At 42.3% G+C, this 72,089-nt stretch overlaps 3 protein-coding genes and 1 long non-coding RNA gene across 16 annotated transcripts in view; 3 read left to right on the forward strand and 1 right to left on the reverse strand.

Moving 5' to 3' along the window:
- Window positions 1-29,816: 29,816 nt before the first annotated feature.
- Window positions 29,817-44,978, forward strand: LOC102705465. 9 transcript variants are annotated; one of them, XR_005812592.1, is made up of 13 exons: window positions 29,817-30,574; window positions 30,715-30,868; window positions 32,055-32,129; window positions 34,028-34,826; window positions 36,076-38,069; window positions 38,308-40,355; window positions 40,449-40,568; window positions 42,663-42,808; window positions 43,153-43,243; window positions 43,319-43,412; window positions 43,571-43,720; window positions 43,802-44,254; window positions 44,331-44,978. XR_005812592.1 is itself a non-coding variant. In XM_040528095.1 (9 exons), the coding sequence occupies exons 5-9, from the start codon at window positions 43,233-43,235 to the stop codon at window positions 44,507-44,509; spliced, it is 879 nt and encodes a 292-aa protein (XP_040384029.1). In that variant the 5' UTR covers window positions 36,419-38,069; window positions 38,308-40,355; window positions 40,449-40,568; window positions 42,663-42,808; window positions 43,153-43,232; the 3' UTR covers window positions 44,510-44,941. The 9 variants fall into 9 exon arrangements, 2 of the variants coding, with proteins under 2 accessions (XP_040384029.1, XP_015697327.1); XR_005812591.1 differs by having other exon boundaries at window positions 34,028-34,147; window positions 34,733-34,826; window positions 43,319-43,720; window positions 44,331-44,976; XR_005812586.1 differs by having other exon boundaries at window positions 43,319-43,720.
- Window positions 44,979-48,202: 3,224 nt separating this feature from the next.
- On the forward strand, window positions 48,203-58,070 carry LOC102705945. 5 transcript variants are annotated; one of them, XR_001551322.1, is made up of 8 exons: window positions 48,203-48,444; window positions 48,547-48,620; window positions 48,703-48,761; window positions 48,859-49,024; window positions 49,508-49,559; window positions 53,755-53,877; window positions 54,269-55,926; window positions 58,000-58,070. XR_001551322.1 is itself a non-coding variant. In XM_006661526.2 (8 exons), exons 3-7 carry the CDS (start codon window positions 49,007-49,009, stop codon window positions 55,290-55,292), a joined length of 414 nt encoding a protein of 137 aa, XP_006661589.1. In that variant the 5' UTR covers window positions 48,203-48,620; window positions 48,703-48,761; window positions 48,859-49,006; the 3' UTR covers window positions 55,293-55,926; window positions 58,000-58,070. The 5 variants fall into 5 exon arrangements, 1 of the variants encoding a protein (XP_006661589.1); XM_006661526.2 differs by having other exon boundaries at window positions 48,203-48,620; window positions 54,269-54,480; window positions 55,284-55,926; XR_005812610.1 differs by having other exon boundaries at window positions 48,203-48,620; window positions 54,274-55,926.
- Window positions 58,071-59,165: 1,095 nt separating this feature from the next.
- LOC107305195 lies at window positions 59,166-61,086 on the forward strand. Its single transcript, XR_001551324.2, has 3 exons — window positions 59,166-59,652; window positions 59,848-60,177; window positions 60,366-61,086. It is a non-coding gene; the product is annotated as an uncharacterized LOC107305195 (long non-coding RNA).
- Window positions 61,087-70,680: 9,594 nt separating this feature from the next.
- The window catches only part of LOC102708469 (wall-associated receptor kinase 2-like), a 3,338-nt gene continuing 1,929 nt past the window's right edge, over window positions 70,681-72,089 (reverse strand). The window contains exon 3 of the mRNA XM_040528203.1: window positions 70,681-72,020. Within this exon, the coding sequence (XP_040384137.1) occupies window positions 70,897-72,020 (1,124 nt within the window). The 3' untranslated portion in view covers window positions 70,681-70,896. The remainder of the gene's footprint in view (window positions 72,021-72,089) is intronic.

Here is a 72,089-nt window from a genome sequence, read left to right on the forward strand (position 1 = left end):
TCTCTCTCTCACACCAATGTGTGGATCTAGGGACGGCGGCCCTGCCCCGAGCGAATCCGGGGTTGGCCGCCCTCCTCCCATGCGGATCCGGCGCCGTGCCCTCCCCCACGGTGACGACGACCACAACGACGACGACGATGGCGGACGGTAGCGGCGACCTCACGCGCCGCGACAACCACCACCCCGCGGCGACGATGACCTCGGGCACGATGGATCTGGCTCAGGTCAGCTCAGGCGTGGTGACAACGACCTCCCCGTGGTGACAACGACCTCGGCAACAACGATGGTAGGCGGCGGATCTGGCACGGAGGACGGTGGCAGTCTCGGGCGGCCGTGGCTAGAGTGGATTTGGGCGGGACGGTGGTTGTACCGGCAGCTAGCGATGGTGACGACGATGACGGGGTCGATGGCAGTGGCGCTAGTTTTTCATGATTTTTTCTCTTTGCATGAGGTCGGCTTAAGCATCCACATGCGAAAATCGGATTTTCGCATGCGGTTGCGTTGGCCGCATGCAAAGATCGCCATCTTTGCAAACGATTTCGCACATGCGGCTGGTCCAACCGCTTGTGAAAATCGTTATGGTCCATTTGCAAAAACTGAATTTGTAGTAATGGCATTTTTCCCACAGCCTGTCCCACGATTAAATGAAGATTAGGCATTGTGAAATCCAAAAACATACAATTCCAGCGTGATCAACATGAGAACACTTGATTCACAATATTTTCGTTAATTTCTCATGGAAGATGTGATACTCAAGCAACTCACAAAATAACTTCCTGGTAACATTTGAGTGATGATAATAAGTGTAATAGTTGAGTACCATACTTAAGCACATGACAAAGCAGATGAACCAATAAGCAGCTGCACGTCAGAAACATAGCATTAAACATGTAATTTGCTTGCTTGTCCCTTTTATTTTATTCTTCCTTTCCATTGGTCGAGCATAATAAGGGAAAATGATGTAACATAGAAAGTTGTCACATGATGAAAATAACATATAGCAGTGTTATTTATCACTATCCAACAGCAATATGACTAATACTGAATTCATTCATCCTATCACCTTACATATTAGGATCAGGCATCCAAACACAACCATTGAACACTAAAAAGATATCGCAAGACCACACACGCAGAGATAAAGGAGGGAAAATCAATCTAAATACAAAGTACTTACAAGCAAAACATGGTATGCTAGCTGATCAATTATTTTCAGATTTGTCGACAGTTCAACGATCTAGAACGATGAACTGATGTACAAACCACCTAGTAACCCTTACCAGGGATATAGTCCAGACATGACATTAACTTTCTAAATTTCTAGACATTCCAATTACTGCCTCCATTTCATTGCCTCCGTTTCATAATGTAATATATTTGACTTTTTCGGTTGTAATGTTTAACCATTCGTCTTATTTAAAAAATTAGTACAAATATAAAAAATGACAAGTCGTGTTTAAAGTTCTTTTGATAATAAAGAAAATCAAAAGCAAAATAAATGATATTTTCATAATTTTTTGAATAAGATAAATGGTCAAACATTACAAGAAAAAAAAGTTAAACATCTTATATTATGAAACGGAGAGAGTACAAGATAAGGGACCTGGTACTCTGGCTTATACACACCCAAGAAGATGGCAACTAACAAAATCAATGCCATAGGCAGACGACGGGAACTAACAAAATCAATTATAAAAACTCATTCCTAACATTTGAATACAACTACCTTTTTCTCCGCAGCAGATGCCACAGGCAGAGATGACGTTTGTGCAACTGCCTTGGATCCATGACCTAATGTCCATTAAAAAAAATAACAAGGGCTCGTTCTGAGAAATTCAGAAATAGTTGCAGGCACCTTTGTGAAATCCCGTGAATATAAGGACACCTTCAACAATAAATTGAAGAATAATCAACAAACTAGACATGCATTTGCATACAAAGAATTATATAACAAATACGGAAGGAGTACAGGCTTATGTTGTCATTGTATTCTTCCTTAGGGCAAAACCCAAATTCCTTAAGAATGGATGAGACGCGCGCAAAAACCTCCACATGGGACACCTGAGACACCTGAATGACATTTAAACCATTATATCAGATAGAGAAAACAGGCAAAGAAAGTAAATGCACATACAAATGGCATATATTGATAATAGGAAAAAGTATGAATTACCCCCTGAAGTATCGCGGTCGGCCGAATTACTCCCTAAACCCGAAAACCAGACATCGTTTACCATTAACTTTTAACACTGGGTAAATTATCCCCCTCGACCCAATCCAAAGCGGTTTTGTTCTACGTGGCGTACACATAGAAATCTAGTTAGTGGAGGGACGCGGGCGTCGACGGTGGCGCGTCGGCGTCAGCGAGGCGGTGGAAACAATGCTGAGACGGGCTGCGATGGCGGCGAGAACGAAGGCGCGGCGGCGACGGCAGGTTCTCATCCCCACGCGCCCCCCGCGCGGCGCCGGTCGTCCGCATGCCGCCCTCCGCGCGGCACCACCCCCGAGCCGTCCACATGCCGCCCAAGCGTGGCGCCGCTCGTCCGCACGTCGCCTCCGTGCGGCGCTGCCCCAGCGCGGCGCCGCCCCAGCGCGGCGCCGCCCCAGCGCGGCGCCGCCCATCCCCGTGCAGCGCCGCCCCCGAGCCGTCCGCACGCCACCCCCGTGCCATCCGCACGCCTCTCCCGAGCCTGTCGGCCTGCCACTCCCGCGTGGCGCCAGCCGTCCGCACTCCCTTGCACTCCCGCTTGCTGCACGCATGCCGCCTCCACGCAGCGCTGCCTCAGCACGGTGCCGGCCATCCGCACGTCGTGTCACGCCCCAAGTTTCTATCCCAAGCCAAAATTCAATAAAGAAATGGTTAATTAATAATTGGCCTAATTAAAGCTCGAGAAAATACCCCTTTAAAGAATTAATTTAAATAAATCGAAGTCCGCAAAATCACTGGATTTAAAGTTTAAATTCAAATTATAAAATTTGTCCCAAAAACTTAAATTAAAAATTGGCAAGGTGAGGTTTTTCTCTCCTTTTTCCTTTCCCTTTTCTCCCATTCATTTTCCCTTTTTCCTTGGTTTGGTCCGCAGCCCAAACTAGTCCTCCTTTTCCCTCTCCCTCTCCCTCCCTTCCTTTTTTCCCCCTTCTGGGACGGCCCGAGCGCCGCGACCCAGCTCGGCTTTCCCTCCTCCCTCCCGCGCATGCGCCTTCCCCTTCCGCTGCGCCGACCGGCCCAATCCGTCGCCCATGCCGCGCCGAAGTCCACCCGGCCGCCCCCTCCACCCGCGTGTCGCTGACAGGCGGGGCCCGCCTGTCAGGCCGCCTCCCTCCCCATCTGACCCGGCTCCTGCCGAACTGTCACGCCCAGAAATTTACACCAATTTCTGAACAATAGCATGCATTAATCTCGGTCCAGGAATCAACCCGAGTACACACTATGACAAATTAATACACATCTCCATGACTTAAAAACAAATAAAAATAATTATCTATCGAAATGCAACGAAAAAAGAAAACAAACTGAACCATCTAATCTTCAGCTTCAGCTTGGCGATGACGGCTTCACAACGCGGGCATTCTTGACAGCGGACTGAACCTCACTTCAACCTTGGTAACAACCTTCTGACTCAAACTTTGGCACTTTCTCTGGTGGGGGAAAAAATTAAGCAAGGCTGAGTACAAACCACCGTACTCAACAAGTAACACCCAAGAGAGGAGGAATAATGAATGCAATAGGGTAATAAGGATAGGCTAATGTTAAATTGCACAAAACAACGTTTATTTAGCAAAAACAATAGAATGAAATAGACTGAACAAAAAGTAAAGTACAGTACTTGAAAATAACCATCCACTGTTCAACATTACACCACGTTGCAACAGGCCCAGACCGCTGTCGAACGTTACACCACGTAGCGATAGGGTCAACCCTCTGCCCAACGTTACACCACGTTGCGACAGACCACCATTGCCAACGTTACACCACGTTGACAGGGTCAAACCAGTTCCATCAAGTTATTAAAAGGTTCACTAATCCTAGTGAATCTGTCAGTTCACCCATAATCGCGGGCACGACTATTCGAATAGTTTTACTCTACAGAAGTGTATAACTTTACTCACAAGACATGGCTCCCAAGCATGTTACTATGCTCCAACGTATCACCACGATACCTCAGTACGGAAACCATGATAAGACCTTTCACCTAACCCTCCCTAGAAAATCGCACCGCACTTCAGGTTTCACCCCCTCCTTTACGCCAAGTCGGGCAGTCCCCTCTTGTGCCTCGGTGAATCCGGAAGCAGTAGAGGCTTTCGTTACACCACGATTGCCCGTCCATACTCCATCACGCTCACCCTTGCCTTGGTACCTCGAATAGGGGCAAGCTAGATTACGAGTCTCAGCGTTGCCCATTCTGGCTTGTGGTTAGTACATGTAAGACTTTCAGGGTTTCCCGAGAACTGGTCCTTAATTGCCATGGGTGCGACTCTCAAAACCATGCACCCACAGCCCACCATAGGCAATATTTTAGTTATATTAAATCCACATCAGGAAACTCTTCATGATCATAACCATTAAAGGTCTATCAGAGTCTAACAGATATTTAAATGTTAATAGGTGAGCTAGTTGAACTAAGCATGACTAAGCATTGCCTAAGCCTATTTCTAGTCAAATTAACCCTGGGATGACAATAATAACAAGTGGGAATCAACGGGTATAAAGGTAAATACCCAATAGATAAATACAATAAATAGATTTATATAAAACAATGCATGTTTGAATGTAAAACGGGGAATTTTATAATCATGGGATCAATATGTACAAAGGAGGGTGCCACTTGCCTTGCTTAGACCCACGAGGAACTTCGGTGATGACTTCGAGAACAAACAGCTCTTCGACGGGGTCAAAACCTACGACAAACAAGGCAAAACAAGCAAAAACAGACTATAAAATTACTGAAATAGAGAAAGAAACTATTTTTAATAGATTCTTGGTATTTTTTTGGATTTAATGAAACTTGAATGGGCCTAAACGGAGACTAGATGAATTAGTTATGAATTTTAGAAGTTTTCTGGGTTTTTAAACTAAACAGAAAACCTTAATGAATTATTGCGCAATTAATTGGAGACGACATCAGCACAGGAGAGAGAGGTTGTGCTGACAGGATGGGCCCACATGGCGGTGAGAGAGAGGGAGAAGGGAGGCTGACAGCCTGGCCCCATGGGTCAGAGAGAGAAAGGGAGAGAGAGGGGAATGTCGGGCAGGGCCCACATGTCGGTGAAACAAGTGACAGACAGGTGGGGCCCACGGGGAGGCGAGAGAGGGAGAGAGCTGGCAGAGTGGGCCCACGGGTCAGTGAGAGAGAACGGAGAGGGAGGCTGACACGCGGGACCCACAAAGGGAATGAGAGAGTGACTAGTGGGGTCCACGAGGCAGTGAGGAGAGGGAGTATGACGAGTGGGGCCCGCAGGGAGAGAGAGGGAGCTGGCGCCTGACACATGGGCCCCACTGGTCAGTGGGGAGCGGTCACCGACAGGCGGGCCCCATTGACCAGTGGCCCAAGACAGAGGAGAGGGAGGGGAGATCGACTCGGCAAAAACAGAGAAGGGGTGGCGACAGTGCCGGTGCCGGCGCGAGCGACGGCCGGGGAGCGGCGGCGACGGCTGCGCGACGGCAGTGGACGGCGTGACGGCGGGCAACCGGCGCGGGCGCGACGGTAGGGAAGGAAGAAGGAGAGGGGAGAGAGCGGCGCTCACCGGCGGTGGAGAAGGGAACAGTGGCACGGCCGACGCAACATGGACGGCGACGGGCATGCGCGAGGAGGACGGTCGGCGACAACGCGACCGAGAGGGAGGGGAGCGGGATGGCAGCGAGGACGGACATCGACGAGGACGTGCCCTGGCACGGCCGGCGGCGGCTCGGGGGCGGCGTCGCAGAGGCGATTGTCGATGGCGGGGAGTGACAGCGATGGCGAGTGGCGCACTCGGCCGACGGCTCTCACGCGGGCGACAACGACTGGCCAAGGAGGAGCAGGGAGAGGGGAGGGGAGTTGCTCACCGGTGGTGGCGAAGACAGGGGCGCATCGGCGAGGCGGTCGCACACGCGGTGACGGCCAGCAGTGAGCAAGAGCGGCGGTGATGAAGGCGGAGTAGGACTTAGCCGGCGCGGGGGGTGGGGATGCCGACCGACGGCGGCAGCATCCGGCGGAGGACGACGACGGTGAAGTGGAGGAGGCGGAGATGCGGCGTTCGGCCGCAGCGATCGGCGGCATGCTCCCGATGGCGGCGAAGCGTGGCCATGAGAGCCGAGCGCGAGAGGGAGCGAAGAGGGCGACGGCGCGGCCGGGGAGGAATTTATGGGTGGCGGCCAGCGCGTAGGGCGGGGATGGCGGCCAGCGGTTGCGGGGTTGTTGGCGGCAGGATGCGCGCGGGAGCGGTGGGATCGACGGCGGTAGTTGTGGCCGGTGGTTACGAGGCGCGGTCCGGACGCGACGCGCTTGCGCTCTAGCAGGCGCGAGCAGAGGCGGGTGGTAGTGACGCACGGGCGCCGGCGGCGAGCACGGGCGGCGGCGATGGGGCGACGGCGAAGCGCGGGTCGACGTGCGCAAGGCGGCGGTGCGAGGGCGCGACGTGACTAGGCGCGGACGCGAGCGGAGGGGTGGATGACGGGCCCGACAGGTGGGCCTCACCTGTCGGTGTCATGGGAGGGGAGGAGGAGAAGATGACTTGGGTGCAAGCGCGACGGGCCATAGCCTGGGTCGGCCCGAAGAGGAAAAGAAGAGAGAGGAGGGAGGCCAGAGCGGCTGGGCGGCTGGGACGGCCCGGTGCGGGGGAGAGGGAAAAAGGGAGAAGAAGGGGTGATGGGCCAGCGGGCTGGGCCTGCGGCCTGCTGGTCGGGAGGAGAGGGAAAAGGAGTGGGCCAAAGGAGGCAATGGGGACTTCGTGCACGAGTTGGGCGCGGCTCGGGAAATTTATGAACAGCACACGTATTCGCATAATAGAACCAAATCGTGCACGAATCAAAGATTCGTACGACGAATCAGAACTAAAACGCGAACCTATGAACTGTTAGCGGAACAGGGACATGATCTAACGACCCATTAAATTGTGATTTAACGACTCGCTAAATAGGGATCTCACGACTTTAACGTAAAATCAATCTACACGTACGAATTGAATTCTGCACCGTAGATCAATCTCACGTCAGGTGATTAGATTAGAAAATCTAAACAATTACACGGTAGATTAATTTAGATTGATTCGCATGAGTAAAATGTATGCGAACCTGATATTTGGTGGAGAGATTAGCGACGGATTGGACTGTTCCTCGCTGTTTGGCTAGGAAACCTAAACAATTAAACAGTAGATGAATTTAGATTGATTCGCAAAAATAAAATATATGCGAACCTGAAATTCGGTGGAGAAATTGACAACGAACTGCTGCTGCGAACAGGAAGCAGCAGGGCTGCCGGCGGCTTACTGCCAGGACAGGGGCAGCAGGAGGTGGCTCGAGGAGTACGGGAGAGGGAGATAGGAAAAAGAAGCAAGGCTATAGGGGGTATTTACAGGGGAGACTAGAGATAAATCTAGTCATCCACCTCCTATTAAAGAGGAATAGATAAAATTTTAAAGGGATAAGCGACAGATTGGAATTAGTTTTTATTACGGTGATGGGGGAGAGGTGAGGCTGTCATGGCTTGGAGGGGGGAGGGAGAACGCAGAGAGGGGAAGAGGAAGGAAGAGTACGGCCAGGGAGGAAAAAAAAGGAAAAGAGAAAAAGAATAGGGAAAAAGAAAGAAGGGAAAAGAAAAAGAAAAAGGAAGGAGAAAAAAAGAAATTGCCTCTAATTTTGCCGATTTTTATTATGTTGATTTAAGCAAATTTTATTCTCTGAAATTCAAGTTTAAATCCTGTTAATCATTTAAAATGCTTTGAGGATATTTTAGAACATCCGAAAAGTTTCCAATTAAATTAAATTAATTTACACTGAGTTTTATCTGAAACTTTAATTAACAAATTATTTTTAATACATTATTTAATTAATTCTTTACTAGGATAAAACTGAACACCGCCGGCCGCCTGCCGCTAATGCCGCCGGCTGCCAAATCCGCCCTGATTCCGCCCCCGAATCCCTGTCTTCCTTTCCCCGCTCCCCTTACCATACCGGCAACCCCCTCCCGTCCTATTTAAATCGCACCGCCGCCGACGACCCGGTCTTTCCCCACTGTCGCCTGAACGTCGCCGCCCGAGCTCGCGCCCAATTCGTCGTTCGTCGCCGGGCCTCGCCGCTAGACCCCGTCACCTCGCGTCCCGCATCCTCGCCGACGAGTCGCCGTCCTCGCCGCCGTCGGTAAGCCCCACGCTGAATCCCTCCCTCTCTACCTCCCCGCAGGACGCCGCCGCCGGGCCATTCGCCATCGCTGCGCACGTGCGACGCCCGCTGGCACTGCCGCTCTCCTCCGGCGTCATTGCTGTCGTGACGCCATCCCCGAACCGCCGCCGGCCGTGCCCGAGCGCACTCACGCTCGCCGGCCACCCTCGCCTCCGCGCCGCCCCTCTCCCCTCTTGCTCGCGCCCTGCGCCGCCTCCTTTCTACGTCGCTGGTCGCCGTCATCGTTGTGGCGTCGCCATTGCCGCTCATCGCTGCCACCGCCGGGCCGCCGCCGCTACGCTACAGGCCATCCCTCCCGAGCGCCTCCGGCCACCTCTGTTCCCCTCCCCTGTTTCCTCCCGCTGACACGCAGAGCCCACCGATCGGCTAGCCTCGCCTCTCTCCTCTCCCATTCCTCGGCCGGGCCCACCGGTCAGTCCCCTTTTCCTCCCCCTCTCGCCGACACCCCGGGACTACCTGTCAGCCTGAACTCTCTCTCCTCTCGGGCTGACGTCATAAACTTCATTATTGCACAATAATTCATTTAGGATTTTTCATGTTTAGTTTAACAGCCCAGAAAACTTCTAAAATTCATAACTAATTCATCTAGTCTCCGTTTTAGTCCGATCAAATTTAATTAAATTCAGAAAAATGCCAAGAATCTACTAAAAATAGTTTCTTTTGCTGTTTCAGTAGAGTTTGTGTCTGTTTATTTATTTTTGTGCTTTGTCGCTTAGATTCAGAGCCTGCCGAAGCACCCGTTTACTTTGAGATCGTCGCTGAGATCCCTCCTAAGGTTGAGCAAGGCAAATAGCACTCCTTTGACCATATTGATCTCATTTATTATCAAATTCCCGCTTATTTATTTCAAACGTGCATTGGTTTACTTAAGTTATTTCTGTACTTTACTTTATGTTATTTTTCGGGTTCAGTCTATTGTATTATACCGTTGTTTATCCATTCTTTATTCATGTTATACCTGGGGTTACTGAAGTAGTATTAGGTCTAGGCCATGCTTAGCCCTGCTTAGAACAAGTAGCACATGGGAACTTGTAATCACTTGTAGACTGATTTAGTTAAATGATTCATTACCCGATCAGGGTTCATTCCAACTAAAATACTAATAATGGTGGGTCATGGGTGCATGGTTTTGAGAGTCGTACCCACGACAATTAAGGATCGGGTCACGGGAAACCCTGGAAGTAATCTAGTGTTAACCACATGCCAAAATGGGTAAGGTGCGATTTGAAGCATGCCTTCGAACTATTTGACATACCAAAACAAGGGTGGGCGTGATGGAGTATGGATGGAAGTCATGATGTAACGATGGCCTATGCTGCTTCAGGATTCACCAAGGCATAAGAGGGGACTGCCCAACTTGGTGTAAAGGAGGGGGTGAAACCTGAAGTGCGGCGATTAAATAGGGAGGGTTATGTGATGGGTCCTGTCACAGTCTCTCATCCGGTGTACTATGGTGGTATGTCGGCGCACGTTCAAGTGTAGTGGAGCTGTGTCTTGTGGGTTTAGTAGTGCACCTCTGATCAAAGTATAATCTATTCGAATAGTCGTGCGCACGGTCACGGGCGGACACCCAGATTCACTGTGATTAGTTTAACCTTTAATAACCTGGGTAAACTGGCTTTCACTTGGGGCTACTGCAACGTGGTGTAACGTTGAGTAGTGGTTGGGCCTGTTGCAACGTGGTGTAAAGTTGAACAGTGTGGAGAAGCTTTATTTGAATGCTTTACTTATTTATTTAAATATTGTTATTCTAATTAGATCTCTATTTTACTCAATTGTTTCTTTTGTGCAACTAACCCTAGCATATCCTCATGTTTACCTGCATTCATTTATTACTCCATTTCCGTGCTGCTTGTTGAGTACGTGGTTGTACTCAGCCTGGTGTAATTTTCCCTCTTCAGAGGTAGAATACTGTTCACATCGAGGCGACTTTGAGGTTTGATGTTTGTCCGCCGTCGAGGTGTTGCCTATGGATTGGAGTAAGCTACGCTAGAGCTCGAAACCCTTTATTTTATTTTATTTTCCGTTGCATATCGTTAGGCTTTAATTGTCATTTATTGTTGTTTTTAGGAACGATGGTGATGTAATCAACTTTGTCTATTGGTATACCCCAGCTGGTCCTGGACAGGGATTTTAATACAAAATAAAGTTCAGAAATTCGTGTAAGGAATTTCTGGGTGTGACACGCCGTCCCCGCGTGGCACCGCTCCCGAGCCGTCCGCACGCCACCCTAGCGCGGTGCCACCCTCGCGCCCGTCTTCCGCGCACCTGTGCCGTCACCGTCTGCCTCCCTCGCCCCTTCCTGTCCCGAGCCGAAAGAAAGAGAGAGAGTTTCAGGCTATGATAGGTGGGCCCACCGTTTTAAAAAAATGAAAATGTTGACTAGATTGCCACGTGTATACCACGTAGGACAAAATTGCTTTGGATTGGGTCGAGCGAGGTAATTTGCCCGGTGTCAATAGTTCAGGGTAAACCATGTCTGGTTTTCGTGTTTGGGAGGGTAATTCAGCCGACCGCGATACTTTGGGGGGTAATTCGTACTTTTTCCTTGATAATATGTAGTACAATCATATGAATGGTGGCAAAGAAATGACAGAAAGAACGGTTTAGACAAATTTTTGTTATATCAAATGAAATGAATAGAGATAGAGCAGTTTGCAATCACATTGAATACATGCATACTTGGTTTCATAAACTATACAATGCACGAACAGTTTTTGTCATTCGAATTTCAACTTTGTAACTGAAATCGACATTATAATTATAAAAAGGTCAAGTGACGGGCCAATACATCAAGCCATCACAGATGATTTGTTGATAGGTTTTTCATCCAACCCGTCACTGGTATGACCATACCTATGACGGGCCTTTTAATTGCAAGCTGTCATAGATGATGGGTCGTCACTTGTGACGGGTATAACATTCAGCCTGTCACAGGTGTAACTTCAAGCCCGTTTGAGGTGAGTTGGTTCTATAAATACCCCAAACAGCTAACTAATTTCCATCCTAACCTTTGCACTGTTCACAGTTTAGTTGGGAGGATAAGGGGGGTGAATTTTTCCAGAAATTGAAGGTAAAAAAATACATTATTTTCCCTTCATTCCCAATTGATCATTCATCGTTCGTCTACAGAGTATAGGGAGGGGGTCAGTGAATTCGTCAGATTTACGGACAATGACAGAAAAAGTAGGATGAACATGTACATATTGAGTCCGTGTAATGACTGTAGGAATAAAAAGATGATCCCTGATAGTTCAGAAGTGCATTCTCATTTGATAAGGAGAGGATTCATGGAGAAATATACATGTTGGAGCGAATACGGAGAGCAAGAGGCACCTCATGTTGAAGCTGATGAAGAAGGGCCAGATCAGAATGTAGTGAACGTCGCCATAACTCGAGAAGGCATGTTTGTACCTTCTTCATTAGGCAGAGGTACCATAGATTTGGACATTGAATATCTATGTAAAAAGTTGCATGACGTTGAAGACGCAAATGGCAATGACAGAGATTTTGAGAAGTTTAGTAAGTTGGTGAAAGATTGTAAGATGCCCTTGTATGATGGATGTAAGTTGAAGCACAGCAAGTTGTCCTTCGTGTTGGAACTCATGAAGCTTAAGGCAAGTAATGGTTGGTTCGACAAGGGTTTTACAGAACTTCTTGAGTTGTTAAAAGACATGTTGCAAGAGAGGAACAAATTACCGCAGATAAAATACAAAGCAAAGCAAGTCTTATGTCCGGTGGGCCTAGAGGTCAGAAGAATTCATGCTTGTCTCAATGACTGCATATTGTATTACAAGCAATACGCTAACTTGGATATTTGCCATGTCTGTGGGGCTTGTAGATACAAACTGACGAGGACACAACTAGCTCAGATATAACTATGACTACGTTATATATTAATTAACCAAAGGTGCATATGTTCTATATTAGATTTACTTGTTATATATTTGAACAAACGTTGCTGCACATTGAGTTTCGTGTGTTTTCGTTCGCAGAGGTACTTGCTTGGACGAAGGAAAAGAGACCGAGCGTAAGGAATGCATGGATGATTGAAGAAGTTGATTGGGGACCAAACCAAGACCTTCTCCAAGTCCACTTCTATCTCACCATGTCACTTTCGGTCCACAGAAGATAAGAGATAAAGTTGTACACGTTTTGGATTCGGATTCAGACCTCATGATAGCATCAACTTCAAACGGACCTAGCCACTGATCTAGAAGGAATTTTCGGGCCCATGAGTACTTGTTGGAAAGGTTATGAAGTCTACTTTCATATGGTTTTTGTCCCACATCAAAATTCCTATCGAGCTGCCAGGAATATGCAAAACAAGCTATGTATATCATCCAGTCCGAATCTGATTTGGGTTTGGGCCTTGTAATTGTGTCGTAGGCTTAGCCCAAGGGGGCGTGTGCTCTAGGGCAACCGTAGGACGTCCCTAATCCTATTTATTCAGTAACCGTTATTGTTTAGAGTTGGGTTTTGCTTAGATTATTTATGTCAAGAATAGTTTCGCCGCTAGATCGGTTTGTGAGACCCCAACCCATGAGCTTAATCATTCATCTGCAATTTTGGTTGCTTTCTTTCTTGTTCTTGTTTGTATTCTTCGATTCGCAAACAGGGATTAGCCTTCTCAGCGAGTCCATCTGTGTTTCGGCATGGTGGTAACTAGAGGAGATGTGTTGCTGCGATAGCGGGGCTCAAGAAGTCGGATCGACGTGTGTCGCGACTCCACCCAAATCGACTGTTTATCAGAACCTTTCGGAAGATCGGGAACACTAGTCCACATCAGCCTCTACAATCATCACAGAGTATTCAAGAGCACTCGGAAGATGTCAAGTATAATGTGTGAAGATATTCCTAATGATCAAAAGTCTACACGGATGATTTACGCGGCTATATACGACTCCAGGGGCTGCTGTGGAATACCTGGATATGGGGCATCCTTAACATGTACGTATCTTTATAGGGAAGGAGTACTGGATGAGGAAGACAACATTATCTTGTACTGAGTCGGTTAGGAGTTTAGTAATATTCGAATTGAATGCCGAGATTACTGGACTCTACCGTATCTAGGCTGGATAGGCTTTGATATTATTAGATTATGTCTCTATCTAGAACCCTGTCCCTGAGTATATAAGGGGAACAGGGGGATTATGTCTATCTAGAACCATGTCCCTCAGTACATAAGGGGAACAGAGGGCTCCCTAAGGGGACACGTCATATTAGATCGGCTATTTCATTGTTGATCTATTCTTCACCGGAATACAACATCCAAGCAGGAGTAGGGTATTATCTCATAAATCAAGAGCGTGAAACTGGGTAATCCCGGAATACAATATCCAAGCAGGAGTAGTGTATTATCTCATATAACGAAAGTGTGTACCTGGTAATCCCTATCTACTTCTTACCATTGATCCTGATCGAGTTCGCATACTGGTTTTTGTTTCGTCCAATTAGGATACAACTCTCCAAGGGGTCAGGCCGTCGTACGACAGGGGTCAGGTCACCCCTAGGATAGGTCCGGCTACCTGAGCCGACCTGTCATGGCCGCTAGGCACTTTCTCTAGGGGCTTAGGTGCCTTGAGCCCAACACCTCCTAGCGTGAGGCAATACTTGGCCCTAATCATTAGGGGTTGTTTGGATCCAGAGACTTTTTTTAATTCTTTGTCACATCAGATGTTTGGATGTTAATTAGGAGTATTAAATATAGACTGATAACAAAACTAATTGCATAAATAAAGGCTATTTCATTAGACAATTTTTAAGCCTAATTAATCTACGATTAGCAAATGTTTACTGTAGCATCACATTCGCTAATCATGGACTAATTAGGCTCAATAGATTCGTCTCGCGAAATAGTCCAAGATTATGAATGAGTTTTATTAATAATCTATATTTAATACTTCTAATTAGTGTCCAAACATTAAATATGATAGGGACTAAAAAAATTAGAGGGAAACAAACAGGGTCTTAGTGGTAGCTTGTAAGTAACATTCCATTATCTAGAAACGAAAAATATTGGGAAGCACTTAATTGATACTATGGCGTGTTAGTGTGTTACACTTATTTATGAAGTTATCATAGAAGCTCGATGTCATCTGTCCATACCCGTGCGTCTACCAGGTCAACTTAATTTTCATTATGCCAATTAAAATAAATTTTAAAAATAAATTATGTGTCGAGAATAGACATATAATTAATTTAGGAAGAGTACCTTGCATCGAGAAGCTTATAATTGAGAATATTAAATTGTGCTCAACGTTATAAATAAATTAAATAAGATTGGTGATCTTCCGACAACCAATACTTCTTAAGCCATCTTCAACCAAGTTCTCTGAGTCCTACTTATTTTAATTTTTTATTTGATGCAAATATTTAACTTTAAACAGTGCACAATGACTGCTACTAATAACCTTTTAATTTTCAATTTTTTTATCTTTCTCCTTTCTCTTTCTTTTTTTTTCTTTTCTCTTCTCCTTTTTGCCTTTTCTTTCTTTTCTCCTTCTTTTCTTCTTTTGGCTTTCTTATTTTCCTATCTATTTTTTTTCCTTTCTTCTCCCTCGTGAAAGCCTTCTTCTTCCCCGATCAAACCTCGTATATCGTCTAAATTCTGGGACAGTGGACTGAAATCCGAATTCAACATGAATTTTTATATTCTATTCAGACAAAACATCTGGTTGGTTTTTTTAAAAAAAAGTATAGCGCTATTGCTATTCTATTTTTATTGTTAATTGTATTTATACTTGGATTTTCTTTTTAAAAATTAAAGATAATTGTGTTCCGACTTTACTGATTCATTTTTTGCGCCCATCCACCTGAATCCACGTGTGCGACAGAGAGAAGACTGGCTCAGCTGGCTGGCGCGCGCTGCAAAAAACAAATTAAACACGACTTTGCTGGGGATTGAACTAGGAATCTATGGTTCCAGAGACTAACGCCTTATTATCTAATGGGCTGCAGAGCGATTTTGTATTGTCGTTGAGTGTGAGTCACATGGAAGCAATTGTCACGTGATTTGGCCACGGGTCGAGTGCGAATGGATTGACGAATGACGAAAGATCAGGATGTCCTGGTAGAGGCGGAATCAGCTGTCGCTATGGACGGACGACCGAACAGTTCTTATATTTATATAAAACTAGATGAAACCCTACATATTGCGGCGGTCACATTAGAAAAGATGAAATATGCATGTAAGTATGAGCAATTAGATTATATGTTTAAACCTAAAAATAAATTGATAGTCAAAATATGCACTCAAGTAAGAAATACTTGAAACGATATCTAGCTCATAAGCTAACAATGTGGAGCTCTTTTTTTCTCCTCGTAGCATCAATTGGAAACATTAGAAACAACAAAAACTCCTTCAAATCTAGCTATATGTACACATAATATTAAAATATATAAAAAATTACAAAGGGAAGAATAGAGATATTGAGTAGTTCTGCTATCTGACCAAACAGAAATATAATAGTATACAATTTTAAAACGTATAACATTCAAAATATATAGTAGTTGGTAACAAATTTCTGCAAGCACAAAAGTAATAGCTGAATTCCAGGAAGCACAAAAGTCATGCAGTTGATACGGTAGGGCTATATGAAGTTTATGAACAACTAAATTACGATGGAGAATCGCTCTAAGCCGAGCTGGCCCACCAGCGACAGATTGGTTCTCCCAAGCCCAATAGCACCTGTGAGTCTGCTTGCAAAATGCAAATGGTAAAGTCATTTAGGCAGTTCATTTGTCAAGAGGACAATATGGCGAACATACTGACTCCAATTTATTTTGATCAACCTTTTGAAGTGCTTAAAGAAACTAAAGTTCTATGGAATATAAGTATCGACCGTATGGAAAGTTGTAGGGAAAACATGAATAGTGTAGGATGAGCCGAACAAAATACATACCGAGTAAGTTGTTGCTCCTCGCTATGTTAGGACAGCTATATAGCAATCCTTTGGGTCCTCCCCAACTGCTCAAATAAATTGGAGTGTTACAACATATAAGTATAGGATGCACGAATCACGAATCTCTTATAAACAACCTAAAATAACAATTTAGGTTTACCAAATAGAATAAATTGACACTTTTTTAGAAATTAAAATCAGTACTCAGGGCAAATAACCAATTCAGACATATAAAATCAGTAAATAGGCTTACATGCAATGAATCGATACCGTTGGTCGACAACTAACCTTAAATCATGAATCTCTTATAAACAAACTAAAACAACCGTTCAGTTTACTACCAAGTAGAATAAATTGACAACATATAAAATCAGTAAATAGAATTGATAAAGTTGGTCGACAACTAACCTTACATGACTCAATTGCAATCATGTGAGCTTGTAGGATGAAGGGGTGCAGGGTTGAGGCTTGCACACAGAACGGTTGATGTGAGGGAGGTATGGATTTGAGAGGTTGGATTGCAAGAGGTCTATCAAAATGTTTGCAAGAGAATTATAAAAGACAAATAGGAAGGGGCACATGAATTGTATTAATTAACCACTGCACCTCCTGACCCAATTAATTTGGTGATTTCTATTGTAAACGCTGGTGATTAAGGAAGGGAGTAATTAAAGGAGAAAGTAAATACCGGTAGTAATTGACTTCTAGATGCAATGCAGAGTCTATCAATAGGATCTTCAAGCTTAGAAAAGGAAGTCGGAAAGGAGACATTCACGAATGGAGGCACTCTGCAACATCAAGAAAGTATGCTCAAGTAACGTTATGAGCCACTTCAAGAAAAAAAAGAAGTAATGTTATGAGCAGAGTATACTTTGTAGTTTGAAAAGGAGACATTCATTGATGGAGGCACTCTGTAACATCAAGAAAGTATGCTCAAGTAATGTTATGAGCCACTTCAAGAAAAAAAAAAGAAGAAATAATGTTATGTACTTTGTAGTTCACAGACTACTCTTGCAGTGAGGTCTGTCAGACCTAAAACCACATGATTATTTGCAAGGAAGGTGGTGTCTCACGTCAATCAGATGAACCATATAATGGATGTAAAACATAAGCACCATAATATCACGAGATATACCTTCCAACAATATAATCTTCTGTTGGCAATATATTAAGAGCATTTACACAATCATAAACCCACTCCTTTTGGACACTAGTAATCATGCAAGTGCACTGCACGTTCCACAATATTTATCCTTAAACATTCCAGCTCCATCAACCTGCTATGTATATAATGTAGTATTACATGAAATAAATATATACATACGTCAGTAGTGCAATATGAAACAATTATGATTTGTTTGTACCAAGGTACCAAACGAACTCTTCCTCTGTCTGCCCACTTTCGTTTGCAACTGCCTCGTTAGCTCTTCTGCATCAATCAATTTTTTTTTTTGTTATTGTACCACTAAGAAAAAAATCAATGTTCTCTGTGAGAAGAAATAGAGGCTTATAACTTTTCATTTGTCAGTACTAATGTCACGCCCAAAAATTTACACCAAATTTCTGAACAATAGCATGTATTAAATCTCGGTCCAGGCATCAGCCCGAGTACACACTATGATAAATTAATACATAGTCCCACAACTTAAAAACAATAAAAACAATTATCTATCAAAATGCAGCGGAAAAGGAAAACAAACTAAACCATCTAATCTTCAGCTTCAGCTGGCGAAGACGGCTCCACACCACAGGCATTCTCGACGACGGACTGAACCTCACTTCAACCTCTGGAACAACCTTTTGACTCAGGCTCTGGCACTTGCTCTGGTGGGGAAAAAATTAAGTAAGGCTGAGTACAAAGCACCATACTCAACAAGTAACACCCAAGAGAGGATAATAATGAATGCAATAGGGTGTCAAGGAACAGGCTAAGGTTAAATTGTTCAAAGCTGCGGTAATTTAGCAAAACAGTAGATAAAATAGACTGAAATAAAAGTAAAGTAAACATTTAAAATAATCATCCACTGTTCAACGTTACACCACGTTGCAACAGGCCCAGACCGTTGTCGAATGTTACACCACGAAGCGACAGGGTCAACCCTCTGCCCAACGTTAAACCACATTGCGACAGACCCAAACCACTGCTAACGTTACATCACGTTGCGCAGGGTCAAACCAGTTCCAAGATTGATCAGCTTATTAATGGTTCAACTAATCCCAGTGAATCTGTCAGTTCGCACAATAACCGCGGGTACGGCTATTCGAATAGTTTTACTCTGTAGAGGTGTACAACTTTACCCACAAGACATGGCTCCCAAGCATGTTACCATGCCCCAACGTATCACCACGATACCTCAGTACGGATGATAAGACCTTTCACCTAACTGTCACGCCCAGAAATTCCTCACACGAATTTCTGAACTTAATTGTGTATTAATTCCCTGTCCAGGACCAGCCAGGGTACACAAAAAGACAATGTTGATTACATAACCATCGTTCTTAGAAACAACTGAAAATTACACTTATCCTAGCGGAAATGTAGCAGAAAGAAAAACAAAGGGGTAGACTAGCTCCAGCGGGTACGGCTCCAGTTCACAGGCAACTCTTCGACGGCGGAACAGCTCACTCCTGAGAGGCACCTCCAAGGGACTCGACTTCTAGCTCTGGGTTGGGAAAGTTAAGCAAGGCTGAGTACAAACCACCGTACTCAACAAGTAACACGGACAAGGGGAAGAAGTAAATGATGCATAGGGATTAACAAGGACAGGCTAAGGTTAGTTGCGATAAAGCAGCAGTTTAAACAAATAACAGAGCTTTAAGAATAAAGGTAACTAAGTACAGTAAAGCACAATTAAATAACAGTTGCAAAATACCACAACACTGCCCAACGTTACACCACGTTGCAACAGGCCCAACCACTACTCAACGTTACCCACGTTGCAGTAGTCCCGAGTGATAACCAATTTACTCAAGTTATTAGAGGTTCACTAATCACAGTGAAGCTGGGAGCTCGCCCGTAACCGTGGGCACAGCTATTCAAATAGTTTATACTCTGATCAGAGGTGTACTACTGTACCCACAAGACACGACTCCACTACACTTGAACGTGCGCCGACATACCACCATGGTATACCGGAAAGGAGACCGTGATAGGACCCGTTACACAACCCTCCCTATTTAATCGCACCACACTTCAGGTTTCACCCCCTCCTTTACACCAAGTCGGGCAGTCCCCTCTTGTGCCTTGGTAGATCCGGAAGCAGGAGAAGCTTTCGTTACACCACAATTGCCCGTCCATACTCCATCACGCCTACCCTTGCCTGGGTACGTCAAATAGTTCGAAGTCATGCTCCAAATCCCACCTTACCCATTCGGCATGTGGTTAGCACTTATTTACTTCCAGGGTTTCCCGTGAACCGGTCCTTAATTGCCATGGGTGTGACTCTCAAAACCATGCACCCACAGCCCACCATTATCAATATTTTAGTTGACATTAGCCCGAACCGGGTAATGAATCAATGTCTCAGCTATTCAGAACTAAGCATGATTAAATGTGATCCCATGAGCTATTTGTTCTAAGCATGGCTAAGCATTAACCTAGGCCTAACTCTAATCAAGTTACCCCTGGTCCAGCAATGAGTAAAGTTGGATAAACAACGGCATAACAATAAGGTTTACCCGAAAAAAACATAAAGTAAATACTTTAATTAAAACAATGCATATTTGAAATAAGAAAGCGGGGAGTTTGCAATAATGGGTTCAATATGTTCAAGGATGAGTGTCACTTGCCTTGCTCTGGCCCTTGGGGGACTTCGGCGACGATCTCGAAGTAAACCGGCTCTTCGGCAGGGTCCGAATCTAAGCGACAAAGCACAAAATTAAATAAAACAGGCACAAACTCTACTGAAACAGCGAAAGAAACTATTTTTAATGGATTCTTGACAATTTTATGAATTTAATGAAATTTGAATGGACCTAAACGGAGACTAGATGAATTACTTATGAATTTTAGAAGTTTTCTGGGTTTTTTAGCTAAACAGAAAAGTCCTAAATCAATTATTGCGCAATTAATGGGGCTGCTGACGTCAGCGAGGAGAGAGGAAGCTGACGGCTGACAGGTGGGGACCACCTGTCGGTGAGAGAGAGGGAGAGGGAGAGACTGACACGCGGTCCCGGGGAGGAGAGAGAGAGGAGGCGGGCGCGGGGACGACTGATGGGTGGGGCCCACTCGTCAGCGAGAGGGGAACAGAGAGGAGGGGACAGAGCGCGCGGGCTCGGGCGGACAGCGGCGACCGGCGGGAGCGGCGGGCGACGCGGCGGCGGCGGCGCGCGGCGACGGCGGCACGACGGCGACGACCGGCGAGCGGCGACGGCGACTGGCGAGCGGCGACGGCGTGGCACGCGCGGGCGCAAGCGACGGCGGCCAGACGTCGGCGACGCGGAGGCGACGACGACCACGGCGGCCGGCGGGAGGGGCGTGCTTCAGTCTCGTCCGGCGACGGCGCGCGACTCGGCGGCGGTCGGCCGGAAAGGGGGAGAAAGAGGGGAGGAGGGTGCGGGTGCTCACCGGCGGCGGCGAGGGCGCGGGCGGGTCGGCGAGACCGAGGCGGAGGTGGCGACGCGGGTGAGAGCGGAAGATCGGCGGTGGCGGTGGAGATCGATTGGCGGCGGTGGGGCGACCGGGTGCGACGGCGACGGCGCGACGGAGGAATGCGCGGCGCGGGGACGCTCACCGGCGACGACGAGGATGGCGACCGGTCGGCGACAGCGGCGCGGAGGCGATGACGCGGCTGGACAGCGGCGAAGGCGTCCGACGGCGAAAGTGCGCGGCGGCGGCGAGAGGCGGCAGCGCGGCGGCGACACGAGCGACGGCGGAAAGTGGGCGACGGCGCGGCGGCGGCGGGGATTTATAGGGTGGCGGCACCGGCTAGGGCGGGCGGAGGTTGGAGAGCGAGTCGGGGACGACGCGGTCTCGGCGGCGGCCGTTGCGGCGGCGGCGGTTGCGGCGGCGGCGCGGAGTCGGACTCGGCCAGCGCGGCGCGGGCGCGGGCTGGCGAAACGGTCACTGATAGGTGGGCCCCACCTGTCAGTGGCGCGAGAGAGAGGAGGGAGGCGGCGCGGACTCGCGGCGCGGGCGAGCGGGCGACGCGGGAGATGGGTCGAGCGGCGGCCCAGGCGGGTCGCGCGCTGGCGGGCGGAGGGAGGCCGGCTCGGCTAGGCCGGCCGAGGAGGAGGCTGCGGGCTGGCTCGGCTGGGCCGGCCCGGGAAGAAAAGAAAAAGAAAAAGAAAAGGAAAAAGAAAGAGGGAGGAAAATTGGACTTCGGCCCAATTTGAGAAGGAAGGGAAAAAGAAAGGAAAAAAAAGGAGGGAAAAAGAAAAACCCCACTTTTGCCGAGTTTTAAATTAATTTGCTTGGCCAAATTTTATACTTCTGCAATTTAAAATTTAAGTCCTGTTAGTCGATTTGCGAGCCTCGATTTAAAGTAAATTAGGTTCTTTTAGAGGGATTTTTCCTGAGTTAATTAAGCCAATTGTTACTTACGAATTTCTTTTACGATTTAGGCTTAGGACGAAACTCCGGGTGTGACACTAACCCTCTCTAGACAATCGCACCGCATTTCAGGTTTCACCCCCTCCTTTACACCAAGTCGGGCAGTCCCCTCTTGTGCCTTGGTGAATCCGGAAGCAGCAGAGGCTTTCGTTACACCACGATTGCCCGTCCATACTCCATCACACTCACACTTGCCTTGGTACGTCGAATAGGGACAAGCTAGATTACGAGTCTCACCGTTGCCCATTCTGGCTTGTGGTTAGTACATGTAAGACTTCCAGGGTTTTGCGAGAACCGGTCCTTAATTGCCATGGGCACGACTCTCAAAACCATGCACCCACAGCCCACCATAAGCAATATTTTAGTTGTTATTAATCCACATCGGGAAATTAACCATGATCAAAACCAGTAAAGGTCTATCAAAGTCTAATCAATAATTAAATAATAATTGGTGAGCTAGTTGAACTAAGCATGGCTAAGCATTGCCTAATCCTAATTCTAGTCAAATTAACCCTGCATTACAATAATAATGAGTGGGAATCAACGGATATATTGGTAATTGTCCAATAGGTAAATAAAGTAAATACCTTTGAATACAATGCATGTTTGAATGTAAAAGCGGGGGATTTTATAATCATAGGTTCAATATGATCAAAGAGGGGTGCCACTTGCCTTGCTTAGACCCACGAGGAACTTCGGCGACGACTTCGGGAACGGACGGCGCTGCGACGTGGGAAAAACCTACGACAAACAAGGCAAAACAAACAAAACAGGCTATAAAACTAATGAAACAGAGAAAAAAAACTATTTTTAATGGATTCTAGGCATTTTTCTTGATTTAATGAAACATGAATGGACCTAAACGGAGACTACATGAATTAGCTATGAATTTTAGAAGATTATCTGTGTTTTTAAGCTAAACAGAAAAACCTTATTGATTTATTGCGCAAATAATCGGAGGCATGACGTCAGCACATGAGAGAGAGGGTGCGCTGATGGCTGGGGCCCATTTGTCAATGGGAGAGAGGAGAGATTGAGGGGATGACACGTGGGCCCGGGGAGGAGAGGAGAGAGAGAAGGGAGGGGGTGGCTGACGGGTGGACCCCGTTGGGAAGGGAGAGAGAGAGGGCAGGGTGTCTGGCTGGCATGTGGGCCCCACTAGCCGGCCACACAGAACAGAGAGGAGGGGGAGGACGGCTTCGGCCGGGCGAAGGAGGGCGGCGGCATCCGGCGCGGAGGGCGGTGGAGGGCGCCGTCCCGGTGGCGAGCGACGCGTACCGGTGGGTGGCGGCGAACGGCGACGACCCAGTGGGCAACGGCGCGAGAGCTGGTGACGGCGCTAAGAGCGGCGGCGCCGAAGTGAGAACGGCAGCGGCTCGGGGAGGACGACGACGACGGCGCGACGGGAGGGAGACCACGCTCCGGCGTCGGCGAGGTCGCGTCGGCGACGGCGAGGCGAGGGTAACGACTTGCAGAGGGGCGACGGCGACGTCTGGAGCACGCACACGCGTGGCGGCGGTGGCGGCCTCAGCGACAGCGTGCGGAGGGAAAAAGAGAGGGGAAGGGGGACGGCAGCGGCTTACCGGCGACGGGAACGACGGCGGTGAGTCGGCGTCATGGCGGGACGGGTGGTAACGGTCGGCAGCGCGGACGGCGGCACACAGATGGCGAGATCGGGCGCGGCGGCGGTGAGGTCGGGCGCGGCGGCGACCGGGTGGCGAGAGGAAGCGTGGGCGCTAGGGAGCATGGCGTGCACACGGGCGCAGGCGCAGCGAGGCGCAGCGGCTTCGCAAGGCGACGCGAGGCAGCGGCTATCGGCGGGGAGGCACACGCGGCCGTGGCAAGACAGAGAGCGGCGACGGAGGCGGTGTGACAACGGCGGAGGAGCTCGGCGACCAAGCGGCAAGCGCCGGTGATGCGTGGAGCGGTGGAGGCGACGGCCGACGGGCGGCGACGGGAGGCGAGCAGTGGGCAGCTAGTAGCGGCGGTGGTGAGCACCGGGAGAGAGGGAGGAGGAGGGGGCAATAGAGGTGCCGGCCTCAGCTTGGCTCGACGACAGCGGCGACGAAGACCGACGGCGTTGACGCTTGAGCACGGGCCAGGAGGAAGAGAGGACGGGGAAGGAGGAGGAGGCGGAGGCGGCGACGTCGGCCGAGCGGCTCGTGCGACGGTGGCGAAGACGAACGGTGACGCGGCGACGATGTCAGCGCGTGACCGACAACTAGTGGCGTGCGAAGGCACTCGCGTGCTCACGGCGACGCGTGGCTGCGGCTGAGAGGGAGAGGGAAAAGGGAGAAGGAAAGGGAGAGCCGGTGCTCACCGGCGACCGGCGAAGACGACGATGCGTGGCTGAGGAGGAGCGACGGCGTCTACACGACGACGGGCAACCGGTGCAGCGGCGGCTCAGGAACGAGTGCGACGGCGCGTGGCAGTGGGGCTTTATAGGGGAGCTGGCGCCGGCTAGGACGGGGAGGAGGCTAGCGGCAGCGCGCGGAGGATGTTAGCGGCGGCGCGGCTGTTGCAAGCACCGGGAAGACCGGGCGGCAATTGAAGGTGGCCCAGCCCTTGGGAATTCTTATAATAAAAGCAAAGAAAAAGGAAGGAGGAAAAAAAGAATTACCTCCAATTTTGCCAATTTTTATTAAGTTTATTACAGTAAATTTTATTGACTGCAATTCAAATTTAAATCCTGTTAATAATTTAAAATGCTTTCAGGATATTTTAGAACATTCCGAAAAGCTTCCAATTAATTAAATTACACTGGGTTTTCTCTTGAACTTTAATTAACAAATTATTCTTAATGCATTATTTGATTATTTCTTGGCTTGGGTAAAACTCAGGGCGTGACAACTAATCAAGTTGTTAAAACTTAGAGTTAGCATGGATTAAAAATATCAGTTTTTTTTCATATTTTCATAAATAATGCTAAAATATAGCAGAAAAAGTATATCAAGTGTAACTTGTATTAGTATAAAAAACATAGCCATACTGAAAATGCACCAAAGATGCATCTGGACAAATAGAAATATAACAAAATAGCACAAGAAAAATCCATATCATTGAACAGTTAAGAACAAAACTTATTGTATTTTAACAACCATTAATGAATTTATAAAAATAATTAAAGTCAAATAAGTGATAAGTAAACATCAAAAGTGAGTAAAAAAGCATACAACATTACTGAGGTACATCTGTATCGTTAGAGGATACGTATTTCATGCCTAGCCATATGTTACCTACAACTATTCAGGGTCAATTTTTTAGTTTTAAATTTCTTGTTACCATACAAATTGCTTTGATGCAAAAAGTAGAAAATAACATTATTCACCTGAGTGGAAGCCTTTTTAATTCTTCTCTCTATTTTCCCTTCATATACATTAGTTATTTATTATAAGAACTCCCAAGGGCTAGAGGTCATAGAAATGCTTTGTTAGCTTGTGTAATGGTAACATATCTCAAGAAACACATATGCTTCTATAACAGAAAATTAACGGAAATGTTGTATGCTTTTTTAGTCACAGAAAATTAACATATCCTAAGGCCGGTCGGAGTGGGGCGGTCGACAGCGGGAAGCGACGGCAGCCTGCGCTGGGGCGCCGGAGGTGGTCGCTGGCCGGTCGGAGGTTGGGGGCAGTCATTGATCGGTGGGGGGCAGGCAGCGGTACTGGGGCTGGCTGGGAGAGCGGGTGAGGGCGCGATGGCAGCTTGCGTCGGGCAGCGGTGGCGGCTTGCGTTGGGCGGCTTGCTGGCGTCCGGGAGAGCGTCGCAATTTTGGTGGAGGACTCAGGGGCGATTTTGGTGGAGGAGTCATGGGCAATTTTGGTGGAGTCAGGAGAGGTGTCAGGGGCAATTTTGGTGTAGTCAGAGGGTGTGTCCTATGTAGGATTGTAAGAGAGTTGTTTCAAATCGTCCTGCGCCATTGAATACGTACATCTAACGGTTAAAAATGAATCGAGTAAATCTTATGTACACTTATTGGTGTGGCCATAAAAAAATTACAACTGCTCCTTTTTATATTAGTATAAAAGTATAGATGGTATTTGGCCCTTCGAGACAAAGCATCTATCTCTATTTGCCTGTTAACAATCTGTAAAATAACAAAAAGAAAGGAAAACAAACTAAAGTTCGAAATTCAACTCCAATAAGTGAAAACAGATTGCATATACCAGCATTGAATTTTGAGTCTGCCACATCAATTGAATAATACACATAAAAATCTACCTGATGAGTGATGTCTTCATCTTCATGAGATGGAGATGCCCTCCAACTTCAACAGTTCCTCCGAAAGATTTGATGGTAAAGTTGAGGAGCCTCACAGGAACCTGGACAGGAAGAAACATAACAAATAAGGAAAGATTACTCAAGCAGAGAAAGTTTCTTTCCATTAAGAAAATCTTACGCTCCCATGGTATTAAAATTTGCAATGACCTACCCCACTAGTCCGCTAAAACTTCATATCTTTGAATAAACTTTCACACTTCCTTGTTTCACTGTCCGCTGCATAATAAGTGATCTATTCATGTAGAAGATGTACTTGTACAGTAGGTTTAGTAGCTGGGTTCTGATGTCCAAGCTGTGCAACTCTAAATTTAAACACAGTTTGTTTGTCCTCCTTGCCCTCAGCTAAACCATGAGGCTGTAAATTTCCTGTAATTTACACAGAGTCAAAAGATATATCCATGAGCACACACGGAGAAGATCTGACGAGAATAACTAAAGTAAGCGACAACAGTTACCACCAGAACGAGATTCCATATTTGTCTTTGAAATACAGGGGACCTGCGCCTTTATTGAATAGTGAAGGTGAAAGTTCACAAATCCAAGAAGACTCTGCACAGAGATAGCTGTTGAAGTCAGAACTTTACAGCATGCAATCGTGGCCGAGCAGGAACTCGCGGGCCGCTCAGTCGGAGGGAGAGTGGGGAGCGGGAAGGGCTTGCCTGGAGCGAGGGAGAGCACGATCTTGGCGACGACGGGGTTAGGGTTGGCGCCGGCCGTATCGGAGGAGGATACAGCGGCGGCGGCGGAGTTGGGGGTGCCGTTCTGGGTGTTGCGGTCCAGCTTCTCCAAGTCTGGCGGCGGCTGGGCGCGCGCGTGAAGGTGCGGAGAGAACGACGTCCAAATTTCACCTCGGCGCGGCGTCTTGCGGGGCGGAGAAGGAGGGGCGCAGGACAAGGGAAAGAAAATGCACCTGGCGTCGGCATCGGGGAGGAGTGTGGGGGCACATGAGAAAGAAGTGCGAGATCTGACGGCTAACAATTACAGGTGACGTGGTTCAACCCTAATTCACCTTTTGGTCTTACATATAAAATAGATGTATATAAGTAGAGATTTAATTTTCAATAATCATATACTAATCATGTTTTGTTATTTTGAGTGAGACTACCGGGCTAATTATAAATGCAGGAAAAAAACGCTCCGTGTGAGTACTAAACTTGCAGTAGGGATCGTTTCTGTCCGGGTTCCGGGACAGAGGGAGCCCTAGCCCTGACGCGCCGGCTTTCCCCAAACCCCGACGCGCCCATCGCCTGGCCTTCCTACCTTGGAATATGCATTTCTCTCTCTGCGACTCTTCTCCTTTTGTGGAAAAAATAAATCCCCCTGCAACAACAGATGTACGGTAAAGCCCTATATTAGGAGACTGGAATTTTGTTTGGAGTAAAACACTAGAGCTAATCTACCGTGTATCTCTGGCGATATTATATTAATTTCCTGTGTGTATATATGCAATGGTCTCGGGTTTATGATGGTACTGTCGGAATAATTAATTTTTTGCCACTTTTGCATTTGGTCATAACAGATTTGTCATTGGAACTACATATCATAGACACATGAGGATTCACATGTCATAGACAGTAAGTGATAAATCTGTTAAGTACCATTTATAAGAGTGACAAAAAGTTAAATACCTCGGTACTCTCCGTATGTCAAGATCGATGAAGAAACTTATACTACTTCTACTAGTATTAATTCCATGTATTTGTATACATGCACCCTTGCTAAATGGCAATCAGTTATCCTACTTCTACCTGATAACATAATATTATTATATAATTAACGCATAATCTACTGTTTCGTGTTTAGAAAAGGAATTTCGCATAGAGGAAGAGGTATGGGTAGGGTTGACATTTCACATGCTCAGATCTTGGGAAGCCGCTAGTGGTACAACCCTACCCGTCAGCTCTCTGCATTCCCCAACGTCAGATCCGTCTTTTACGTAGTACGACAGTACTATACGGTAGGGTGGGTAATTATACGTACTCAAAACACGGGAGCTTATTAAATTAAATTACATTAGTAATCTAAGCTCTAGATTATAACGATCTATAACTGTTCAGATTAGTTCTAATAATCTAGATTATCTAAATAATCAGACCCCATATTAATTCTCAAACAAGGAATTGACTAAATTAATCAAGGAGTGAGCTAGCTGTTGGCTGAAACATATGTAAGAGCAAGTTCAATATATAGCCAACTACTAGCTCTAATTTATCTATAATTAATCTAATAATCAGTTACGTACAAAACATATACTACTATGTTCTACCTGTCATACACATATTATGTCTTGGAGTCTATGTTACAGCTGGTTATAAATCTGTAGCCAACTGCTCTTTTCTCTTCTCTCTTATCTTCTTAAAATATGTTTACAGTTAGCTTATAGTACCACAGTAATCATGATGGTTATTACGATAATCACACGAGGTATGCCAAATTTTACAAGATTATAAAATTTTTTAAAAATGGTAAAATATCTGAAAAAGTCGTGGTTATAGTTCTCATTTTTACAACTTACGGTGATAGTCATAATCAAAACATATCACATGATTTTCACGCTCAATCGTGATTATCGATATTAATCATGTCATTGTGATTATCAGTATTTATGTATCACAATTATCTATATTGATGGTTTCATCGTGATTATCAACTAATATACTGCGATAATCGTGACATATCGTATGATTTTTACGTCAAAACTGCCACGGCTCTGTTCAATTTTTTTATTCAAAATTATATAATTTTTGGACGATAATCGCTGCCGGCGTGCGGTTTCGCTCAGAAATGGTTTTGCAAACCCTTAAAACAACAAGGAGCTACCTGAGAAAGGGGGCCGATAAGAGAGTTAGCCGGCTTGTCAGTGACTGTAGGCGTCACACCGTTGGTAATACTGTATATCTCTTTCATATATAATAAAACAAGGAATACGAATATATATATATATATATATATATATATATATAATACTAGATGAAATTAAGAAGAAATATACGGTAGAGATATGAATGAAAAAACTTTTATAGCTCGTGTAGAAACTGTGAGATGAATCTTTTAATCCTAATTAATCCATCATTATATGTAGGTTATTGTAGTCCTTATAGCTAATTATGGACTAATTAGGCTCAAAAGATTCGTCTCGTGATTTTCTCTAATTAGTTTTTTCTATATTTAATACTTTATATTCGAGGTGTTTTTTTGGAATAAATTTTTGGAACTATATTTAGTTTGAAAAACATCACATCGAATCTTTTGATATCTAAATGGAGTATCAAACATAGATAAAATAAAAAAACTAATTGCGCAGTTATGAGAGAAATCGTGAGATGAATCTTTTGAATCTAATTAGTTTATGATTATCTATAAATGTTACAGTAACCCACATGTGCTAATGATATATTAATTATGCTAAAAGATTTGTCTCGTGATTTTCAGACGAGCTATGAAATTTATTTTTTTATTCGTATCCAAAAAACTCTTTCAACATCCGATCAAACGTTTTATAACAATATCCTTTTCGCGAACTAAATTCCCTAAACAATGCCAATACATATACGGTGGAGATATATATATGGTACTATTAATTACTCCTGATTCTTCAATTCCAACCGTCTGGCTCTGGTCTACCCTAGCTAGCCAACAACCACCACCCAACTCGAATAAATAGTGCAGCGGCCGCCTCCAATACTTCGGCTAGATCCCATCCCATCCCATCCCCACCCCCACATAGACGAGGAGTTCATAGCCCGTCGGCCGGCCGGACCGGAGGAACTAGCCATGGCGTGCGTTCCCGTCCAGCCTCAGCCTACGCGCGGGGAGCCGGCCGTCTTTGGCTTGGCGCTAGGTTAATCGATCTCCGGCCAGTATCCGGTTCTTCTCGTCTCGATCTGTGCCATGCCATATGCACGGACGGACGACGGCGAGCAGCCGCCGGCATACCAAGCCGTCGCCGGCCGGATTTGCCAAACAGATCTCTATCTCAGGTGCAGAAGATCAACAACACATGCATCTATGTATGTATAGCAGGGGGGATATGTCTTTGATTATTTCCACATCCCTCGATTTGATTAATATACATAGAGCATCCGATCGATCCCGTTGCAACAGAGTAATTAGGATGAATTGAAGTACTATATACGATCCGGTATTATACATCCCTAGTTTTGTCTTGTTTGTTACAAACATGCATTACTACTCCATGTTAATTTGCATGTATACTAGTTGTTTCTATCTAAATCCCTTCGAGCCAACTGTATTATTATATGTATTTAGCCTTGCTAAATGACGATAAGTGTAGTCTTGATTAGCGGATAATACAAGGAATCTCGCATGGAGGTAGGGGCATGGCTGACATTTCACATGCTCAGATCTTGGGGAGCCGCTAGTAGTACAGCCCTAGCCGTCAGCTCTCTGCACTCTCTCTCTCTTATTAGACAAGACAGTCTTCTCTGTGATACGGAGGTAAGGAGTCCCCATGTACGGAGGAAGGCTTACGATTGTATATGTGTGTGTTTGTTGGTTAAATATTTGCTCTCTTTTTCTTTATTGTTTCTGCTTTTTCTCTATTGATATCCTTGATGAATATTCATCTTGCTTTGCAGGTTTTTGTTATTACTACGGAGTACATTTTGATGCTAATTTTGGTAGCGCCCGTACGCCTGAAACAGTTCCCCTTCCAGATCCAGATGCCATGCGCCTCCAGATGAAGTCTACACGCCACCCTAGCTAGCATCACATGATTTTTGTGCATGCTAGGTACTCCATACTCCAAACTCTCATTCTTGCCCGAATCTATTTGCTTTAATTCGATGTATAATTATTAATAGTATTACTATTATAATAAGTAGTACTCCTTTCGTTTCATAATGCAAGATGTTTGACTGTTTTGTTTATAATGTTTGATCATTTGTCCTATTTAAAAAATTATGAAAGTATCATTTATTTTGCTTGTGACTTACTTTATTATTAAAAGAACTTTAAACACGACTTATCATTTTTTATATTTCTACTAAATTTTTGAATAAGACGAATGATCAAACGTTGCAACCAAAAAAGTCAAACATCTTATATTATGAAACGGAGGTAGTAGGGAGCATGACAACAACCATTCTGACATTGTTCTATTGTACACATAAATTTCCTCTGTTTTGGTATTATTGTACACATTACTTTTTATCTATCTATCAGCAAAAGACTGATCGATTGTTATTGGATTATTATACACAATTTTGAATTTGTTCTTTAAATATTTTATCTTCTCTGCCTTTTTGGTTTCTCTATTGACTGGTTGATTGTTTGATATTGTTGATGATTTTCATCTTTCGTTGCAGGTTTTTGGTTTTTACTACTAGCTAGCTACTACGTTTGTTTCTTTTAGTTTTATAATTTTGGTGCGTTACATGATACACCCTTACACCTGCAACCATCCTGTACGTTACGATATGCAGCACTCCTACAAACATACAGTAGTATGTATGTTTGCCCTAGCTAGGCATGAGAACAGTCAGTTTGACACCTTGTTCTACCATTAGTGGATAGTCGTATCATTTGTATTTTCTGATTTTACTCGCAAGCTATATTTTCACCAGTTTACATTACATACACAGCAATATCAAATTTTCAGAATTGCTAAATAAACTTTCAATATATTTGAGGGGCAAATCTATCGATTTCTTTGAGATTCGTGCTAGGTGGGGAAAAAGGATTTTTGTGGGCACGCAAGGATCACGTGCGTGCTTCCTCCACTGAACTATGGTGGATTTTGTATATTTATATACCTCTTGCGTACTAGTTACATTTTAATTTGTATTGTAGTTACATTTGAGAGATTTTTGAGTGATTTTCTGTCAAATGTTATTTAGGTAGTCCTTTTTACTATCATCATAGCGGCTATGCATATCCCGTTTTACATTAGATACAGAGTAACATTTTTTTTTTGCAGACCACATGATGATTTTCCTGTTTGATGCAACCTACCCAAAGCTTGTAAGCCAGATACAAACTGATGAAGCTAAAGGTATTACTTCTGTTGTGCTGCATCAAGTAGTAAATGGGTTGCGTTGCTTTGACTAGTGCAAGCAGGTTTTGTACCAAACAGTTTTGTATAGAAGTGCAATATCCATTCATTAATAGAAACAACTTTTGACCTAACCATATGGCAGTTATGTTTTTATCACTATCTCCTTCTTTTTGCTAGCAATCTAAGGCTCTTGTTATAGCTGTTTGAGTGCATTTGCATTGTCATACTTAGAAACCTTTAGAACAATGCTACTACCATGTATACTACTACAAACCATGTGGCCTTTAACAAATGGTCTAAAAGAAATCTTTCCTACAAAAATGGACCAGGGGTCCTCAGACACTGTCACGAGCCACTTGTGTAAATTGATTTTCATGGGCGGTCACTAAGTCAACCGCCTCAAAAGTACCCTTATTTTACAAGCGAATGACTTAAGAGTCTAACTTTCAACATTGATTTCAGAAAAAAAAATACTATATTGGCTAGTCTCAGGAATTGCTAGCCATGCCCTCTGAAAAACAGAAACATAACAGATGCTAGTCACCCCCAGTGGCAAGATATGGACGAACGGCTGATTTACAACTTAATTACTCTCTGACGTTGTCTTCTATTGAGGGTTGATGTCAACCGCTAGCGGTGATGTGAGCAGGGTTCCCAAACGGTTGGTTACCACATGGTTATCGTTGGGGTGCAGTAAGGATAATACCGCTGTAACTGCACTAACTTCAAACAAATTTGAAAAATATGTTGAACTTCTGATAAAGTTTGAACGGATTCTCACAGTTTGCTATGGTTACAACTAGTGTGTGAGCAAAATTCAATTTGCACAATAATCAAACGCTTATTTCGGAGATTACGTCTCCTAGTTTAAGTAAGACAAGGACTATGTATAACTTGCTAGTTGCTGGGAATAAATAATGGTTATGCAAATTCTCATCTAATATAGATGGGAGGTTTCAATGTGTTATGTCTTTAGCTGGTATTTCAAGTAGTTTTCTTATTTAATCAAGTTGTAATTTTTCTAATCTGTAGTCATTCGACTTGTAAACTCTGCAATAGTTGGTTGTAGCTTCTTTAAAACAAAGGTCGGAATGAATTCCATTATCCAAAAATAATATAATGCATGTGTGCATATTTCGCTCAAAAAATTGCATGACCTTGGACGAGCGACAGTGTATGATGGCGTAGTAAAATTTCAAAATACTTTTTTGACCTTTTTTGTGCCTATAAAATTCAATATTCGGCCAGTAGGAAATATATTATCACAGGCAAGTGTCTTTTTGGAAGCAACCCCTTTAGAAACCTGCATGTGAAATTCGATTTTGGCAGCCGCCTACGAAACCTGACGAGTGATGATTTTTAGAGGCCTTAGGTACTGGCAACCTGCCCACTTGCCTGCCTATAAAAACCCATTTTGACTGCCTGTGAAAATGATTTTTGTAGTAGTTGATGCATTGTGTATTTATAGTACTATATATGTCACACAGATATATGAGGTGTGTTTTGTTATACTACTAGTAACAGTGGTAAGGCAAGGCTTTTGTATCATATTGGTTGCTGTGATGAGACTGCAAAGCAAACACTGTAGTTTTAATTTGTGGCTGACCTATTTGGGCAAACAGACAGTGTTATATTGCGGTGCACTCATTCATAGATTAGTATCACTCTGCAGATCCATTTTCTAAACTATGCTAAAAAAATATCCCTCATAACAGGGCAAAATCTATCTGATTTTCACTCCACAAATATTCAAATAGGAACGTGATATTCATAGATGGGTAGTGACTGTCTCTGAGATTTTAACCAACGAGTTCTTCTAGTCACCCCAAGAGTGATTCAACTAAGTTTAGATTGCACTATCATGTATCAACAATAATGTTTTTGGGCATGTACAGGTTGGCCAATTTGGGTACGATAAAGACAGCTGATGGACTTGGGGGATTGTAGCACACTGCTGAAGCTATTTCCAGACGAAGATCCATCCAATGCATATGCATATACACACACACAAGGCAGTAAGTTTGTCTAATATCTCTGCACTGTACTTTCAGCAATCAACTAAATATCATCCTTCTTTATTCAAAATGGCAGCATACGCAGCTGATTACCATATGCATGACGCCTTGTTACCAGAATTCAGTAATTGGCGTTGTAGTATGAACTCTGCAATAGTGTAGGAAGAAAAAAAACTTATCAGCATGTATGGTAGAAGAAAAAAACATTATCACCGTGCATGCTAGAAGAGACTATGGACATGCAGTATGATGTTGCCAAATTTAACAAACACCCAAGGGTCTTCCGGCTAGCTCCACAAGATGGTGAGCTGGCTGGTCTGGGAGCTGGCTGGTCTGGGTTCGAAGCCTCATTTCTACCTATTTAATTGATATTAGGTCATTCCTTAATATCCAAGTTTTTTATGTTCTTGCCAAATTCCTGTGATTTGTCTTCCATGGAGCTGCACAGATAAGATAATTTGTTATAGATAAAATGAATCATTTTAGCTTCCGGACCATGTAGAATAAACCTTTAACTTTTAGACTTCACAGGAAACACAAAATGAATACATGCACATAGATATGCATACTTGTAGTTCTATACAGGGAGGTGGGAGGTGGGAACTGGAAATCAAGCTGGCTGAACTGCAGGTGGGAAGCTATCAGAAGGAATTAGTTCAGCTGTACAATGAAGGAAGAGGTGCATAACTTTTCTATGTTTTCCTATATCAATTTGCAAAATAGAAGGCTTGTTTATTTGTATGAACTATGAAACAGAATTGGAATGCTTAATTAGTATAAAATGAACCATCGTGAAAGCTATAAATACATAATATAAGCATCTAGCAGTGATCACAAAAACAAATATCAATGAGGATACAAAGCAATTAAGTTAACTGTGTGTATGTAGAGGGATCCATAGAACCAAAACGATAGAATTGGAGAAACCCATAAATCATTCCACCCTACCGTTTAATAAAGCAAAAGGGTATGCATCTCTTGAATAATGCGACACCCAATTTTTAGATATTATGCTAGAGATTTGATGAAGGGAGAGTATTATAGTCTTTTTGCTTTTGTATTGGTATGTGTGGAATAAGTGAAACATGAAATTACTTTGGGACGGAGGCCCTGATACTATTGGAATCAGGGCAATCATGGGAATCAATGAATGGTTACATTATGGCAAAAAAAATGAATCCTAGAAATGCTTATATTTTGGATTTGGTGAGTAAAACAAATAAAGGCTAAAACATTTGTATATATGGCGCATACTTTTTGCCAAGATCTTCCCTAAAGGAAAGGAAAGAAAAGGAAAGTAAACAACAAAACCATAAAAAGAAGAAGACCCTTGTTGGCCCAGTCCAACAGAAGTCTTCTGCTTGAGTGCCCCTCGGGAACTGTAAGTCTACTTTCCCCTTCCCTCTGTCTGTGTGTGTGTTCCTCGGGGGGTTAGAGGTGGCCGCGATTTAGGGTTTAGGGGGAAGGGGAGAGAGAGTGAGAGGGGGTGGAGTTGAAGGATATAGAAGAGGCGTAAAATGTTGCGACTGATACGCCGGATGCTGGCTTGTGGCGGAAGTAAGCACTCAGCAACACTCGGTTAGTGGTATCCTCTCGTCGTCCCTTCCCTCTGTCTGTGTGTGTTCCTCGGGATTTGAGGTGGCCGCAATTTAGGGTTTAGGGGGGAAGGGGAAAGAGAGAGGCGTGAAGATTCCTGCAATGTTACGGCTGATACGCCAGATGCTGGTTGGATACTCGGTTCGTGGTATCCTCTCGTCGTTTTAAGTGGTGGACTTTCATGAGTTGGTCTGTATAACTGGGATCTATTGTCTGGATAAATTGAATCCTCCTAGTTTGTAGAGTGTATATTGCTTAATCTAACAGTTTAAAACCTCCCTATTTTATTTGTTCAGTGTAGATTGTTGGTTTAAACCACCTGATTGATGCAGATGCCTATCCATGTAGGACTCTCTGGTTTTGGTTACTTCAGGATACTTGACAATGGGTAATCCTCTATAGATTGTTTCAGTGGTTTGAAATTATTTTGATTTGTGCTGATTTTCTCCTGTCTTTTTTTTACTACGAATCTAGGTCTTTCTACTCGAGGACAGCTTGCATCAACTGATGTTGGATTCATCACAAGGAACATCGAAGTCTCCAGTGCTGGTAATGAGGTGATTCCTTCAAACTTCTTGTGTAAGAGGCCTTTCACCACAAACACGTCTGCTGATGAGGGGATGTTCGATCACGTATCTATTGGATGCGGAGATACTGCTCTTTTCCTCCGAAAGTTGGACAAAGGGATGTCTGAGATTGCAAATTCCTTTAAGCTTTCTTCATTGAAGTTTTGAGAAGGACGTCAGACCTTATCTTTCAGAATATTTGATCTTTCCTCGCCCACTTGATACTTCGGTTGCGCAGTTTCATCCGAAAGCCCATGTGTTGTTCGCTCCTAGTCCCATCTATCTTAGCTCACATGATGCTGCTATAGTAAAGCAAATACTGTCAAAACATGAGTGGTCAGACTTCTTGGATCATATCATTATCAATTTCAATGTTTGCATAAGACCTCAACGGATCACGTGCCACAATAATATCATTGATAATGGGACTATGAGCGAACAACACATGGGCTTTCCGATGAAACTGCTCAACCGAAGTATCAAGTGGGCGAGGAAAGATCAAATATTCTGTAAGATAAGGTCTGACGTCCTTCTCAAAACTCGCCTTCAATGAAGAAAGCTTAAAGGAATTTGCAATCTCAGACATCCCTTATCCAATAGATACGTGATCGAACATCCCCTCATTATCAGCAGACGTGTTTGTGGTGAAAGGCCTCTTACACAAGAAGTTTGAAGGAATCACCTCATTACCAGCACACGAGACGCCGATGTTCCTTGTGATGAATTCAACATCAGTTGATGCAAGCTGTCCTCGAGTAGAAAGACCTGGATTCGTAGTAAAAAAAAAGACACGAGAAAATCAGCACAAATCAAAATAATTTCAAACCACTAAAACAATCTATAGAGCATTACCAGTGGTGCATGTGGTGAGGTGCCTATTGCCACACCCATGGTCAAGTATTCTAAAGTAACCTCACCAAAGAGTCTTGCATGGATAGGCATCAGTATCAATCAGGTGGTTTAAACCAACAATCTACACCGGACAAATAAAATAGGGAGGTTTTAAACCGTTAGATTAAGCAATATACACTCTACAACCCAGGAGGATTCAATCTATCCAGACAACTCATCCCAGTTATACAGACCAACTCATGAAAGCCCCACTTAAAACGACGAGAGGATACCACGAACCAAGTATCCAGCCAGCATCCGGCGTATCAGCCGCAACATTTTAGGAATCTTCACGCCTCTCTCTCCCCTTCCCCCCTAAACCCTAAATCGCGGCCACCTCAAATCCCGAGGAACACACACAGACAGAGGAAAGGGACGACGAGAGGATACCACTAACCGAGTGTTGTTGAGTGCTTACTGCCGCCACCAGCCAGCATCCGGCGTATCAGCCGCAACATTTTACGCCTGTTCTGTATCCTTCAACTAGGTCTGTAGCAATCTTTGTCGTTGCATTCATTTGTGCCATACATCTTAGAATTAACAGCTGCATGCAATGGTCCCATCGTACAAATTAATTAGGGGACAAACCATTAGTAGAATCTACTGTTTCTCTCTAAGAAAATTCGATAAATAAAATATGCGGCGGCAAAGCGCGATAGGAACAGACGAAAGCAGCACATCCCTCTTTGTTTCTGGCGCCAAAAATATGGATCGTCCTCCAATCTTCACTTATCCTTGAATAAAACAACTAGAACAGTCAAATCGTTCTCCAATGGAGCAACCAAATGATCCTGCAGGAAGAAAAAAACAAGAACAAGCTAATCCTTCTTGATGGAGCATCCAAATGATCATACCACTGCATCGATGAAGTAAGTGATGCAATCAACTTTCTCTTGTTTGATCCCTCATAGTGTGTCTTTCTCTTCTATATTTTTTTAGTCTATATGTTTTCACTTTTAATTTGGACATGTATTTCACTTGTAATTTGGACATGTATACTACTAAATAGAATTGTTCATATTGTGGTCTATTTTTCTACCTTGTTCTATAGTGTGATTTACCTAAGTTCTTTATAATAGTATTCAGTTAAACCAGATATTTTTGCAGAGTTGTACCTAGTTGGGTGCCTCAAATGGGCATGTCACTTAGTGATACAAAGGAGGCTTGGAACTTTTGGGTCATGTATGGAGGTCGGATGGGCTTTGATGTTAGAAAGAAGCTAGTATGACAATAAAAATCCTGTAACCAAGAAAACCACATCAGCTAGATTTGTTTGCTCCAAACAAGGTTTTCGAGGCAAGGATAAAAGAGATTGCTTGACCAAGCATCCTCGAGCTGAGACGAGAATTGGATGTAATGTCCGCATCGGGCTTTCACTGAATCGAGAAAATGAAAAGTATGAGATATCTGATCTGGAAGTAGAGCACAACCATATACTGCAAATGCCAGAAACTTCTCATTTAATGTCATCTCAGCGCAAGATTTCTGAACTGCAAGCCTTTGACATTGAAATGGCAGATGCCATTGTTATTCAACCCAGAATCGCTCATGAATTGGCTGCTCGACATGCTAGTGGGTCATCTAATCTTGGCTATACTTGTCATGATCAAAAAAATTATTTGAGAACTAGACGTTAAAAAGAGTTGAAATATGGTGAGGCTAGGAGCTTATTAAACTATTTTAAGAATAAGGCCATAGAAAATCCTTCTTTTCATTATGTTTTGCAGTTGGTCACTGATAAGCAAATAACAAATATCTTTTGGGCTGATGCAAAGATGATAGTCGATTATGATCACTTTGGTGATGTTGTTACTTTTGATACAACCTTTGGGACAAACAGAGAAAACCGACCATTTGGTATATTTGTTGGATTTAATCATTTCAGAGAAACAATAGTTTTTGGAGCTGCATGCACTCATGTATGATGAGACATGTGACTCATTCCGTTGGCTTTTTGATGCCTTTTCGTCATGCCACAATCACAAGCAACCAAGAACTATATATACTGATCAAGATGTTGCAATGGGAAAGGCTATCTTTGAGGTATTTACACAAACATGGCATGGTTTATGCACTTTTCACATAATGCAAAATGCAATCAAACATATAAACCGTCACAAGACTAGTGATGGCTCTAATGTTCTGGCTGATTTTAGTGCTTGCATGTATGAACATGAGAATGTGGCAAAATTTGAGCAAGTCTTTGCTGATTCGAGGACGAAAGTTCACAAAGAGACATGGTTGGATAGTATTTATAAGTTGAAAGGAAAGTGGGTTGAATGCTTTATGATCAATGTGTACACTTAGGAATGTGAAGTACTCAATGGAGTGAATGACAAAACAGTGATCTGAAGGATCATTTAAATTCTGAGTTAAACATTGTACAATTTCTTAATCACTTTGAAAGAGTTATACAAGGAAAGAGCGATAAGGAGATCAACTCGGTGTATGAATCAAGGAAAAAGTTGCCACACATCCTAATGAGAACTCCTATGCTATTGCAAGCAAGTAAGCTTTACACCCCATAGATTTTTGAGGCCTTTCAAAAAGAATATGAAAGATCAATGTCGGCTTATACGAAAGTATTGGATGAGGGTGGGGGCATATGTTGTTGGCATAAGATCCCTCGATGATGATTCAACAATTGAAGAAGAGTATATGGTTGTTGTAAATCATTCAGAGGGTAGGAATACTTTGAAGCCATGCATTGAAGATTCTTGATGTGATGAATATTAAGCAATTACCAAAATATTATATTCTCAACAGATGGACACGAGAAGCACGACATGGGGTTGTCCATGATACATCTAGAAGACATGTCCTAGAGAATCCCAAGCTGGATGCTTCACATCGATATAAGTTTCAAACAAATTTATCAGTTTGGCATCTCGTGCAGCAGATTTTGAAGAGTATTTTGTGTTTGTTGATAATGCTCTTGACACACTTGGAAAGCAAGTGGAAGAAATGGTTGAAGGGAATACAACTCACCAATCCAATTTAGAGACAGGGTCCAAGATACCTGGTAATATTTCCCATGGTATTGGTCTGATGAAAAAAGAGACCCGGAGCGGCGGATGTAAGTGAAAAAAGAATTGGGTTGATCGGCTACATAATAAAAGAAAAAAAAGCAAGAACCAAAACAACAAAAGTATGAGGTATGTATATATCTAAAATAAGCAATAAGAAATAAAGTAATTCATCTGTTATTTAGTGGTAAAAGACAATTTGTCACCATGGTGTACTGATAGGCTGAGAAGGAGAGAGAACTAGCACGTGCTGTGCCATTGGTAAAGGAGAGATGGGAGAACAATGGAAAAGAAGTTCACGATGATTATGAATTTATGGGTATCTATTCCAAGTTACTGACGGTAAATTCATATCGACTTTTGTTTTTTAATATTTGATATGTCCAATATTTTCTCTTATGTCGGTTTCTACATTATCAGGGCAATTTAGATGGTCGTGAGTTGTATCCCGAAGGATTTACTTTTGTTGACGTCAAAATATGAACGTTGACGTGTCACACATGAAAGCATGGGAGTCAATCTTAGACAGGTTCAGTACAGGACCTAAATTCTTAGAAGGTGCACGGGCGTGTCGATCAGTTTGATCTTGTAACTGACAAGATAAATAGTAAAACAAGCCGATCGACTATTGAGCCGATAAGTAACTAATAATCCGGCTGATCAGATGTTGATGCTGCAATGGTTAGCCGATAGGATGAACGATCGACTCTAAAAAACTTGGATCGGCTAGAAACTCAATAAATAGACTTGAATTAAATATTAGATCAACGTAATCTGCCAAGTTACTTGTTAATCTTAAACGATCGGACGAGCCCCTATAACTAGATTGAACCAAGCATACATAGATCGGACTTAACTAAGATAGTATGCAGTCGAGCACGATATAATTATAGGAAACATGAAGATCGGTAAGGCTAATAAATAAACCGACGAATTACTTGGAATAAATAATGATTCATGTGTTACGATCGGCCAAAACCAATTAGTATGCAATCCTCATTAGCCAATGCAATATAAATAACTACCGATCTAACAGAATCAAGCCGATTAGTATAAAGGTAATGCAGTAAGGCAATCGGCTATTTTATTGAGGTAAATATAATGAAAATGTAGATCGGCAAAGATCATTGGCTATAAACGACTGACAAACGACCAAGATCTATAAAATATCTAGCCTAAATTGCTAAGAATAATCATAGAAGATCGGACCCAACTGAGACAGTTCAAGATTACGTCTAGCAATGTCAGGCTATGATACTAAACAGATCTAGATTGCTATCAAGCCAACGATCCGATGACCGTTAACTTATCGGCTGTTACTCTGATAAAACGATGAGCAAAATACATCGATTTGATATAAACCATCTGATAAACGCAATTTATTAGATCGGATCGAACCGAGATAGTACTAGATTGAATATGTCAAATAGCGAATATCAAACCAATGTAGACCACCTAAAGTGGTCAACCGGATTAACTCAAAGATACCGAAGTAACTTAAGCTAAAACTGATACGATAACTGGCAATCACACAACTAGATTAGAAAATCAGACTGAACCGAGACAGTTATAATCTAGTCAATACGATTACCTTGGCTTGGCGGAACATAGGACTTACCCCTCCATCAGAGATCGAAGCGATGCAACCCCGCGTCAGGTGCCAAGTTTCGCCGGAGTTGAAACATCGATTAGGAGGGTGGCGATGCGCCGAGAGTAGTTGATTTATTGATGTGTAGATGATTCACAATTACCCAGGGCATACATATTTATACCCTCGGGTGGATAGTAGTCCATGTCGGACACAACACACGACTCCTAATAGATAAAAAGAAATAACAAACTCCATCTCTAATTTCTATTGAATACGACACGGATTCTAATAGATAAAAGATAACAAACAAGTCTCGATCGGACTCTAACTCTCTTAGAGATAAAATAAAAACTCTAACTAACTCTAATTAATAGATAAATTTACGCCGTCAAGCCTTAGCCTTCATGATTCCGGATAAAATGTCTATCGACGATTGCATCTTTCCTTATCTGAATCCAATACGGAAATTTATCAAATTTTGGTGTTAACAACTTTGTAACTCTGTTTTGCTTCTAATTCTTTATGGCAGATTGGCAATACTCTGTATGGGATATACGTGTAGTAGTAGTATGGCATAATGACAATGATTTTTATGTAGCATGAATTCGTTTTTGTTTTTTCACAATATATACACTAATGTTCACGTAGTGAACTTCTACTTGTTGTTCTCGATCTGAATTCACAATGTGATTCAGATTTGCTCTGCTCTATTGGTCTGTTTACTTTTGTTCCGCGCGCTTTGCTGCCGCGTATTTTATTTATCGAAATTTTTTTGGAGAGAAACAATAGATTCTACTAATGGTTTGTCCCCTAATTAATTTGTACGATGGGACCATTGCATGCAGCTGTTAGTTCTAAGATGTATGGCACAAATGAATGCAACGAAAAGATTGCTACAGACCCAGTTGAAGGATACAGAAGAGGCGTAAAATGTTGCGGCTGATACGCCGGATGCTGGCTGGTGGCGGCAGTAAGCACTCAACAACACTCGGTTAGTGGTATCCTCTCGTCGTCTCTTTCCTCTGTCTGTGTGTTCCTCGGGATTTGAGGTGGCCGCGATTTAGGGTTTAGGGGGGAAGGGGAGAGAGAGGCGTGAAGATTCCTAAAATGTTGCGGCTGATACGCCGGATGTTGGCTGGATACTCGGTTCGTGGTATCCTCTCGTCGTTTTAAGTGGGGCTTTCATGAGTTGGTCTGTATAACTGGGATGAGTTGTCTGGATAGATTGAATCCTCCTGGGTTGTAGAGTGTATATTGCTTAATCTAACGGTTTAAAACCTCCCTATTTTATTTGTCCGGTGTAGATTGTTGGTTTAAACCACCTGATTGATGCAGATGCCTATCCATGCATGACTCTTTGGTGGAGGTTACTTCAGGATACTTGACCATGGGTGTGGCAATAGGCACCTCACCACATGCACCACTGGTAATCCTCTATAGATTGTTTTAGTGGTTTAAAATTATTTTGATTTGTGCTGATTTTCTCCTGTCTTTTTTTTAGTATGAATCCAGGTCTTTCTACTCGAGGACAGCTTGCATCAACTGATGTTGAATTCATCACAAGGAACATCGGCGTCTCCAGTGCTGGTAATGAGGTGATTCCTTTAAACTTCTTGTGTAAGAGGCGTTCACCACAAACACGTCAGAATGGAGGATCCTAACAGGGACCTGTTTCTTCTGTTGAGGAGCTTACGAGTGCATTTCCAGTCCCTTGTCACAGTTTGGAAACCTAGGGAATTATTGTCCTTGACAGATTCTTTTATAAGAGAGACTGATGGCCATGTTGTACTACTAAGAGACATCGCCAAGAAAAATTTGGAAAAATGGTCAGATTTTCTGAGTGGACATACCTGTTTCAGATTAAGCTCCACTAAAGTCGTAACCGATTTGGAGAAAAAATTCGGTATGCCGCTTTCTCCACCTTCGTCTACTTTATTGCATTATGTTCTTTTTCACTCACTTTGTTTTATATTTAATTGTTCAGAGAAAAAATCGAATGAGCAGACTCGTCCTCCTGGGGTATCAACCTACTGGGTTATGGTTGATAATGATGAGTCTAAAATCAAGAAGCTTTCAGAGATTTTGGACAAGTTCAGATCTGATTTTGTCATGCTGTACATTGATTGCCTAGAAGAAAAGGCTGAATCTTTCCAGAGGGTAATCGCTGATATTTATCACGATAAAGGTAGTCGAAAGTGGCAAACAGGTAGTTGCTCCATCTTTCTGTGCAACCAAAATGAGTTTGGCACTAGATTATCTGGAAGGAACAGATTGGATATAGTGCTTGATGCTACTGTTCCAGTGGATTTATTCTACCCTCTGGAACACGGAAGATCAAGCACAAGAGTTGTGTTTGCTTGGGCCGATCAGCTCCATAGGCTCATAAAAGCTGGCGTTGACGAATTGAATGCTGAAGCTTACATTGATTTTCATAACAGTAAGAATGTCTAATCTGATCTCTCTTGAAGTGTCTTAAGTGTGTGTAAGATTAAACTAAAATTTGTGTTTTGCAGTCAAGCTAACTCCGGTGAAGAAGCATGGTAATGAGGGCAAGAAGGTAACCCTGATGAAGGAGGGGAAGGAGGGGGAAGGGCAAGAAAGGCAAAAGGAGGGGGAAGAAGAGCAAGGGTCAGAGATGAAGGTGGATAAGATGGGACATGTAAGGAAGATCAATTTCTTTGCCCCTTGTTGAGAGATCTTATACAGATGTGTCCTTTGCCACAAATTTCCTAAGATGTGGCATGCCACACTTTTTGTTGATTATGAGAATACCTGGTGCATCATGAGGTGGTTCATCATGTAGTGTTGCTGCGTGTTGATGTGGTCATCAGTGGAGGTGGTTCAGGCCTTGCAGCCTGTGCTCCCCTCGAGATCACCATGACAACAAATATTGCCACCAACAAAAACCAGAGCTTCTTGGAGGCCATATATGAATTAATTAATGTGTTTCCGCCTTCTTACAGCTAGATTGTATACATATATATAGATATTAGCTATATATGTAGCTAAGGTAGGTATATAAGAGGTGAGTACATGCATGTTAGCATCGATCCGGCCCTCTTATTTATAGACAGCAGAGGACTAGCTAGCTAGTTAGCTATCTTGTCAAGCACACACTTGATTAAGCTCGATCTGATTCCGCTAGAATGAAGCTACGTAATCTACAGTTAATTTGATTGGGATCGATGATCGAGCTATTAACTAGCTAGCTAGGGTATTACACCTAATGCGTACGGTGCATATAGCTAGGCCGGTAATTTGTGACTGATATTCCTATAGTTAAAAATATTTATCATTAAGATAAAATTCAGTTAATTTTTTAAAATTCTGACCATCGATAAAAAAATGATTAGTTTAAATACAATACAAATTATATACCTATTCTCTTCTCGAAAAATGCTATCATAATATCGTAAATCCAAAATTATTTATCAAAATTTTACAAGTTTAACAATCTTTTTACACGATAAATAGTTTTGACCGGAGATAACTAGCTAGTGCATGCAGGGTACGTAGATTATTGATATATATTCCTATATTATATCAAGTTCAGCAGGTAGTCTTTAGCTAGCTGTCGAGTTGCCTGAAAATGGATCGATATGGATGGAGTTGATGTCAAATTGCAGTGCCGTAGACGGCGTTCAGGTCGATCCTAGCTACATGTACGCCTGCCTGCCCATGTGATCCACAACGACGGCTGCCTCATCGAGGATAAATACGTACGTGGATGCCTATATGCCATCTATCTATCTACGTAGTACCTGTGTACACTTCTTACAAATTAATTTCTAATGGCAAATAATTAATCCAGGTTTTAGCTAGTTTCTATCAAAATAGAGCAGAAATTATCTAACTTAATTACGGTTGCTATTTTGGAGAATTAATTAATTGTAGACGCCTGGAAGTAATCGGCCGTTTGCTTATGGATCATTCGCCACTCTCTAGTACTCCCAAAATCACGGGATTTTGATTTCTGTTTTTAATGTTTGACCACTCGTTTTATTAAAAAAAATTAAAAATATTTATTATTTTGTTTATTATTAAAAGTAGTTTAAGTATTACTATTGAATTTTTATATTTACACTAAATTTTTAAATAAAATAAATGGTTAAAAATTAAAAGTGAACGGTGAGAATCCCATATAATCTAGGAGTATATGTCATTAGAAACTTCGGAAATGAATTTTCTTCGCTTGCTTTCTGCTGATTTTTTTGCCTCCGTTTGCTTGCTCAGGTGGAGGCTGGTGCGTTTTTCCTCTGTGAGGCCCGTGCTGCATGGGTCCCGTGGTTAAGCGTCTGGTGTTTTTCCTATGTCTGCTTTTTGCTCGGGTTGCTCGATGGGCGAGCTGATACTCTCCGTCTTGTCTTTTCAGCTGTGCTGCTTGTCAGGCTGCCTATGTTGTGCTACTTTTGTCCTTCCGGGCGGGGAGGGCGACATGGTTCGCTGGCGGAGAGGGAGAGGCATTGCCGCATTGCAGTAATTGAGTCCTACTTTCTTTTCTATCATAAGTAGCAGCTTATGTAATTTTTTTGTCGGTAAATGCAACTGTTACGCTTGATAAAACTCCAATTCTTGAATGATGATATCATCCAAGTTGGACAAATTGTTTATGAACCCACCTAATTGATGAGTGTTTACCGTAATTATCAGCTGTTGGAATAGTGGTTAAACAAATTATAGAGTGCAATTGTGTACTGTCTCCCGTTGAGGAAATTATATATATTTCTATGTGTGAAGTTAAGTTGTGCCCGAGTTAACCAAAATAAAAAAATGTGCCATGTTCACATGTATCATAATAGCATGCACTGTACTGATTTGTTTAATACCAGTCACTAAACTGAAGATTACTCTCCTTAATAATCGCTTGCTGCATAGTTCTATGCACGGTCGATTGCTTTTCGGTAGCCACCATGCATCTCTTGTTTCTATGTCAACCACTTGAAGAACAAGGCTACTTGGTAGCAATAATGTTTTATCATCATCTTTAGAAGAAGACAAACCAAGCCGTTTTGTCGTTATCGATTTTTTTGGTTGCCATGCTTCAACACATGAATTCATTGTCAAGTCATTATACGAAGAAGCTTCAGCAAGGTTATTTTACTCCAAATTTGTAATTAAATGCTGATTGTTTTGTAGGGGCATGGGATAATTTTTCCCTCATTTTCGTTGGACAGGCAACTTCATTGTCTGTTGATGCCTTCCAGGTGGCATGCAATGGTTTCATGATCTATTTTTCATCTTTCCTCAAATTCGGTTAGCCTTTATTTGCCAAGCACCCTTAAGATAAATTCTATTTTATGCTCCCGTCAAATATAATTAAGATGAAAAGAAATGTTTCTACATAGCTCCTTCATTGTTTCCTCATCTAGCCTATATGTGTTTCAGATGAGGATATTATATTTCCCCCGTTCCTGCTAATTTTGTTCCTTTCCTGTAACTCAAGATTTATATGGCTTCACACATAGTGTTTACAATAAAGCCATGTATTCAGCCGTTTACTTCATTGGTATTTGTCACTGCTTACGTGCTTCTTATTATTTTCCATAATAATGCTAACGACATTCATTTACTTAGTACTTTCGGGGCAAATTATCAGGAGCGTATTTAATTGGTCCAACACTCCAGCTGTTGGGGTGTATTTCAAAATGTGCTTGAAAAAAGTGCATGGTATGTGATTTCTCCGACCTACAAAGCATAGCATAGTTGCAGAATATTCAATAAATTCCCTGCAAGGTCCGAATTTGGTTACTATTTCTAAGGTAGAACATGTGTTTGCCACAAAGCCATTGGATTAGATGAAGCCTTTTTTATCTGGAATCATTTTCGTCGTCTGTAATACTTGTACGTCTAAATGTGGTACATGTCTCCTGATTAAAAAACTTGTTACGACGAAGCTATGCACATGCGGCGCGCCATTGGCGTGCCACATCCTCTAGTTAGGCTACCTCCAATGAGTATCTATAGGCGATCTATAAATATACTATACAATTTTTTAATAGAATAGATAAAAACTATTTTTTAATGAAGAGATAGTCTCTTGCATATATTTTAATGTCAAGTGATAATAATTTATAGGGTTGTTTGTATTATAAGCTACTTGTTAAGAGCTAGATCATTAAAGAAGTTGTCTTTTACAATGTCTAGAGATATTATGTCAGGTGGGATACAAAGGTGGCGGAAAGGCTGGCCGCTCGCCTGGCCACGTCACCCAATTTATTTGGGCCGTCGGATCTGCGTTCTGCGGCTGGATGGGCGGAGGCGTCGCTGCTCGCACGCGTGGAGGCGGCAGGTTGACGCTGTCTCGGCCCGACGCGCGCCACGTGTACCGCAGAAAAAAATTGCCGTACGTCGCACACCTGCTCCTCCTCCACCGCTGTCCCCTCCCCCTCCCCATGTGCAAGGACGCGACGACGGCGGATCCGGTCTGGGAGACGACGAATGCGGCCAGGGAGGCTGCGGGGGAGCGCACGCCGCCGGCGAAGGTGGCGGCTGGGGACGGAGCACAGGGCAGAGGTTGCGGGGGAGCGCGGGGCGCCGTACTTGCGGGAAAGCGCGGGACGGCGACGGAGGAGAGCTGCGGGGGAGGGGAGAGAAACTCTGCCTCTCACTGCAGCAGGCAAACCCCTTGTCTGCTCCTGCTTCTCGTCCTCCTTTGTCGGAATATTTTTTCTTTCAGGTTTTCTTCACAAGAAGCTGAAAAAGGAGAGTTTTTTTTTTATGGACGGCCAGAGGAGATGTGCGTGTGCAAAATGGTGTCTTCTATTGGACGCAATGGAAGCATGGGAACTTCTTTTTTGGTCGCAGTAAGGAAAAATCTTCAGCCTTGCACAGTTTTTTTGTTTCTTCGGCTTTCCAGAGTTAACATGACATGGCATTTTCTCGTAGGTAACCTCACAGGCTGGAAATGGATGCAAAGGGGGAGAAGGGTTAGGTGGTGTACTGTGGTATTGGCAAAGCATAGTTCTTTCTTCAGATCCTGCAAATTTTGTGCACACTTATTTGTACTAAGCCTTCTATATATGCATGTATTTTGCATTTCAGCGCCAAATGCTATAGCTTACCATGTGCTTTTGAACAATGGGATGGCGATGCACAAAGCAATTACCACCCTGGGTTCTAACTTACATTTGAGGTTACAAGCCAAGATTTGAATTTTCCAACCTTACATTTGAGGTTCATTTCCTCTTCCATGTTTAGAGCTAACCAGGTTTGTTTGTGTTTTCCGTTCTGTACACCAATTTTTTTCCCTGTTTGCTTCCCGCTATTTATACTCATTTAACACCCTTCTCCTGCACTTTGTATTTATTAGAGATAGAAATAGCCTCCACCATTTAAATTCAGTATCAGCTAATATTTTCTCCCCAGTTTTTTTACTCATCTGGCCTTCATGTCAACAAAGAACTATTTACCGCATGAAGAGTCCACGATTAGTTCGTGTTATTTTGTTTTCTGAATAATCATGACAAGATTAGTGCAATTATTTTGTTATATTTATTACAGATGATACTAGCCTCCACCATTTTAATTCCAATACGACCTATTTTCACCCCCATTTTCTTCTCATTTGCCTTGATGTCAATAAAGAACTACTGTCCTGCAGAATTATTAAACACATAATAATAATTGATCATTCATTTCTCCTCTTCTGCTATGGATTTAGCCACCTGAGTTATGCTTCCTTTTCTTTCAGGTCTTCGCTTACTTGTGCTTGCTGATTTGTCTGGTGCCTTTCCTTCGCCGAGGTAGAGATCTTTTTTTAGCTCGCTCTGTACCTCGTTTTATACTATCTTGGATCTTACTGTTTCTAACTTATTTACATGATTTTCCCCTTTGATTCATGGAGCATGCCCTGGTTTATCGCGTTCATTTCTGTCTCATATCTTGGATCTACTGTTTCTAACTTACTGGAAACTATTGTCACGTGGTCCTGTTACATATTAATATTTCTGTTCAACATTTTTTCCTTCCATAGATAAGTTTAATAGAATCATGTGTTTGATGACACTGTTTTTCACTTCATCAGCACTTTGCTCAACTAGAAGATTTCCTGTTTAAAAATTAGTAGACACCTAGTATTTGTTAGAAACAAAGGCACAAACGAGACACGGATTTAACGTGGAAAACCCTTGCGGGAAAAACCACGGGCGCCAACCGGCAATAATCACTATGAGGATATGATTACAATGCAGGGGAAACAATGAGAACTTTTTTCTTCCCGTGCAGACTACAAGAGTATATATAAGGGGAAAATCTAAGAGTCCTAGTAGGATTAGACGAAAGAATCCTATTAGGAAACTAATCCGACTCCTAGTAGGAAACAACTGGGAGAAACCTACTAGGAAACTAATCCGGATATAATTCCAGTTACAATTCGGATCACATATTTAACAATCTCCACCTTGAGACGAATTTCCTCTTGTAGCATCAAAAACATCAATCACCAATATACACCTCACAGGTCAAATTGATTGCGCGCCAAATAGTCTCTTGGACTATACCGTAACACCAACCAAGCTTTATATCTTGCCTCATCAGTTGGAGATATACCTTCCTTTCTTTTGAAAATCCACTTGCAACGGATAGGTTTCTTCTCCTTTGGCAATTCCACCAATTTCCAAGTATGATTCTTTTCAAGTGACTCCATCTCATCATGCATGGCAGCTATCCATCTATTGCTATCGGTAGAAACAATAGCCTCAGAATATGAAGAAGGTTCTGCATTACCTTCGATTTCTTGCGCCACACTCATAGCATAAGCAACTATGTTCGCTTCTTCGATCAATCTTTGAGGGGCTTTAATATTTCGCCTAGCTCTGCCTTGTGCAATAGAGTATTTTGGTGACTGCTCAACAACAGAAGAGTCTGACTCTTCAATAACCGGTGCATCTTGGTTACTAGCAATATTCTCTTTTTCTGGTATATGTACTGAACTGATCAAGTGCTCCACCTGCACGCTTGCTTTCTGCTGACTCTTAACAGGAACATTAGTAGAAGATTTATCATTCAACATAACTGTTTCATTGAAGATGACATTTCTACTAATCACAACCTTTTGGGTTTCAGGACGCCATAACTTGTAGGCTTTCACACCAGAAGGATAACCAAGAAATATGCACTTAATAGCTCTAGGCTCCAATTTACCGTTGTCAACGTGAGCATAAGCAGTACAACCAAATACTTTCAGGTCTGAATAATTAGCTGGGGAATCAGACCACATCTCAATTGGAGTCTTCTTATCGATGGCATAACTGGGTGAGCGATTAATAAGATAACAAGCAGTGGAAGCAGCTTCCGCCCAAAAACGTCTAGGTAAACCTGCATTTGACAGCATACAACGGGCCTTTGAAATAATTGTCCTGTTCATACGCTCAACTACGCCGTTCTGTTGAGGTGTATGAGAAACGGTGTAGTGGCGCACAATGCCTTCTGACCTACAATATGATTTAAATTGCCTAGAACAGAACTCCATCCCATTATCAGTACGAAGGACTTTCACCTTCCTTTTAGTCTGTCTTTCGACCATAGTCTTCCACTCCTTAAATACCAAAAAAGCTTCAAATTTGTGCTTTAGAAAATAGGGCCAAACTTTTCTCGAATAATCATCAACGATAGTCATCATATAACGAGCACCTCCAAATGACCTCTTACGAGCAGGACCCCATAAGTCAGAATGCACATAATCAAGAATACCTTCAGTAGTATGTGTGGATGTGGTAAACTTCACCCTCTTGTGTTTGCCAAAGATACAATGCTCACAAAATTTCAACTTTCCGATGTTTTGTCCATCTAGTAATCCTCTCTTGCTCAATTCTGCCAAACCAATTTCACTCATATGCCCGAGACGCATATGCCAAAGATCGGAATTCGATAATGAATCGGTAACTGCAGCAATATTACCTACTATCGTAGTACCTCGTAGATGGTACAAATCGGCAGTTTTAATATCAGCTTTCATCACAACAAGAGAGCCTTTTGTTACCTTCAAAATTCCGTCTCCACCGGAATATCTGTACCCTTTGCGATCAAGAGTAGATAAAGAGATGAGATTTCTCTTTAAACGGGGAATATGCCGCACATCTGATAATGTTCTAATGCAGCCATCAAACATCTTGATCTGTATAGTACCAACGCCCGCAACTTTGCAGGGCGTATTATCACCCATCAAAACATTACCACCTTGTACAGGTTCATAGGTGGTAAACCAATCCCTATTAGGGCACATATGATAGGTGCATCCAGTATCAAGAAGCCACTCGTCACTGGTTTGTACACAACCAGCATAAGCAACCAGTAATTCTGCATCTGGTTTATTATCAGTAGCAACTGCGGCTTTACCTTGCTCTTCTTGCTTACCTTTCGGTTTATAATTTCCCTTGTGCTTTTCTTTGTTCTGTAGCTTCCAACAATCGGAAATATCATGTCCACCTCTCTTGCAGTATTTGCATGACTTATACCTGCCTCTGGATTTTGATCTCCCGCGGTAGCCACTAGAACTTTTGTCTCTTGATTTGTTGTCTGTGTTCTTCTCTTGTTGCCTGCCCCGAACAACCAAGCTTTCTGGTTGTGAGTTAGATCCTTCAGAAGGTACCATCTTCTTCATCTTTTCTTTGGCTTGCAAAGCATCATAAACTTCTTGCAAAGTTAGAGTATCACGACTATACAAGATAGTATCTCTGAAATTTGCATATGAGCTAGGCAATGAGCACAACAGAATAAGGCCTAAATCCTCTTCATCATACTTTATCTCCATGGACTCAAGGTCAGCAACAATTTCCTTGAAAGTGGAGAGATGATCCATCACAGACTCATCATCTTGCAACTTGTGCAGAAATAACTTTTGCTTCAAGTGCATCTTGCTGGTTAGATCCTTTGTCATGCATATCTGTTCCAGCTTCAACCACAGCGCGGCAGCTGTCTTCTCCTTAAGCACTTCCTGCAAAATATTATTGGATAGATGAAGATGGATATATGCCATAGCCTTACGGTCTCTCTTCTTCTCATCGTCGGACCAATCATTTGTCCTTTTGTTGTTGAATCCATCAAGTGCATCATCCAGATCTTGCTGTGCAAGAATTGCACGCATCTTCACTTGCCACAATGAGAATCTTGTGTCTCGGTCCAAAAGAGGTAGATCATACTTTAAACTCGCCATTGGGAATAAATCCTGAATCTGTTGGTATTAATATGTTGAACCCAAGCAGATACGCGAAACTCCAGTGCTCGGAACGATGCACAATAGTTGATCTGACAATTTTTGGGCACACAAGATCGGGTAAATGTAGCAATTAAATCTGGAAAGAAAAACGATACTGTTACTGTAGCTGTACTATAGCTGCTACAGTAGCGCGGATTGGACGGCACGATCTGATGGCTTGTCCTTGGAACGATCAATTTTTCTCCTGCGTGCGTGCGTCTGCTCCTTTCTTTTTCTTCTGTGCGGACGCGACGTCGAGTCGGAGTCGCCGCCGATTCCGACCTGATCTCGACGGAACGGCGATTCTGTAGATCGCCGGAAAAAGCCCGGTCAGCGGTAGCAACGTAGCGTAGATTAATCTTCGCTGCTCTGATACCACTTGTTAGAAACAAAGGCACAAACGAGACACGGATTTAACGTGGAAAACCCTTGCGGGAAAAACCACGGGCGCCAACCGGCAATAATCACTATGAGGATATGATTACAATGCAGGGGAAACAATGAGAACTTTTTTCTTCCCGTGCAGACTACAAGAGTATATATAAGGGGAAAATCTAAGAGTCCTGGTAGGATTAGGCGAAAGAATCCTATTAGGAAACTAATCCAACTCCTAGTAGGAAACAACTGGGAGAAACCTACTAGGAAACTAATCCGGATATAATTCCAGTTACAATTCGGATCACATATTTAACAGTATTCATGCCTTCTAGGTTTCACATTTTCTTATATGTACTCTGTTATAGCTGGCAGATCAAAATTTGGGAGCTTACTCTCACTCGGGCATGACCACACTAAACTTGATAAACTTTATATGAGGGGCCCTGAAGGACGTGGGGAAGTTGAAGTAGCTGTTTCTGGAATTGCAGGTCAGTTATGTTTAATCTGAGTAAAGATTACTGCATGTTCTGACTGGATTATGTTTCACAAGGCTTCAAGTTATATTTTGCCTGTTACATGCATTAAATCTGTAACGACTAGTTCAATGGGGCTCTCGGCTAAAAATAGTGATACACATCTGACTATGGTAAATTACTGTGCTATTGATACTGTTGATGAGTCTTTCTCTACCGGTTGCCACCTTTTATTGTAATGCTAGATTATAATTTGCAGTTAGCATTTTCAATGTTCAGTGATAACATCATTAAAAGTGCTTCCAAAATATCCTTACTGCCCCACCCCCGAACATGCACATTCGTAGCTCTAATGCATGTTGTTGACCTGTCAAGCTCTCTCATGGAAATGGTTGTCTTGTATTAGATCAGAGCCATGAGAGATCAAAGAAAGATCCAGGAGATAGCTTTCGAGTTCTTGTTCGTAGGGCAGCTTCTGCTGCATCAAAGCTAGCAAAGCATGCCTACGAGGCTGGATCTACCAACAAACGATCTGACGATGAGCTTCTGCCTCTGAAATATTGCTTGATATCAGTATCTCTTCCTTGGGACTATATTGCACACGACCTACTGCACAAGGTGAAATCCATCTCTACATGCAAATAATATGATTGTGTCTATGCCTAAAATTGTTGAAAACTAGTTTCATTGTCCTGCCTAATTTTTTGTCACGATTACTGAGTATTAACTGCTGTCAAATACTAATGGTGTAAAACTGCCGGTGATTAGTTTCATATTACTGCATTTTTTTTGTCACAATTATCAAGCATTGGCTGTTTTCAAACAATATGGTCTTATTCATCATTGATAACTAGTTCCTTTTCGCTGATTATTATTCTTTTGTGTCACAATTATCGAGTGTTGGCTGTCAAACAGTATCATCTATGTGGTTGATGAAATTAACTTGGTTTTGTTATCAATGACACTGTTTCAGTCTATACATCTATAGGATGTTTTCATGCACAGCCGAATCGTTGTCATAGTCCCATATGTGGATCGTTACATAGAGGTTCAAACATAAGTTATATTGGTTGAACAATAAGTGGGTTAGTTTCTTCACATTGTTGAACGCAATCCACCTGAGAGAATGGCTCAAGGTTAGCACCACAAGGATTGATTTATTTATGTGCATGTCTGTGGTTAGCAGTCTTGTGGTCTCGATATTGTGCAAGAAAAAGAATGAGCAGAGAAACAGTCATGCGCTGTGTACATGTGAATAGACTAAACCTATAGAGTTTTCATGTGTCTATTTTTAACAAGTGCTTTTGTACAAAATAAAGTAGATGATGAAAGCATGTAAATATTCAGTTTTCCATGAGGCAAAAACAATACAAACCTTTACGTTTTTTCTGTTTGAGTTGCTCCAGCGTACGTAAATGCAGGACCCATGAATGCGGGTATCCGTGGCTCTCATACCCGATGGGCATAGGGTGGGTAAAAAGTCTTATCCGTGAGTACACGCGGGTCGGGTACCTGGAAATATGTGGGTCGGGTACAGGTACATGTCTTCACCCGTGGATACCTATCGGGTATACGCGGTTCTACAGAAATACACTATATCCTACATTTATGCAACTTGCAAAGTAGCCTAGCCCATAGAAAATCTTAAAGCAAATATTACTATGAATAATAGTCATATGAATTCCAGACTTTCAATAATATACATGTGCATGGTCAAAAAAGACACGTGGACAATAATATGCATGTGAGATGTGACACTGTTATTTGCTTTAATTAGTTGCTTAATTAGTTGACATACGTCGTTCCTTGTTGGTATGGTGGAAATATGTGCTAGATTTGAATTTTTCCTACTGTTGTGATCACTATGATGTCATATTTGTCTCTGCCTTTATGATCATTATGATGTCATATGTCTCTGCCTGATGGGTACCCGAGACCCGACGGGTACCTGATGGGTGCGAGTGTGGGTACAAAACTATATCTGCTGGTATGCTTGCGGGCGGGTAAAAGACAGGGCTGCGGGTATGCACGTGGATGGATACCTGGACCGCTTGCATGAAGGAGGTGATTGTTTAACTTTTTTATGAAAAAACACAAACGACATATTTGTAAACAAAAAATAATTGTGAATAAAATATTTTATATATGTATTTTTAAGGATCTAAAAGCAAATGCTGGAAAATAAAAAACCTTAAAATCAACTTTTAAAAATTTAAATTTTGTGTTATAAGTATAAGCATAAGTAAAAAGACATGGTATAAGCATAAGCAAAAAGACATGGTGTAAGTCACGAATACTTGTAACCTACCACCTTTTTTTTTGATTTTGCTATACTTACACCCTAATTTGGAATTTCAATCTTAAATTTGGAGGTGATTTTGGATTTTTTATTACAGTTTATTTTTTAGCCTTGGCTTTTAATCGTTAAGAACATGTATATAAAAGTTTTATTAATAAATTATTTTTCGTTTGCAAATATGTCGTCTAGCTTTTTCAAACCATCATCGCAAACTTCCTTCATCCTAGAAGAAACCTTTAGAAATAAATATAGAGACCAAATTGCAATTCTAGATTCATTTCTATAAGTTGATTCCTTTCGAAAATTGTCACACCCTAAGTTTCTATCCCAAGCCAAAAACAATAAAGAAATTATTAATTAATAAATGGCCTAATTAAAGCTTAGGACAATACCCCTCTAAATAATTAATTTTAAATAAATCAAAGTCCGTGAAATCATTAACTGGATTAAAGTGAAAATTTAAATTATAAAATTTGCCCCAAAAATTTAAATTAAAATTTGGCAAGGTGAGGTTTTTCCTCCTTTTTCCTTTTTCTCCCTCCCCTTTTCCCTTTTTTTCCTTGGTTTGGGCCATAGCCCAAATCTCCCGCTTCTTTCTTTCTTCTCCTCTCTTCCTTCTCCCTAGACCGGCCCACCGCAGCCGCAGCCCAACCCTTCCCCTCCTCTCTCCCGTGCGCGCCTCCACCTCCACTGGGTCGCTGGCCTAGCTATTCGCCCGTGCCGCGCCCGAGTCCACCTCACCTCCCCCCACCGATCGCACCCGCTGATAGGCGGGGCCCGCCTATCAGGCCTCCTCCTCCCCGTGTCTGACCCAGCTGCCCGATCGCCACCGCCTTCCTCGTCGGCTGCCGGATCCGCCCCGATTTCGACCCGAATCCCTGCCCCTTTCCAAACCCCGGCGACCCTGTTCCCCTATAAAACCCCGCCGCTGCCCCCGGACGCCGCCACCAAACCCCGCGCCCGAATTCGCCGCTCGCTGCCGGACTTCGCCGCTGGACCCCGTCACCCCGTGCCCCGCCGCCTCCCCCACGCTAGTGAGAGCCTCCCTCCTCCTCTCCTCTCCCTTCCCCCCGGGACGCCACCGCCGCGCCGTGCGCCGTTGCCGCGCACGTGCGACTCCCGCTGGCGCCGTCGTCCTCGCCCTCGTGACGCCGTCGCCAAGCCGCCACCGCCCACGCTTGTCGCGCGTCTCCGCCGTCACGTCGGTCCGCCGCCGCTATCCCCTCTCGGCCGTGCCCCTCTCCGTCGTTGTCGCCACCGCGCGCGTGCGCCGTGCCACCCCGCCCGTCGGCCATCGCTTGTCGACCCCGCGCCGCCGCCCGGTCAACCGGCCTAGCGCCGTCGGCCACCTTCCCTCCCTCTCCCCAATTCTCTCTCTCTAACCTGCGGGGTCCACCCGCCAGCCCCCTCTCTTCTGTCTCGGCCGGTCCCACCGGTCAGCCCCTTCACCCCTTCCCATCTCGCCGACAACCCGGACCCACGGGTCAGCCACCCATGCCCTTCTCCCTCTCTCTCCCCGGTGGCCCACCCATCGGCCTCTCTCGGCCTCCCCCTCTCACCGATAGGTGGGGTCCACCTGTCGGCGCCACTCCCCTCCCTCCTCCCTGGCTGACGTCATAAGCCTCATTAATTGCGCAATAAATCAATTTAGGATTTTTCATGTTTAGTTTAAAAACCCAGAAAACTTCTAAAATTCATAACTAATTCATCTAGTCTCCGTTTAGGCCCATTCAAATTTCATTAAATCTAGAAAAATGCCAAGAATCCATTAAAATAGTTTCTTTTGCTGTTTCAGTAGAGTTTGTCCTGTTTATTTATTTTTGTGCTTTGTCACTTAGATTCGGAGCCCGCCGAAGCACCCGTGTACTTCGAGATCGTTGCAGAGATCCCTCCTAAAGCTGAGCAAGGCAAGTGGCACCCCTTTTGACCATATTGATCCTACTTATTATCAAAATCTCCCTCTTTTAATTCAAACATGCATTTTTTTACTTCCAGTATTTTCTGTACTTTACTTTATGTTGTTTTTTTTCAACCTATTGTATTATACTATTGTATATCCATTCTTTATTCCTGTTGCACCTAGGGTAACTAAAGTAGTATTAGGTCTAGGCCATGCTTAATTAGCCCTGCTTAGAACAAGTAGCACATGGGAACCTTTAATCACTATTAGACTGATTTTAGCTGATAATGATCCATTACCTGTCAGGGTTAATTCCAACTAAAATATTGCTAATGTGGGTCATGGGTGCATGGTTTTTGAGAGTCGCACCCATGACAATTAAAGACCGGTTCACGGAAAACCCTGGAAGTAATTTAGTGCTAACCACATATCGAAATGGGTAAGATGGGATTTGAAGCATGGCTTCGAACTATTTGACGTACCAAGGCAATCGTGATGTAGTGATGATCTCAGCTGCTTCCGAATTCACCAAGGCACAAGAGGGGACTGCCAGACTTGGTGTAAAGGAGGGGGTGAAACCTGAAGTGCGGTGTGATTAAATAGGGAGGGTTATGTGACGGGTCTTGTCACAGTCTCATTTCCGGTGTGCCATGGTGGCATGTCGGCGCACGTTCAAGTGCAGTGGAGCTATGTCTTGTGGGTACAGTAGTACACCTCTAATCAGAGTATAACCTATTCGAATAGTCATGCCCACGGTTACGGGTGGACTCCCAGATTCACTATGATTAGTTGAACCTTTAATAACCTGGGTAAATTGGCTTTTACTTGGGTCTACTGCAACGTGGTGTAACGTTGAGTAGTGGATTGGGACTATTGCAACGTGGTGTAACGTTGAACAATGTGGAGAAGCTTTATTTAAATGCTTTATTCATTTATTTAAATGCTGTTATTTTACTTTTTATCTCTGTTTCTCTCAATCAATGCTTTCGTGCAACTAACCCTAGCCTATCCTTGTGTATACCTGCATCCATTTATTACCCCTTTCCGTGCTGCTCGTTGAGTACGTGGTTGTACTTAGCCTTGTGTGTTTCCCTCTTCAGAGGTAGAGTACGGTTCAGATGGAGGTGACTTTGAGGTTTGATGCTTGTTCGCCGGTGAGGTGCTGCCTGTGGTTTGGAGCCAAGCTACGCTGGAGCCCAAAGCCCTTATTTATTTTTTGATGCATGTCGTTAAACGTTAGTTATCATTTATTGATGTTTTTAAGAACAATGGTGATGTAATCAACTTTATCTATTGGTGTATCCCGGCTGGTCCTAGACAGGGATTTTTATATAGAATAAAGTTTGGAAATTCGTGTAAGGAATTTCTGGGCATGACAGTAATAAGAGAATAGTTTCCAATAGGCTTTCGCATTTTGTGCTGATAGTGATATTTAAAATTTTGTAAGATCAAGGGGTGATCTATATGTTTTAATGATGAACAATTGGTGACTTATGTTTTTGAATAAGTGTTTTGTGATAAGTTGACCAGGCGGTCAGACTGCAAGTATACGAGCGATCAGATCTTTGGGACACTTGTGGTCAAACCGCAGGTATGTGGGCAGTCAGACTGCCAGGCCTGACCAACAGTTTTGGTTTTGGATGATCTTTTCAGTTTTGGATTTGTTCTTCATAGATTTGACTTCTAGATGGTTTCTGTACATATGTGTACTGTTGTTATGCTAATGTGAATCAAGGTTGAATGAACTTGTGCTCGAGATAAGCTTTCTTTATTGTTGCATGTGTAGGTATCTTTTGAGGCCTCAGAAGGTTGTTGCCGCTGATGGATCAGAGTCGGCTAGCTAGGAAGTAGTTGATGTCCAGGGATACTAAAGGTAGAGGATAATGCATGCGGAGATTAAGCTTCCATATAGCATACGAGAGGGATCGTGTGCATATGGATAATGTGAAGTTGAATTTGGAAAGGAGTCCGGATATGAGAAGATTGGTTGCATTAGAGATAAGCATATGTTGGTTATGGATAAGAAAAGATTTCCCACAGGATTGAGAGTCCTAATTCATACTAGAATATGTGAGCTTTGCACAATCACATTGCGGTTATAAATAGTTAACGAGAGGTATGCCCCTGGCGTGTTTTTCTTGTGAGACATAAATTAGAGAAAATTATAGTCTAGACTAGATTTTTATTTTAGATTGAATGTTTTTAATATGAGTGCTATTGGTGCACTTTGTAAACACTAGTTGATCATTAAAGTTGAGAGTTTCAATCTACATCTATGAGTTTTGTCAATCGGTGTTTTGACAGGATCCCGACGATCCAACCGCAGACAAGGGGACAATCTGACTGGATGTATACAAGCAGTCTGACCAGCTAGACGACAACGGTCTGACCGGCGGTATAAGCGCAGTGCGACCGACAGCTTCGTGAAGGCTTTTAGTGGAGGTAATCTTTTATTATGGAAAAGATTTTTTGGACTTTGGTTTTTCTTACCATTCACCTCCTCTGGTAGGTTTGTTTGGTCTTGTTCGATCATACAAATTTATGTTCACAAATTATTTTTTTGTTTGTAATTATGTCGTCAATCACCCCAATATCAGTTGCATATACTGGAGAGCGTTGAATACTGATTATGAGGTTAATTGTTGCAAATGTACCATGAAAAAGTTGGATGCAGAGTCATTTGCCCTGAAAAGTGGTGCCATCTAAACCGTGGCCTTGCACGAATTGTTTGGTTGGACTTGGATGGAGGCTGTCTAATAATCCTAATGCAGTGGTCGTATGGAGATCATGGAATGAAATGTAGGGTATGAAGGTAATGGCATGCATAAGGTTCGTTCTTAATTGCTTTGTATACATTTAGATGGGACAAAAGATAAGCTGCAAATGAGAAACTCAAGTATTGAAAACAGCATCGGTTCTTATTTGTTCCTTTTTCCATTCCAAAATATAAACATTTATGACATTTGAATCATGTACTAAAATATTGTTGACACCATTTTTAGTATCACTTATCTTATCATCACGTCCTTTCCTACCATCCCACTTTTATCCGTTTCTTATGTATCAAGGGATAACATGGTCTTTTCTGACGAGAAACTTTGGCTTCTTTTAATCAATCATTTTTTATTGCTGCTTCCTTTAATTTTGAGGCAAGAAACTTTTGCTTTTCGACCCTTAAAAAAGCTCACATATAGCATGACTTCGTGACATACTCTGATGAGAAAATATAGCTAAATATGTCAATAGAAACCTAGTGTCCCGATCGGGTTCATTGCTGTTGAATAGTTAGCAACTTATTTGCACTATATTGATCAAGCAGGGCAAAAGGAATTAGGGGCTGTTTAGTTCCTAAAAATTTTCACCCAAAAAGATCACATTGAATCTTTGGACATCTAAATAGAGTATTAAACATGGATAAAACGAAAAACTAATTGCACAGTTACGTGAGAAATCGTGAGACGAATCTTTTGAGCCTAATAAATACATGATTAGCCATAAGTGCTACAGTAACAAATATGTGCTAATGATGGACTAATTAGGCTCAAAAGATTCGTCTCGCGGTTTCCACGCCAGCCGTGAAATTCGTTTTTTCATTCGTGTCCGAAAACCCCTTCCAACATTCGATCAAACGTCTGATGTGACATACAAAAATTTTCATTTCGGCAACTAAAACACCCCCTTAATTAGTAAATTTGTTTGATGTGGTGTTAGTGTTAGGTTGGCGGCCTCTCCCCAGTCACTCTGTAGTATGTCTTGTATAGTCTTTTTTTTCTTTTTTTTTCAATGTAAACGGCGGTCATGGATTGATTGTCAGCCAAGTCAATGCATGGGTTTGACCAGTCTAACGTTTGACCTGGGAGTGTGAGAATGACACGTTTATTTTTCCAAACCACTTTACAAGCATAGCATAAATTAATCCCCAGCCAACCAACAAGTGTGTTTTGTAATTGATGGTTGCTACACGAACACGACAGGATCGGTTGGTTGATGGAGTCAAAGGAGTTAGCAGCCTGAAAGCTACAGGTCTAATTAGGTGTTGACTTTGACTGGAAAATGGCTGCGTGCTTAGACATTCACACACACGTATATATATGCATATGCCAGTGATCGATCGATGACGGAGAGAAATATATAGTACAAGAAATTAATTATTAGCATGTCATCCAGTATAAGTCATCGTCGTGGTGGCGGCCTCACGCTGCTGCTGCTGCTGAGCCTCATGACGATGGTTGCCACCTTCGCCGTTGCCGGAAACGAAGGGAGGAGGATGCTCGGCGGCCGCTGGTCGACGCCGGGGTCACCGATGCCCAATGGCTACCATCAAACTGGCTGCCCCAACCCAAACTGCACGCCGCCATCAAGGTGGTGATCATTGCATTCATCTGATCATCATGTATCTCTCTCTCTCACTCTCTACTTACATGTACAAGTACAACTGAAGAAGATGAGATTAGTTTTAATTTTCTTCATCATGTATTTAAAAGCATATATATGCACCATATGAGTGCGCCTGCCACTTGTTATATTAATTGTTACTCCATGAATTTTAGCTACTCAATATCACTATGGTCCTTTTTCTTTACTCCTCCCCAAATCTTCTTTAAGTAAATTTCACATTTGACTATTTTTTCAAATTTTATTTTCACCTATGTTTCACATTGGACAATGGGTAACGCCTTGTATATCTTTGCCAAGAGTTGCACTTTCGGCAAGGATCGACTATACATTTAATTGAGCCCATCCACGCAATCACAAAAGCGATCACCATGAATTGTTGCAAATATGTCATTTGCCACGTTCTCTTTGTGGAAATATACATATTTATAACTACAAAAATACAAAAATATGGCAATAACTTAATACAAAAAAACTTATTACCACAGCTACCAACATAATTGAAATTGTTGAAATTTATAGGGGGCAATCGTCTAGCTTTTTCAATAAAAAATTTAAACAGCATGTCTGCAAACAAAATTTTTTTTTTAAAAAAATTATATACATGTTCTTATCGATCTAAAAGTCAAAACTGAAAAACACCCAAACATCAACTCTAAATTTAAGGTTGAAAATTTTAATTTTGGCTTATAAGCATAAACAGAAACGAAAAGATGAGGTTGTATGCCTATTCATGCAACTATTTTTTTTCCTGTGGCAATAGACCATATTGGTTGTAGTGGTGATGAGAAAGTGGGTGAGCTAGGGAGGGTGGAGTTGTAAGAGAAATGGGGTGAAGTTGTGACACCCAGCCTAAGTCTTAACAGGATTTGATAGAATACTCATACCAACAAGTTACAACTTCTTTTTCAAAAGCTTATCTCAAGAGAATCGTGAGGTTAAGCATGCTTGGTCAGGACAAAGTGCGTAAAAAAGACTTATGTTGGTTGCGTGAGAGAAATCTTGATGTCCTAGAGAGCGGCCATGTGTTAACAGGTCCGACCCAGGGGTTCCTAGGGTCAAGGTGTGACAGAATGGTATCAGAGCCGACCCTCACGGTTTCATGGACGCGGGGGCGCAGGCATGTTGCGCATGATGTGTGGGCCCTGCGCGGACAAGGCATGGCACATGAGCCGGACTTGGACACACGGACGTGGCCAAGAGGGAACATTCTTGGTTGTTTGCCAAAGTGTCGGTATGGGGACGTCGGGTCCTTTGAGGGTGGGTGTATGTGACATCCTAACTTAAGACTTAATAGGATTTAATAGAATATTTGTACCAATATGTTGCAACTTCTTTTTTGGAATCTTATCTCAAGAGAACCCCGATTTGTATTGGTTGTGTAAGGGAAGTCTTGATATCCTAGAGAGTGACCATGTGTTAACGGGCCTGACCCAGGAGGTTCCTAGGGTCGGGATATAACAGAAGTGAAATCGGGGTACAAGTCAGTGCATTACAGCGTGCTTTTTATTTATTTTAGTGAAAAGGTCTGGGTCGAGTGAGCTGTTAGGTTGTAAGTAGTTAATAAGAATATTAGTCATCCAAAAACGACCATGACATGAACTTAACGCATTGACTCTGACGCGAAGGTTCAATGTCTTAGTAACATCCATAACAATGATAACCCTAAAACAGTGGTAATTGAGTGGAGTGTTGGTGGGCTGAGCTGGCAAGGGGTCATCGCTAAATCCTATGCATGGCCCTAATTAACACCTCTCTATATATACTTCACAATTTAGTAGGGTAATCCATTCAACCACATAAACATGGTGCTATGTTGTTGGTGACCCTTGATATTCCTAACGGCTTTTTGGTCGATACCCAGTTGTTGTAGTTTTGAATCTTGTCCAGATCAAATTTCTATGTTGACACCATGTCATCCAGGAGTATTTCGAATCTCATCCTAGCATATAAAGTTGGAGGTATTGAAAGTTATTTTTAAGAATATGAATGGTTTTCAAAGTTCAACACAATAAACAATAGTCAATACTGAAACTTAAGGACAAACTTTAGATTTTTTATTAGTATTAGACGTGGAGTTGTTTGTTGTCCTTTGTCACCATGTCTGTTCTCCGGCCTCACCATATCCTGTTTTGTGTATTAGCGTTCTGCAGTGTGCTCTAATCACATCCGTAGGAACAAAAAAAACACCCATGCATAATCTATCCCCGAACGTACATGGGTTCATGCTCATTTATATGACTCTATTTGAGCTATATGAGCTCATATAACATATCTCTAATTATATATGTTTCATTGGTGCATCGTTTCATAGAAAATATTATATAAAATGTTATTTTTCTATAAATATAGGAGGATAGGAAAGAATTGATGGGATAAGCCTGTTAGCTCGTGTTGACCATTCTGAACAGATCGATTATCGATGAAAGATCCGATCCACAAGTACTTTTGATATATATAATATATAGCTCAACTTTCTCGTTGTGTGATTTGATATATGTTTATGTTCAGACAACTACTGCAGTACTACCTATGGTGGGTATGTTTTGATTCACTGATAGATATATATTTTGGAATTGAAACAAGTTGTATTAGGAATTAATAGTTGAAAATAATCAGTGGCGTTCGTATAGGCGTGTGATGGGGAAAAAAAAGGCACCTATGTACATGAGAGAAGGAAAACACAGAAAAACGTAAGCGTAAGAAAAGAAGCGATTGGTAGGGAGATTGAGCCCTGGCATGGCATGGAGCTAGCACCGGAGGATTGGAGAGGATGCTTTTTTATATGTCTACCGGAGGATTGGAGTTGCGTTATGACAGTGCTGGTCCACTCCATCGTATGTTTGGCAGATGGATGTGAAACCTTTGGTCCAATTCGTGGCCATGATACGATGGAAGTAAGTTGCATATTACTCCATTTATTTTCTTTTATTTAACATCATTATTTAGGGCCTTTTTGGTTTAGAGGAATTTTGGAGTAATTGAACTGTTTACTCTGAAATTCCTGTGATTCGAAGAAGCCCTTAACTTTTAAATCTGATTTTGACCATTTCTTATTTTAAAAAAACAATATGCAACAATATGAGTCATTTGGAAAGTTTCTTTAGTGATAACAAAATTAAATTATAACAAGATAATTAATAATTATATATACATTTTAAATATGATAAAAAGTTAATCGCGTGGAATAAGAGGAAAAGAGCAGAGAGCGAGTATATGCCAAGAGACGTGTATGGTGAGATATGCGGTCAATGTTGTGGGTGGTCTCTGCTCGATCAATCAGCCAGCCATGAGTGCTGACCATTGACGGACCACTCTCAAGCGAAGCGAGTGGAGTGGAGCCTGAAAAACAATAAAGAAATTCAGAGGAGATGAATATATATAGGCACAGCCTGAAGCCTATATGATGTCGTCGTCTGGTCGCCGGGCAGGCCTTTTGAAACATTGATTACTTTATCTCCAATTAATGTTAACATCTAAAATATAAATTTAGCTGATGCAGATTGATCAACAACGGCAACCCTAGTTTTGCTTACAAAGGTTTTACAAGTTACTACTGCAGTAGGATAGCTCAAATATATAATCCAGTTGTTAGATGCTACAAAGAAGCCCGTACAAAAAGAAAGATCATCTCCTCTGTAGACAAAATTACTGAAACAGCGTTGAATTGGGACGACCGCGCGGGCTGATCACCGATCTGGGTGCGCTGCTGTTCCTCCCTGAGCGTGGTTGCAAGAGCCTGCAGGAGCGGCGGCGTGGATTGCGTGAGAAAGGATTGGGAGATAGGGTTTTTATCTGTCTTGGTCAATATTTCACGCGCTTGCCGCCACTTTGCACTGCTTTTCAGCCCAGCCCCCGCGCCCTGAGAATTGCTGACAGATTGCTTGATGGCCCATATACAAATACCCACATTACTACACCATTTCCGACAGATAAACTGTCCCGCTCTCATAAAATAACGACTGACACCAAGTTATTCACCACAGCCATCTGATGCTAACGTTGCGTCATGGTGTAGTTATAAATGGTTTGTTTGTTTTTGTATACGCTCACTTTCGAAGCGTTGCACCGTGTCAAATTAATTTAAATTGTATTTATTAAAATATGTTTTAAAAGTAAATTATGCATTGTCTTAGGAAAAATAAATTAGTATTGACATATAATTGATTTGAAAAATGTACGTCACGTAACAAAGCTTGTAATTGAGTAACAGTAAACTATGCTTAACATCACCAACAAATTATATCAGATAGGTGGCCTTTAAAAAACAAAGGAAGATATGGACACAATAAATCATGTTATCTTATTTTCAACTAACTTCTTGAGTCCTTCTCACTGTAATCTTTTTATTCGATGTAAATATTTATTTTTAAACTATGCATAGTGACTACTATTAAGGCCCCGTTCGGTAGGGGGCATAAGTTAACTTATGCCCTGGCACGGAAAACATAGAAATAAATTAGTATATGATTAATTAATTATTAAAAAATATAAAATAAATTAATATGATTTTTTAAACAACTTTCCTATAGAAATTTTTACATAAAATACACCGTCTAGCAGTTCGAGAAGCGCACGCGAAAAACGAGGGAGGCTCAGTTAACTTGTGGCATGGCCGAACGTGGCGTATGAACCTTTTATTTCCTAACTTTTTGCCTTTCTCATTATTTTATCTTTCATTTTTCTTCTTATCTCCTTCTTTTCTTCTTTCTTTTCCCTTTCTTAATATCCTCTCTTCTTTCCCTTTCTTATTCCCCGTGCAAGCCCTTCTCCTCCTAGATATAAACCTTGTATATCATTCAATTGCTCGGATGGTGGATTAAAATTCAAATAAGACGTGAATTTCACTTTCTATTAAGGAAATTTTTAAAAAGGTAGAGGCAAAATCTTGGCGCTAGTACGATTCCATTTTAATTATTAATTGTATTTCTACTTAAATTCTTTTTATAAAAAAATAAAGCTAAATTGTTTTCCCACATATCTAGGAATCCACAGTAAATATTCTAAATTGTGTTGTTCTCCGTTTACAACACACGATCTTAGGATAGGTGCACAAGCACCTTAACCATAGGGCTACGGAGTAATTTTGTAGTACGGTTGAGCGCAGGTTGTATTGAAGTGTGATCATGTGATTTGGTCACGCACGCGCGGGTGCAAAATGACGACGGTAGCTCAGGTAGCTGTCTTTATTATTAAAATAGGATAATAGACAATATATAAAGATATTTTATAAAACTATGTTTTTATAAAGTTACACACATATACCTAACCCCCCACGGGAGCGTATTTTTCAAAAAAAGCACAGGGACGATTTACGTGACATACGGCCATCGAAAACCCAAAAAGATTCCTACCGTGTTTCAAACTTAAAAATGTACTAATAGAAAAGAACTTATATATTCCATAGGTGTTTAACAAACTTAAGACCGTAGGAATAGAAAAAAAACAAAAAATTTAGCAATTGAAAATAAAGTTGAAAATAGAAATATGAAAAAAAACAAAAAGGTGAAATATGAGAATTTAGTAATATAAAAATTGAGATTGTGTAGAAAAATACAAAAATAATTTTGAGGATGCGTATGAAAACATAAAAATATTATTTGCAGAGAAAAACACCAAGAAATTAGAGATTGTTTAGAAAAAACAGAAAGAAATTAGAGATTGCTTAACATATACTATCTCCATATTTTAATAGATAATATCATTAACCTTTTAGCGTATGTTTGTCCATTTGTCTTCTTCAGAAAAAAATTGTAATTAACGTTTACTTGGTTGTCATTGTATTTATTAGTAAGTATATTTTAATTATAAATCACATTTTTGTATATTTGCACAACATTTTTGATAAAAAACATTGCAAAATGGTTTGGATGGATATACATGCTCATCGTTTGCTCTTCCATGAACCAACATTAGGGGCTGTTTAGTTCACAGAAATTTTCACCCAAAAACATCACATCGAATCTTTGGACACCTAAATAGAGTATTAAATATAGATAAAACGAAAAACTAATTGCACAGTTATATGAGAAATCGTGAGACGAATCTTTTGAGCCTAATTAGTGCGTGATTAGCCATAAGTGCTACAGTAACCCCACATGCGCTAATGATGGACTAGTTAGGCTCAAAAGATTCGTCTCGCGGTTTCCACGCCAGCCGTGAAATTCGTTTTTTTATTCATGTCTGAAAGCCCCTTCCGACATCCGGTCAAACGTCTGATGTGACATATAAAAATTTTCATTTCACCAACTAAACACCCCTTAGCTTGGTTGGTTTAGTTGAACATCCCATTTTTCTAGGTAACATGTGAGGTTCTGCTCCTATAGGGTTGACTGGTGGATGAGAATATAAGGTTGATTGCTTGGTGGATGAGAGTGCGGTAGGAGATAGAAATGTGAATGCAGTGACATCCATGTTTGGGCTCCAGTAATTAGGAAGAAGCTCCTGAGCTCATGATGCATATTTTTAAGTCTCTCTTGTGTCTCGAACGGAGAACTGTCCTTTCTTTTTTGTCATGTGAATTAAACTGACCTCACAGTCAATACTACCTTCGTTCCATAATAACCTCATTTTTCGTTCTTCCGTGCCCAGCGTTTGATCATTCGTCTTATTTAAAAAATTTGTACAAAAACTTAAAATAATTAGTCATGCATAAAGTATCATTCATGTTTTATCATCTACTAAATATAAAAATATTAATCGTAAAAAAATTTCAAATAGGATGAAGAGTCAAAACATTGTATCAAAAATCTGAAAAATGATCTTATTTTGGGACAGAGGTAGTAGTTATAACGAGAGTCATTTTAGACACAAATAGTTGCAAAGAATTAACTTGTGGTGGTACTCAATAATTTATTTTAAAACAAGTGAGAAGTGAATCTTAATGGATTTTATTCTTTGTTTTGAAATGGCAATGGAAACAAAAGGGATCAAGGATGGTTTTTTTTGCTTATTTTTCACTGAATAAGACCCCCATTTAAATTATTTTTCGTTTCAACATAAGTGGCTTGCAATGAATTTATTGTTTTTTTAACTATTAATAGGAGTCCACAGATAAATTTTACATCAACGTGTATTGCACGTGCACGACTATCAGTTGACTTAAAAATAATAATTCTTTAATTTATTTTTAGATTTCGAGTTATGCTTAGGAAAAAACTTAGGATGTTACATGTGTCTATTCGATGCAGCAATAATTTTATCAGTGCAGCCCTCCATAACCTCTCAACATAATGTCAAGACAGACAACAAACACTCGGGAACCAACACAAAGTGGGTTAAACCACTATGCATTGGTTAGGAACCCGTAGGAAGAAACCATTTTGACTATGAAGGACTCAGGGCCTACTATGGAGAGTATAGATAAGGAATATCCGCATAAATTACCATACATAGTAGCACTCGTGTAGAGAAAATCTTGTTTCATATGGCTAGCTAGGAAACCTAGTCTGGCACTAACATGTGTATTGTCCTAAGGGAACCAAAGATGTATTTGACCAGGTATCCAAATCCTGTAAAACTATCCCCACCCTCCCCGCCTCGGTTCATGAGGGGACACATGGGGTCTCTCGAGGAGACCAAATTATTGTGTGCACTAATACACATGGTGGAATAAGAAGCCAATGACAGTAGGTTATTGCTTTATATTTGAAGGCCCAAACCTACGCAAACTTTTGTCTTCTATCCACCATCTAGTTTTCGGTCTCGTGTGCCAATCCCAAAAATTATTGTCGATGTGATACATCGACAACTTTATTTTTCATTATTGAATCAATAACGATATGTTGGTTGTTAGAGTGTTCTTTTGAAATGCCTACATAGTTTCTAATATTATGTTTTATAGCATCGACATCAACTAAACTATGTTAGTGTAGTTCATCAATGGCTCATTATTTCAGTGTTTACAATAACTATTATTGCTCCATTACTAAGCATTTTACAATGCTATTTTACCCACAAGAATGCACAAGTGGTGCGCCTAGCTATCCAAATAATCAACTATGGAAGGCTATACATTATATGGTTGCATGGATAATAAGTATTTCCAGGTACATCTTGTAGGATTGAAAATTCAATGTTAAACTTGTAGTTTGTCAACAAATTCTTTATTTGTTTATTGTTAACTTTAATATATAAAAAGACAAGCTTATAACACATACACATATCTGAAAAATTTTAAAGTCACAAGTTGCAATACACTAGTATACAACAATAAAGACCTTGGCGAGTTCTCAATAGCACAACAATAGATAGACTAGACAAGTTGCAAGTTGCTTCAAATTACAAAAAAAAAGGAAAGAAAACATAAGTTGGAGATAAATGCTTGAAGGCACAAATTTAGTCTAAATGAAATAACTCGGATAGACAACACATATGTCAACATATTTGTTCTTATTATACCTTTTTTGTTCTTGATCATGATTCGGTTATTGAAAAGTTCTTAGTTTGCTGGAGTGGGTGGTGCAGAAACTGCCGCACTGCTACTTTCACTGATTTCGGCACCAAAACTATTAGGAGTTCCCTCAATACTAGTCTCCTCAAAGTTCCGAGGACTTAGATTATAGCTTCCACGTCCACCCTTCCTATATCTTCGTAGCATCACAAGCCGTTCTGCTACCTCCTTCATATCAGGTCGCTCTTCAACCTTTTCTTTCAAACACTCCATTGCCAACCTGCCAATTTCTTCCACGATGAGGATATCTTCTTCAATTTCAATATCCTTGTCAAACATCCTCCTCCCACTGTTATCTTGATCATAGGCCTTCTGGAACTCAATTATGAGACTACAATTTTCACCGTATATTGTTGGCTTCCTACTTATGAGCTCTAGGAGTACAACTCCAAAACTATACACATCACTCTTTTGTGTCAAATGTCCGGTCTTATGGAACACTGGGTCTATGTATCCCATACTACCTACCACAAACATAGTAAAGTCTTTGTCTACAGTAAGAAGCTTGGATGTCCCAAAGTCTGAGATCTTAGGGACAAACTTGTCCGTTAGAAGTATATTGGCCGGTTTGACATCGCCATGTCGTATGGTACGGTTTGTTGAGGAGTGCATGTATCTTAGGCCTTCAGCAGATTCAATTGCAATATCTAAACGTAAATCTAGTGGTAGAGGGATATTGGCATCACCATGGAGAATATCTTGCAAATTCCCCTTAGCTGCAAACTCATACACCAACATTGGAACATCCACCTCCAAGCAACAACCCAAAAGCTTGATAATGTTATTATGCATCATTTGCGATTGAATGATTACTTCATTTGTGAAATCATCCTTTCGAGCTTCATTTACCTCAATTGAGGTCTTCACTGCAACAATAGTATTATCTTCGAGAGTCCCTTTGTAGACCTTACCAAAGCCCCCTTGACCAAGAACCTCTGAATTGTTCTTTGTGATTTTCTTGAGTTGATCTTTGGAGAAAATCTTGACATTGTCCACTTTCTGTAATACTGAACCACCATTCCTTTTGAAATACTCATTCATTTTTCGCTTTTGAAACATCATCAATGCGATAAAAACAACAACAATCAACAAGGAAAATCCCAAGCTGATGCCTACAGAGATAACAATTTCATGTGAGCTACTATTACCATTTCGATCGGTAATTTTATATAGCAAATTAA

Source organism: Oryza brachyantha, chromosome 10 (assembly GCF_000231095.2).
Source record: "Oryza brachyantha chromosome 10, ObraRS2, whole genome shotgun sequence".
NCBI classification, from domain to species: Eukaryota; Viridiplantae; Streptophyta; class Magnoliopsida; order Poales; family Poaceae; genus Oryza; species Oryza brachyantha.

What these genes read in the sequence shown, in the direction of transcription:
- LOC102705465 (XM_015841841.2), top strand. Translation starts at nt 43,363, where the DNA reads ATGTTGAATTCATCACAAGGAACATCGGCGTCTCCAGTGCTGGTAATG. An exon ending in CGATTTGGAGAAAAAATTCG is followed by an intron (nt 43,721 to 43,801) that starts GTATGCCGCTTT and finishes TTAATTGTTCAG; the next exon opens with AGAAAAAATCGAATGAGCAG. An exon ending in TTACATTGATTTTCATAACA is followed by an intron (nt 44,255 to 44,330) that starts GTAAGAATGTCT and finishes TGTGTTTTGCAG; the next exon opens with TCAAGCTAACTCCGGTGAAG.
- LOC102705945 (XM_006661526.2), top strand. An exon ending in GGTGCCTTTCCTTCGCCGAG is followed by an intron (nt 49,560 to 53,754) that starts GTAGAGATCTTT and finishes ACTCTGTTATAG; the next exon opens with CTGGCAGATCAAAATTTGGG. An exon ending in AGCTGTTTCTGGAATTGCAG is followed by an intron (nt 53,878 to 54,268) that starts GTCAGTTATGTT and finishes GTCTTGTATTAG; the next exon opens with ATCAGAGCCATGAGAGATCA.